Here is a 60,948-nt window from a genome sequence, read left to right on the forward strand (position 1 = left end):
TGTGTGTGTGTGTGTGTGTGTGTGTAGTGGAGCACACACTGAGCGCTCATTCCCAGAGACGCGTAGAACAATTGCAGTCTCTTTTAACTTTAATATTCATAGACACTAGTCCATATCGAGATTTGATTCATTGTACAGCCCTACTTTTGATTTATTCGTTCAAAAATAGCCAAATTCCGTGACGTTCTGCTTTATATAGCAAGTTCCATTTGTGACTGGATTCCGCGATTCGATCCGTCGCTTCGCAAACACAGACGGGGTGAATTTATGAATGACAGTGTGAAAGTTCTGACACAAAACGAAGTTGATACGTATCCTCACGCTTTTTTTAAGTGGGTATACGCAAATCCTTGGCCTTTTCTAGTGGGTATACGGCGTATACCTGCGTATCACGTAGACTACACCACTGGTTACACCTGAGTCACATTGCCACTTTTGGGTATAAAAAAGGGATTAACTTTGTATTCATTTTTGTAACAATCTTTGTATTCTGAGGTATTTTTTTGTTTTTACAAATTATAGAATTTACAGGTTAAACTGATACAGCCTGTCTGGTCACATGATTTGCTTCAAGTTATCTGTGATCAATTAGTCAGCCTGACCTAAATCCAACATTTTTTACCAATTTTTTTTTTTTATCATTTTTATGGTAACGCAAGGTCCGATTTCAAAACGGTTTTCACAGGCTGAATCTTGAGTTTGCAAGCTTTCCAATGATATATAATATGTAGGGGTGTAACAATTCGTTTTAACAACGATTCGATTCGTATCGCGATTCGTGGTTGTCGATACGATTCAAGGACGATATTGGTTCATTTAGAACGATACGATCCGAAACGATTCAGTGACTTGAAATCGATTCAGTGACTTTTTAGCCAAAAATTCTTGAAAGGGAATCAGGTATCAATTAATTATAAGCGTGCAATTAAAGAGTGCAGGCTACGAGCACAGTATAACAATGACAGGATATGAGATTTCGTTTTTCTGAGGTGAGAGACTTTATTTCGTTACGAAAGTTATGAAAATAATGATAGAATAATGACACGGACATATAGCCTGAAAACATCATCTGAAAATAATTAAGAAAATAATGATAGAATAATGACACGGACATATAGCCTGACAACATCATCTGACCGCAGATACTGAATCTGGACAACACGTTTTTTCCAATTTAAAACGTAACGACGTTGCATGCTTGTAGTTTATTTTGTGCTTTATATACTGTATAGGCTAGTGAAACGATATAAGCCTGCAGCGCGCGCCGCTGCATTTGCGCGTGCAATTGAAGAGTGCGCGCTACTGCAGTATAGCGGCTGAGAGGACAGGAAAGTCCTCCTCGGTGACCACACCTCAAGGCATTTCTTATTATCAGATACCAAGCCTCAGTTGCTAATTCAAAACGTCATTAGAGCTAACAGAGAAGTGCTTCAAGAACAGCGACATTACTATGCAACTGAGAAATGGTACACTTTTTAATTTTAAAACTATTTTATTGATAAACTTTCCGTTTATGGTCTATGTGCGAGTGTGTGCTTGCACCATATCTTTGTGCGTTTGTATGGAATAAAGAGCGGGAGAAAGTAAGTATGCATTCCATAGATTATAAAACATGAAACAAGTTTGTAATTTTTATCCTGTAGTTAGTTATTTTTATTTGCTTGATAAATTTTTTGTGGGTTTTGGTTATTTTGCTGTTCTAGGCCCTAAGGACTGAAATCGTTTGGCGTCGTGATATGGAACTGTAACACGGTCAAATCCTCAAGATGCCTGAAACTACTTGGACCTGCCCGGAACAGCTGGAACAATATTATAAAGAGGTAATATTGCAAAAGTTGTTTGGTTTTCTTTTATTGGAACCGGATACAGGATAAATGTATTTCCAATTTTGTAAGATCAGAGTCATGTACTTTTGCAAAATTTGTGCACACACAATGCAGTACCATCTATGCATTTGTGAGGCACATGCATATTTCTAGTAGCATACAGAATACACCCATAGTTTACGGACTCAATCACTTAATTATTCACTCCTCTCTGGCTAACTGGAAAATCACTTCCTTTTACACACAGCTAAACTGTCATGTCTTGGCCCCCGTTTCTGTTAGGATGATATTTTGTTGTTTTCTCTATGGTAACAAACCTACACCCTCATTTTTTTTTACTTAAAGAGATAATTCACTCAAAAATTTTAATTCTGTAATTAATTACTCAACCTCATGTCGCTTCAAACCCGTACGACCTTCGTTCATCTTCTGAACACAAATTAAGATATTTTTTATGAAATCCGATGGCTCAGGGCGGGCTCCATTGACAGCTATTTAATTAACACTTTGAAGGCCCAGAAAGGTAGGAAAGACATCGTTAAAATAGTCCATGTGACTACAAGGTCACGCATGTGCCGTGGCGCTCTCGTGAACATGAGTCGGAGACTGATACGGAAGAGAAGAAATTGTTGAATAAAGTCGTTATTTTGTTTTTGTCGCGCACAAAAAGTATTATCGTCGCTTCATAAAATTAATTTTGAACCACTGTAACATATGGACTATTTTAACGATGTCTTTCCTACCTTTCTGGGCCTTCAAAGTGTTAATTAAATAGCTGTTAATTTAATCAAAAATATCTTAATTTGTGTTACGAAGATGAACGAAGGTCTTACGGGTTTGGACCGACATGAGGGTGAGTAATTAATTACAGAATTTTCATTTTTGGGTGAACTAACCCTTTAATAAGTCTCTTTAACTGGTCTGTGTTGACCAGTTTCGTCAGACGTCTTGCCAGATCTATCCAAAATGGGTGTTACGTGTTGCCGGTTTTTTTTTTTTTTTTTTTTTTTGGTCTCTTAAGGTTAATTTACACGCTAGTTCCTCTCATTGGACTGGGCAATTTACACTTTTCTCTTTGACATTGTTTTATCCTCTTAAAACTGTTATCATAATGTTTAAAAATATAATGCAACATAGTTTCAAAAATAAAGATTCTCATTATTTTCTTACCCAGATGCCATCCAAGGTGTATATGACTTTCTTCATCAGAACACAAATGCATATATTTAATCTCGAGGAAATTCAAGCTCTGCAGGATGCACACAATGCAAGAAAATGGGTTCCAGCATTGTGGTTAACGTAAGAAACAAATCAGTAAGTAAAACATTCTCTACTTTAAACTAGTGCTTCTGACCAGGGCTCTGATACCGTTTGAAATATCTGAATTTTCATGTGAAGTTCATTCTTCTGTTTGCAATCAAAGCATCGTTTTCTACTCACATGAACATGCCAACATACCACCACAACTGAGGGTGATAGAATGGTTACATCCTGATGTTAGCGGCATATGTTGAGCACTATAGATCCAATCTTACTAGTATGACTCACTCACTACAAAACACATTTCTTCGCTTCAGAAGGCCTTTATTACCTTTATTAGGATGGCTTGAGGGTGAGTAAATCATGGGCTAATTTTCATTTTTGGGTAAACTATCCCTTTAATACTTATTTACTTACTATTGTATAACAGTTCATCGTCCCTCCACAGACTAACTTTGCTTCTGTCTTTCATACCAAAGAACTACCCTTATGTAAAATCTTTGGTGTGATGACCATCAGGGCAGAATTGTGGCATGAATTCTGATATGACTGTTCAGACTGAGGTTGCATTGGTACTAAATCAGATATAGGTCTAATGTTTTGCACTTCATGAGTTCACCCTTACATATAATCGGATATATAAAAGTATGCATATTTAGCGAGCTGTCTGAGGGGAGGGCTACAAGCTCAGAATTTGGTCCAAAGCCAGAGTAACCTTGTTGGGATAAGAATACTTTAAGAGTGATGAGTTGGGGTGGTGGAGGGATGCTGGAAAACTGTTGTAGGATAGAGGAAGGTTGGGAATATACCTCCTCTCATGCTTTTTGGGTTGATTTATCTGAACGTTCTCCTAAACGTTTTAATGTATGTATATCCTTTGAATACATATTACAGAATTATGATTTAGGACATGTTTCATGGCATTTTACTCATAATTTTGAGAGGACTGCACCAGTGACATTCTAGGCTATAGACTATATATTTTATTAGGTGTAAGATTTTGTAGCCTCACCACAATGTTAAACCTAACGTACTTTAACACATGACAGCTCTTCTTCAGATGAAAGATGATAAGGTGGTCTATATAAGGCACTGCTCAAAGCCTCAGATCATATGCTCTAGTGAGACGCTATCTAGTAGACACTCTTCATACGCAACATGTGTAAGTTAATTTCCTTTTGACTTTATATCACTTTGTCAGTAACTGAGTAGTGCATGCATAATTATCTAAACAATCCCACTCATGTTTTTTCTCTGTAGGTGAAACGGTTGTAGTAAAATGTGACTCAAGCTTTTATAATATACAAGAACATAATTACTTCATTCTTAGTATCGAAAGATCAACAGAACCCTTACATTATCAATGCACATGGAGTAACCAAACCAATTGTGGATTAAGACTTCTTTTAAAAGGTAAGAAATACTGCAGTGATTAATACTAAAATTGCATATAAAGCTGTTTTGTATTAAGCAAAAAGAAAAGAGCCTCATGTACTGTACTAGATAGGATAACATGTCCAAAGAATACACCATGCAACACACATTATTAAAAAGTACTTTGCACATAAATTATATATTTTTAAAGTGACGTTTTTTTCTTTGCTTTGACAATAATAATAATGATATTCAACTTTGTTTTAATATTCACTTGTTTTTGGTCATTATTTGTTTCTTGTACATTATTGATATGCTATCATTGTTTTCACCATTTACCTGACCAAAATGTTTCCCGCATGTTTTAGAAAATCAAGGTCAAAACTGGTCTTACCATGCAGTGTTTGTCTTCAATACTCTCATTTTGCTCTTGAGTGGAATAGTCAACATATGTCTATGTAAAAGACTGAGAAGAACGAGTGAATTGCATGCAGGTAAATTTCCACATTGTAATGACGTTTAAATGATGTCTTTTTGAAAGGGCTCAGTTGTGGTCAGTATTTCTTGTTTTATTCCCATTATTTTCCTTGTTTTACTTTCCCGCCACAACTAAACAGCAAGTTTCAATATGTTTCAGGAGTTTCTGACCCATCTCCCCCAGACACACCACCCTCTGATGCCAGTTTTTCTCTTGTAAGTCAGAAGTTTTATGACTGTAGCATATACATTAACACTTTGGGAAGACACTTTATCTAATGCATTGCATTCAAGGTATACATTTTATCAGTTCCTGCATCCTCTGGAAATTGAACCCATAACCTTAGTGCTGCTAACGCTATGAACTGTTTGAGCTACAGGAATGCAGCAGATTAAGTTTCTGTGCTACAATGCTTTTCCTTTTCCTACCCTCACAGAATCGAGTTAGTCTAGACCTGAACTACACAACCCTGCAATTTCCTGAAGACAACACAAGTAGAGAGAACTCAGCGATTGAGCGAAGAAAGACAAGAAGGAATGCAATCTACTCCAGCCTTAAATGTCATGTGCCGAACATCACTGAAGAAAGTTGAGCCATTACTTATCCTTCTCATTTTGTTTTCAAGTGATAAATACAGCACAGTTGTTTAAAAAACCTATAAAGACATTTTGGGGTTACAGCATTATTTTTAATAACTACAGATTTAAAGGTCCCGTTCTGCGTGATCCCATGTTTCAAACTTTAGTTAGTGTGTAATGTTGCTGTTAGAGCATAAATAATATCTGTAAAATTATAAAGCTCAAAGTTCAATGCCAAGCGAGATATTTTATTTAACAGAAGTTGACTACAAAAAACGGCTCGATTGGACTACATCCCTCTACTTCCTCCTTTAATGATGTCACTAGAACCGTTTTTTGACTAACCTCCGCCCACAGGAATGCTCCCTCAACTCTACTGGCTACTTGCGCACTTCTTATAACTTAGGCTACTGTGTTTACTCAGCTCTTACGGTGATTTTCTGAAGTAAAACTGACGCTTCATCTTTTGTGTGATGTACAATAAACTTTAAACTCATCAGTACATGTTTGATCATCATTCAGACAGCAGACTTGTAGGCTATTAATAAATAATGGATACATAGCCTACAAGCAGATGACAAATACGTTATAATAACCGTAATTAAACTACTAAACCATACCTGTTTCATCTCTATACAGCACTCTGACTCTGTAGGCATTATTGTCCGACTCGAAATGAACGCCGTTACTGAGAGTTTCTGATATTATCATCATTCCGTGAGATGAATTTTTCCTGACAGACTGAGCACGAGCTCGTGAAGCTCCGCCCCCTGTGTCGTCCAGCAGCACCTCATTTGCATTTAAAGGGCACACACTGAAACAGCTCGTTTTTCTGAGCCCCAAAAAATGTCAATTTAAACATGCTGTAAAAAATGATCTGTTGGGTATTTTGAGCTCAAACTTCACATACACACTCTGGGGACATCAGAGACTTATTTTACATCTTGTGAAAAGGGGCATATAACGGGACCTTTAAAGAAATAAAAATTTGGTTAAAAAACAGATCATTATCATTATTATATACATTATAGACACATTACAGTCATGTTACCCCTGCAATATGTATTTTCATGCTTTAAATATACTTTGTAACATTATTATTAAAATTGCATTTCTGTTTTAGGCCAGCTTAGGCCCTGATCAATATTTAATAAAATGGAAGATCACACGCATGTACTTAAGATTATGCTTAGATTGTAATTCATTGTATTTTTGTGATAATATAAATAAAGTGAATGGAGTATAATCATCATTCAAACAGGAAAACAAGAGTTTATATAAAGGCCAGATATTCTTAACAGGATAACTGAATAATAATACTTTGCATTACAAATGCCTTCTTCATTGTTACATTTAGTTTTAAAGTTGTGGTGGCCTGTTTTTTGTTCTTTATTGATAAGCTACAAACTTGAGCAAACTTTAAAAAATAGGCCACTTACTTTTCCATCCTGTCTCTGAAACCACATATGTGTCTGTCTTAGTATTTGGTTCTTGTGGGCAAGTACAAGGGTCTCTACAGCTCATTAGATATATATGCATTTTTGCTTCTGACCCCATTGCAAGACACAGAAGAAAGCAAACCTTTCAATCATCATCATTATTATTTCTGAACCCTTCAGCTTTGAGATATTGTAATAATTTTTATATTATGAAATGTTATGCCTTGTTTAAAAGAACCAACACGATCTCCTGGCACTGCATAGGCTATATAGCACGAGTTCATGCTTTTATTTGGTGTGCTCTTTATACGCAAAAGTAATCTTTTACGTGCATCTGGTAAAAAATGTACCTGTTGGGTAGAATTGGTTGGGTATAGTGCATATCATATGCACGCAAAAAAATAGCGTATCATATGTACGCTAAAATGTGCGTATCGGATACACGTAAAAGGTAATTTCTGCGTATAAATAGCACTGAAAATTAAAGCATGAACTTGTGCTATAGATACACAGTACTGGATACACAGTATATGTTCTTTTGAGACTGGACTCAAAAGAACATATCAGTTTTATTAAATATTGATCGGAGCCTATTTGACACCTCTTAAAAATTTATGGTGCGTAAAGTAAAATGTGTTCTAAAACCTAAAATGTTAACTTCCTTTTAGCTTTTATCCTTATTTTATCCTTTTATCCTTATTATATTATCCTTTTATCCTTTTTGGGTTATTGAATTTACATTCTGAGCATTTGCCTCTTTTGTACAATATAAGGTTAATGATGTAAATTAGTTCAGCATGTATCACAATAGAATAAAAAGGCACAGCTGATGTCATTATCTATGTAAACTTGATGTAGCTTCTCTCATCCAGTATGTATGTACATTATCTACTGATAACATTAACAGTGCCTTAATAGGAATCAGGGGTGTATCTTTGAGGGGGTGGAGGGGTTTGGCTGTTGGTAAACCAATGAAAGGCAACTCTGCCATCTGACAACGTCTACCAGTCAGCTCAAACAACTTTTCTTTTTGGTGTTCTGTGCCTCTTATTCTTCAAAATGAGCCAATGCAGAGAAAATATGTATGCTGTCAGTGAAATCATCCTTGCTTTTTGTGGTAGGCAAAAATAAACTTCTTTTATATATTTGTAATACGTGGACTTTCATTTTAACACTTTTTGTTCACTGTTTTCTTTAATTTCAGGTTACTTCACGGCCCATGTTATTATCCAGCCAAAACCAGTGCAAAAAAGCAAAAATTGGAGACATTTTCCAAATGACACAAGAAGATGTAGCTACTTATTATCGTGGAGTGATTATGCGCTGGATTTCAGTCCTGGAACACTTCTGATGATAACAGGTAAGTAGTATTATTACAATGCTGCAAAACTCATTCAGTCAGTGGTCTAAAAAATTGATTGTTATATTTTGTATTTATTTTTAAGGAACACATTAAAGTACAAGAAGAATTTTACAGCAACCCGATTTAAAACCTGTTCATCTTGGTGATAACATCACTCTGCAATGTACAGTTCAATTCATGGAGGACTGTGCACAAGAAAAGCTCAGGAGAATCCCTGTCTAGAATTATGGATGCTCATTTTATAATGGCTGCTGCACAGACATGTGTCCACAACTTCACAGTGAGGATCCACACACTCTCTGATACTGCTACTTACTAATGTGCCATGAATGTAGATGGAGAAATAATCTTTGGACAAGGAACTAAACTGACTATCACTGGCACAGGTGATATTGAGTGCACTGACTTTATTGAATGTTCACGAATGTTATGCTGACACTTTAATAACATTGCAATATGTGCTTTTACAGATCCAGGAACTTTCATTTTGGAGTCTTAAAACTTTTTTTTTTTTTTTTTTTTTTTTTTTTTTGCGGTAATAATTACGATAGCCATGGTCAAACAGCATAAAAACAAAAAAACTCTGTAGGTACGTGCATTTTTACCTGTATTTATTATGGGTTAAATTAAGCAGCTGTCTGATCACAAGCAGTTTCTTTCACTTCTATCCTGAAGGCTGACTGAATTGAGTCAATTGAATCCTCCCCTACCCAAGTAAGTCTAGTTGAGTCCAGTTCATTTTTAAACTGAACAATTTGATATCAGTAATTTCCTTAGAACATCTTGCCATTTTGTTGCTTTACTATATTCACTATCGCTATACATGCGTAGCTGATAAATCACAATGATCCTAATTAGCTGTTCTGGGTAACTGACACTGTTTTGATCTTTTTCAATTAGTCATATTTTTAATATTTGTATACAGTATTAAACAGATGACTTATAGTATGTGAAATAATAGGCCTGTTGCATCTTCTAAGCACTGTAATATGGTAATGCATGTGTTCTCATGGTTATTTCTAATTCCTCATAAGTTTTGCTTGCATGTTCAGTAAATAAGGATAATGTTTCCTTTACCATACAGACTACCAGAGGTTCAACATGTTCTGAGCCTGAAATACTCTTTCTATTTATGTTTATTTTTTAAAAAAATTTTTTATAGTGTTTCTATTAGAATTGTGCTGTCAAATATAGCCTGTTTAATCTTTTAGGTTGCACATTTTTAAAATGTTTGTGTTCTGAAGAACATCTATTCAAACCCTACTCTTTATTGGAATAAATTACAGATTTAAGAACATTTTAATCTCTGGAGTGTGTATGCATTTCTCATTTTTACATAATTCAGAACTTCAACTTAATTTGCAGGGCACAAGATCATGCTTGAAATAAAAGGATGAAAGGTAATTGCTCCCATGAACCAAAAACAGACATAGTTTGGACATATATTGGACAGTTTATTTCTAACAAGGAGACATTACCAACATTGGTTACACTTTATTTGAATGGTTTCCTTATTAGACATTCTGTTGACAATAAGTAATGCTGGACCTACATGTCAAGAGTTAAGTATCAGTAGACTGTTAGATTAGGGCCCAGGTTAGTAATAAGTTGCAGTTACTTATAGCCAGTAGAATGACTGTGCATGGGATCATCAAAAAGTGTTAGCAGATATTAATAAGACAGTCTACCCTTAAATGGCTTGTCAAATTGATTAATCCCATGAATTTGCAGTGATACAGTATGTTGAATTTTACAGATGATCAGAGGCTGATTTCATCAACAGACCTGGGCCTAGTTGTTCAAAAAAATTAATCTGGATCAGAATTATGTAGATTTATGTTTTGCTAGCAATGCTCCAATAACGGTTAGATTTCACAATAAATTAATAATATTGTGCCAATGTAGTTTATGTATACAGTGATTAAATATATTATTTCTGTTTGATATTGACAGCTGTTTGGGAGATTATTTGATGGATATACTTTACTGTACTGAAAGGCTTAATAGGTATAATGTCTTATTACTTTAACGGTTAAACTAATCAAGAGCAAAATTAAAAATATAAATGTGTGTATATATTACATGATAAATACAGTATGTTGTTTTAAAGTTTTAAAGTTTTATTAAATTTTTGTTCCTGAATTCCACCATTCAGATGGGATCAGGATAATCCAGATTTTTTGGGGGATAAAAAATCGTACTAAAAGTCTTACTACAAACTGACGATTTGATCCAGATCAAAATTAAGACTTTCTTTCTTTTTTTTTTTTTTTTTCTTTCTTTTTTTTTTGACCAACCCATTTTCAAGATTTGATTCAATCCAACATCCGAAATCCGATCAGATTACTTTTGAACAACTGGGCCCTGGTCTTTCCTCTGGTCGGGATCTTCGATCTCGGAAAGCCATGGCAGACGGAGAACAGCCCTCTTTCGACATTCTTTTTGAATTCATGCAGTACCAAACAGTAACTGTGGCAATAGTGATTAAAAGAAGGACTGTTCTAACAATGGAAAGAAGAACAAAAGTCATCATCTGTTCTGTGGAATCGGCACCTGAAATAGGAAAAATTGTAGATAAAGTATTAACATAGTAAAAGTGCCACTCCCCCCCCCCCCCCCCAATTAATTCTTGAAAAACACACCTATAATGTTCAGTTTGGGTCCGTTCCCGAGCAGCATCTCCCCACATGCAGCAACAGCGCAGTAGTAAGTCCCAGCATCAGACAGACCGAGCTCCTTCTTAGAGACGCTGTAGACGCATCTACGTGCTGTAAAACCGGCTTCAGAGATCCAGTCACACTGATCAATACTCGTTCCATGTGCCCAAATAACTCTTGGATGAGATTCTTCTGACTCATGTATGAGCCAGTACACGCTGTGGTTTCCTACACAGTTCTGATTTAAAACTGTGCACATTAGATTCACTGAATCTCCAGATTGTGATTCAATGAAAGAGTGTTGTTTTACAACAGTGTAGCTTTTCAATCCTGTATGAAAAAAGGTTATATATTCATGAAGAACGCATATGTGGTAGATTTTTCCCTAAACCTAACTATCTGGGGTGTCTCCAATCGACACCCAATTGATCTTATTAACTGGGGGCGTCTCCAAATCGACACCCAATACCTTTATCTGGGGCGTCTCCAAATCGACACCCAATACCTTTATCTGGGGCGTCTCCAAATCGACACCCAATACCTTTATACTCTAGCTCTTGCATCTTCAGTCGACAACTGGCCGAGTTTTCTTACTCTAACTTATTTCCCTAAACTAGCTTAATTCCTGCGCAGGAATAATCAACAAACAGACTTCAGCAAATGTCCTTTAAATGCTTTAATCATGGCTGGAAGAGTTCCCGAGCAGTTCTCAGGGAATCTCTCCCAAGAAGAAGCAAGGCCGGAGGATCTCAGACAAATTCCATTGAGAATCCCACCAGTAAACACGAATACAACATTTTTTATAGAATCGAGACAACAAAAAAGATTATCAATATGATTGGTTCAAAAGCCCCAACCTTTTCCCTCTGTCACTGGCACAAGCAAACTCTGTATTTGTGATTACTTATCACAAGGTTTGAGATCTGTCTGGTTTCATTGCACCTATTTGTTATTTAAACACACACACACACACACACTCAAAGTCAAAAGTTTTCCCTTGGTTTTGAACAGTACATTCTGTTCAAATGTTAGAATGTTAGATGTTAAGAGTTACAAAAAGTTTGATATACAGTTTACTATTTTATTAAATTAAAAAAATCTATCACACATATTAGCCAAATCAAAATATATTTCATTATTGAGAAAGTTTTATGTAAGACATCATGAACTACTCATGTATAAATTGCATTCACACATGGCATTCAGTTAATATATTAATAACTAAACTATTATAAATACTCATTATATTAAAAACAATTAAACTATAGGTAATCAAAACTATAATTACCTTCAACTATCAACTCTGTGCCTTCGACGAATTCCATTACGTTGGAATAAGCGCTTCCACAGTAGTATGTTGCAGAATCTGAGATCTGTATGTTTTTTATCACCAAATGATGCACACCCTTTTCATTCAGCACAGAGAAGCGTGAATTATTCTCGAAATTATGGTAAAACCTGGCATTACGATCATACTTGTAACTGGTGGAGAGTAGCCTGGGACTCTGTCCAGGTTCATGCTTGTACCATGAGAAGTGCATGGCTATTTGGCTCTGGTAAACGCAAGGTAAATTAATTGTTTCTCCCGGTTTAGCAAACACTGGTGGTTTATTCAGGTGTGTTGCAGTAAGACCTAAAAGAAACATGAAAAATAACAAGCAAAAATTGTTCAGCTTAAATAGCTAAAGTAAAAACATTTAAGTTTTGACATTAAAGACAGTTCAACTCACCAATTAGAAAGAGAAGGAAAACTCCAAAGTTGATCATATCTGATGGATTTATCTTATTTCTAAACGAGTACAAAACAGGTGAGTGATGACTAAATGAACATCACCAGAGAAGCAATGAACGATGTGAGCGGATGTGCTGTGTTTGTCAAAAAAGTGCTGAACCAGATTTTTTTTTCCCCACTGACCTTTTCCTACAGACTTGTTTTCATATTATATACTTTTTTACTTCTGAGACATAATTGCTCATGAGTGAAACCAGTTGCCGCCATCAGTAAAGACTGTTTACATGTGCAATTTAAATAGGTTTGAAAGAAGTATGTTTCTGTGCAATTTAAATAGGTTTGAAAGAAGTATGTTTCTGGAAAAGTACTTCTAGAAAATGTAAAAGACAAAGGCAGTGTGCTAGTTGTGGTTTTCTGCTGGTCATGCGGTAACTTGACCTTCTTAAGTAAGTGTTTCTTGATCCCACCAACATCAAAACTGTGATCTGACAGCGTGTAAATGTGTGAATGTCAAGCATCTCTCTGCAATATTGTCAGGTGGGTCTGATAATAATCGAGCTCCTTTTAAGAAGCTACATTAAACCATAAATGAAGAACTGAATTACACTGCTCAGATCTATAATGGCCACAACAACAAACACTCACATGCACTAGACCGATAGCCTTGTGGCTTCACACGCACACGTGCATCACAAGACCACGAGTGTGGCATCTGCCATAAACAGTGCAGTTTCTTTGAGTGAACTGACTTTACGGTAAATATCTCAAACAGACAAAATTCCTTTTATCTTTTCGAATAGCCAGAAACATCATGACTTGAGTAATTCAAATTTCTGCATGATACCTCACTGATCCGATGTCTGACAGCTTCATAGCAATAACTGTGAAAGGTATGTCCTGTAAAAGTTTGAATTCCTTGTTTTAAACTACCGTTTACTACAAGTAGCTTCATGTCTGTTCTGATGGCAAAAGGATTTTTCTGTTGTTTTCTTTTGTACTCAACTCATCTTGTAAAATATTTAAGAATTGTCATGTCTGAAGTAAAAATCCAGTTTGACATACTTAATGATGGTTTCATCAGCATTGGTATTTTCTCAGAGTTTTTAAATAAATATAAAAAAATTGTCCGGGGCTCAGGTCAGGAAGCAGACAGACTGGCTAAACCGACCGTCTGCTAGCTGTCTCACGTCACCAAGGTCAGATAAATCCCATCACATAGAGCCTCTTTCACCTAGCTATCATCACATAGAGACTATGTCTGTTCCCCCGAATTTGGAAATCCAAAAAACATTTCAACCCATCTAAGGTTAAAAATTTCATAGATGTTCAACAAATAAAAAACAGCTATAATACAGATGAGCAAATGATAAAGCTTGGGTTGCTGAATATTCGATCCCTTACTTCAAAAGCACTTATTGTTAATGATATGATTACTGACTATAATCTAGATGTGCTGAGTTTGACAGAAACCTGGCTAAAACCAAACAAATACATTACTTTAAATGAGTCCACCCCGCAAGATTACTGTTATAAACATGAACCTCGTCTGAAAGGCAAAGATGGAGGTGTTGCTTATAGTAATATTTTCAAAATCACTAAGAAATCTAATTTTAAATATACTTCTTTTGAAGTGTTGGTGCTTAATGTAAAAATATATAGTGTAAATGACAAATCACGTTTGAGATTTGGGCTGGCTACTGTATACAGGGCACCAGGGCACCATAAAGATTTTATCAAAGAATTTGCTGACTTTCTATCAGAGTTAGTATTGGCTGCAGATAAAGTACTAATTGTTGGTGATTTTAATATACATATAGATAATGAAAAAGATGCATTGGGATTGGCATTTAAAGACATTCTGAACTCTATTGGAGTTAGACAACACGTGTCAGTACCTACTCATTGTCGTAATCATACTCTAGATCTAATATTATCACATGGAATAGATGTTGATGCCGTTGAAATTCTGCAGCAGAGCGATGACATCTCAGATCATTATCTAGTCTTGTGTAAATTACATTTAGCCAAGGCTGCAAAGCCGACTCCGTGTTACAAATATGTGAGACCTATCACTTCTGCCACTAAAGATTGCTTTATTAATAATCTTCCTAATCAGTTTCATCATCTCAGCATCCCGGATAGCTTAGAAGAACTCGATATTGCAACAGAAATTTTTAACTCTCTCTTTTTCAGCGTTTTAGACACAGTTGCTCCGTTGCACTTAAAGAAGATTAAAGAAAATAGTCCAACGCCATGGTACAACGAGCACACTCGGGCACTTAAGAGAGCAGCCAGAAAAATGGAGCGCAACTGGAAGAAAACAAAACTAGAGGTATTTCGCATTTCATGGAAAGAGAGTTCGATTGCATACAGAAAGGCCTTAAAAGCTGCTAGATCTGCTTATTTTTCAAACCCATTAGAAGAAAATAAACAAAACCCTAGGTATTTATTTGAAACAGTGGCTAAACTAACAAAAAAGAAAACTTCAAGCCCAGAAGTTTCCAAGCAACACAGCAGTAATGACTTTATGAACTTCTTCACTTATAAGATTGATAATATCAGGGACAAAATTATATACTATGCAACTGTCTAGTACAGTATCACATCAGGCAGTGCATTGTAGTCTCCCTAAGGAAAAATTTGATTCATTTATTGCTATAGGAGAGGAAGAATTCGCTAAACTCATTAAATCATCTAAACCGACAACATGTATGTTAGACCCTATACTGACTAAGCTACTGAAAGAGATGCTTCCAGAGGTCATAGATCCTCTTCTTACTATCATTAATTCATCTTTGTCTCTAGGATACGTACCAAAAACCTTTAAGCTGGCTATGATTAAACCGCTTGTTAAAAAAACGCAACTTGATCCTACAGAATTAGTCAATTACAGGCTGATCTCGAATCTACCTTATCTGTCAAAGATATTAGAAAAGGCAGTATCTTCACAACTATGTTCCTTTTTAGAAAGAAATGATATCTGCGAGGATTTTCAGTCAGGATTTAGACCATACCATAGTACCGAGACAGCTCTCATTAGAGTCACAAATGATTTGCTCTTATCATCCGATAGTGGTTGTATCTCTCTATTGGTGTTACTCGATCTTAGTGCTGCATTTGACACTATTGACCACAACATTCTTTTAAATATACTTGAAAATTATGTTGGCATTAGTGGAATTGCATTAGCATGGTTCAAATCATACTTATCTGACCGTTATCAGTTTGTAGCAGTAAATGAAGAGATGTCTTATCGATCACAAGTTCAGTATGGCGTACCACAAGGCTCAGTACTAGGACCACTGCTGTTCACTCTGTACATGCTACCATTAGGAGATATCATTAGGAAGCATGGAATTAGCTTTCACTGTTATGCCGATGATACTCAGCTCTATATTTCTTCACAACCTAACGAAAACTACCAATTCACAAAATTAACGGAATGCATAGCTGATATAAAAAATTGGATGACTAGTAATTTCCTACTACTAAATTCTGAAAAAACAGATTCTAATTATAGGACAAAAACCTTCCTCACGTAATAACCTAGAATACTGTCTAACACTTGATGGCTGCTCTGTCAAGTCTTCGTCGCAGAACCTGGGTGTGCTCTTTGATACCAATCTTTCATTTGAAAGTCACGTTTCTAGTATCTGTAAAACCGCATTCTTCCATCTAAAAAATATATCTAAATTACGACATATGCTTTCAATGACAAATGCGGAACAGTTAGTTCATGCGTTCATGACATCAAGGCTAGATTATTGTAATGCTCTTATGGGTGTTTGCCCTGCACGCTTAATAAACAAACTACAGCTGGTCCAAAACGCAGCAGCTCGAGTTCTACCAGAACCAGGAAGTATGACCATATTAGCCCAGTTCTGTCAACACTGCACTGGCTCCCTATTAAACATCGTATAATTTTTAAAATATTGCTGATTACTTACAAAGCACTAAATGGTTTAGCTCCGCAGTACTTGAGCGAGCTCTTAACGCATTATAGTCCTTCACGTCTATTGCGATCTCAAAATTCCGGCCAGTTAATAATACCTAGAATATCAAAATCAACTGCTGGCGGTAGATCCTTCTCCTATTTAGCACCAAAACTTTGGAACAATCTTCCTACCATTGTCCGGGAAGCAGACACACTCTGTCAGTTCAAAGCTAAACTAAAAACACATCTCTTTGACCTAGCATACACATAACACATTATAGTCTTCTATAATTCAATGTTAGGCTGCATAGATCAGGTCAGCCAGAACCGGGAACACTTCCCATAAATCCTGATGTACTCGTTACATCATAAGAAGAATGGCATCTACGCTAATTTTAGTGTTTTTGTTTATCCCGAGGTTTTCCCACAGCCTGCTGGATCCAGGCAGTATCCAGATCTGATGAAGGACCTGCGCCTGGACCCGATGTCATAGCGGGGTGCTAAAGTGCCAACTAGTTTCTCTTTATGGAGGATCCCTTTACCACTCTAAAGATAAAGCGTTGTCGGGAAAATTCGGTTCGCGTATCTACCCTGAAGTGATAAAATTCTGTATCAAAATGTTAAGGCCAGACAAGTAGTTTTTTAAGGCTTGGTTTGTAGGGAATTACAAACCTGCGCACATATATTCAAACGCGCATACCAATAGACTGAACTCGTAATGCGCATGTGCATGCCATCAGCGTTCTCACAGGTTTCACGTTTAAAGTCTGTGTAGAGTTTCCTGTTAAAACGGTGTAGTGTTAGCAGCCCCTAAGTTCATAACTAATGATCGTTGCGACGGAAGTGAATTAATCAAATTAAATTTAGCTGGAAAATAACTTTATACAAGAACTCCTATAAAGCCAAAACAATCTCTGTTACTTTAAACTATCCTTGTATCTCTGTAAAGCCGCTTTGGAACAATCTACATTGTTAAAAGCGCTATATAAATGAAGATGACTTGACTTGACTTCTGGCAGGATCATTTTATTTAGCAAAAAAAAAATCTCACCATTCACTGACGCTGTCACGGTTCTGTTTAGTTAGTTTCATTTTCACTGACTTTTAGTTTATTTTCAGTCACATGTGTTCCTTTGTCTCAATGTGAACAGAAGGCCAAAACTGAGAGAAAAAGATGCGTTTTCAAATGAAAATGTAGTGTGGACAAGGCCTGAGGTACACAGTGGGTTCCTTTAGGCAAATAGTGACATCACTAATCTTGTGTGCAATATGAGATGCAATAGCAGAAAAAAATAATTTACAGGCTGAAAATCATTAATAGGTCTTTATATATATATATTATTTATTGACTATTTGCAGATTTAATTCATTCAGGAAATCCCAAACATTTTCAGAGCACTGAATAAAAGAAGTACATATTTTGTATTTGATTATGTTCTCTGTAGAGAGCATATTTTTTCAGGGGTAAAAGCCACTCCTCCTTCTTATGTATAAAACACATTGATATCGCCCACTTAATTTCCTCTTCAGCTCTGGTTTGACTCAGTGCACAAATGTTACGTATTTCAACTGCAGCGTTATTGCTCTTTGGGACTGGTAAGATTTACTCTAAACTACATTTCTATAATGGGAGACATGTAATAAAATCTTTGGAGAGTTATTAAAATGGGGAGGGATTTTAATGTAAAAATTATGTTTTGTGATGTACTATGGCTTTACTTCTTTTTTTTTTTTTTTCTTTTTTTTTTTACGTTTTTCAGGTTTTCTCCAAGTAATGTTTTCTAAAGCAAGTATGAATGCTCAGCCAGGAGAAAGTGTCACTATGTGGTGTGCACATGCTATCCATGTTTCTGGAGACCTGTACTGGTTCAAACAAACAGACGGTGATGTGCCGATTACTATTGCGTACATGCTATACACCGAGAGTCTTCGGAAGGTAGAGCCAAATTATTTCAACAATTTCACAAAAGACCAAATTGCCATGAATCTGTTCAGCAAAAGCACCTCCCTAACAATTAAGCATGCAAATATTTCTGATTCTGGCTTCTATTTTTGTGGAGCTACGGGATATTACATGAAATTTGGCGATGGAACCAGACTTGAAGTGAAAGGTAATCTTTTTGAATCTCAATATACTCTCATGTTGATATAATGTTTATAGCTCTTTTTCTCATTTTGTCATAAATAGCACATGTTGAAAAACACCACAGTTTAGATACCATTGTAAATGTCACAATGGTAAGTGACTCACACTGGCAAACTGTTTTCAATTCAGAGAAAAATGGCAAAGGAACCTCAAAAAAGGGTATGTTTATTATTTTACTTCCCATATTAAGTTGAAACTGCAGGTGATTAATATCTCTCTAGTAAATTCATGGGGGAAAAATAATATAAAAGATGTGTTCTTTGTGGAATCACTGATTACAATAAATATTGTAAAATTGAAATGTCCACTTTTTTACAGATGATGAGAAATCGCCTGTGTCTGAGGAGTGTTCTAGAGACATTTTCTTCATGCTGACTCTCCTATTTGGTGGCATAATTTTTTTTACATGTATTATTTCTCTCCTTTTGGCGATTATCAGGCAACATAAAAGGCAGAAGCATAAAAAAGGTAAAATATTTACACTTGGTTAAACAGATCAATCACAAATGAAATCACAAATATAAATATTAATCACCAATGTGGAATTCATTCTTCAAAAAATGTATTCTCAACAGCAACTGATTGACTTTTTCTGCTTTGTGACAGCCGCTGAATGTCAAACACAACAGCACGATGACAAGGTAAACTAACCGACTTCAATTATATTACAGGCTAAATAAAACTAATTCAAAATATCTCAAAGTAGAAATGAGAACAAGCAAATCTCTGTTTTAGTTCTGTTCCTTTCTAAAATGTGACCCTGGACCACAAAACCAGTCACATGGGTCAATTTTTTAAAATTGAGATTTATACATTATCTGAAATCCGAATAAATAAGCTTTCCGTTGATGTATGGTTCATTATGATACAACAATATTTGGCCGAGATACGACTATTTGAACATCTGGAATCTGAGGGTGCAAAAAAATCTAAACATTGAGAAAATTGACTTTAAAATTGTCCATTTATGTTCGTGATTGTGCTGCATTCACTCACAAAAATAAATGTTTCATATATTTATGGTAGGAAATTTACAAAATATCTTCATGGAACATGATCTTTACTTAATTTCCTAATGATTTTTGGCATAAAAGAAAAATCAATAATTTTGACCCATGCAATGTATTGTTGGCTATTGCCACAAATATACCCGTGCGACGTGACTGGTTTTGTGATCCAGGGACACAAATCACTTTCACTCTTAGTGAGACACTGATTTTCTCAGATCACACTGGTTTCTTTGACCCTTTTATAAAGAACAAGATGACATTAATGAATTGATTGGAAATTAATTACTGCTATGCTTCTCCATGTTGGGTAGAAATGCTTTTGATTTTGCCGACAATACATTTGCATGTGTTCTGCCATTTAGTAAATTTAGTTGTGTCAACAAATGTCAACATTTGTTGCGCATTAAAGAAAAAAAATATTTTTGTGTTGTTGGTATTAACAATTGTTTTGATTCTGATTAAACAATATTATTTCTAATTCTGTTGGCTATTGGACGTGAACTGTTGCTCTTTTTTTTTTTTTTTTTTGGCTGTATAATTTATTTTGGGCTAAAAATAAGAAAAACAGGCTTGAGAATAAAATCTAAGACATCATATGACGAGTTTTTCTTTTTAGAATTTCTGATTAGAATCTTGAAAGACATTTCTGCTTCTTTGCAGGATAATGATTCAGTAGAATATGCTGCGGTGTATTTCTCAAACAAGAGATCCAAAACGGCAGGAAGACATACAGATGACTCAACTGTGTACACGGACACTACTTGAAATATAAAACAACCTCAAACTTATTATTTGTTAATTAACAATGGTTTATTATCAACACCTGAACAATATCACAGTTTATTTTTTAATTTATTCATTATCGGACGTCAAATGGTTAGGCAGAAAGCTGATGTTCCGACATGCTCCATCAAACCCTGGGCCTTCAGAGAATTAAAGTCAGGATAAGATCAAGTTTAACAATTTGTGGGTCAGGTAAAATGTATCATGTAAAATGTATAATATAATTCAGAAATGATCAATTAAAGACATATTCATACATAAGTGTCAAAGATGCTTTTTAGTTCTTTGTAAATTTGATTTGGAAAAATGTATTCTCAAAAGTGCTATGGGGAAACTTTGGGGAGTTAAAGCAGTAAACAAAACATAAAATCAATATATCTGATCAATAATGAAACTTCTTGTTTTGAATTGGCAATATGTGCTGTGAAGTTGCCTGTTGATTGACAGGTTTGTCATAGTTTGGTGTTGGCATAAGCCACACCCCCTCATATATAAATAAAGCACATTGATTTCCTCGTCTTAATTTCCTGGTTGGTTCTAGTCTGATTCAGTACAGCAATGGTTCATATAATCATTTCAGCGCTGCTGATCTGTGGCATGGGTAAGCATTACTGCACTATAATTGCTTCAGTCATGCAAGATAGGAATGAATAATTCTGGATTAAATAGTAAACATTAGGTGTGAGATACGCAGCATTTTTTGTGTCATCAATTTATGTGTTCTAAATATTAATATTAAGTTATTTGTTATCCCTCTGTGGGTTTTAGGTTTGCTCACAGCTACAGCATCTCAGACAACCAATCTGTCAGCTCAACCAGGAGATAATGTCACTATCTGGTGTCAACACACCTTAAAAACTGGAAAAAACATGCACTGGTTCAAGCAAACAAACAGTGCTGTACCTCTTACTATTGTATACATGATGTTACCTTACGATATTGAAGTAGTGCCAACATTTTTAAATGGGTTTCAACCAGACCGTCATGTGATGTCTCTGAACAGCAAAAACAGCTCCCTAAGAATTTTAGATGTGGATATTTCTGATTCTGGTCTGTACTACTGTGGTTGGCACAATCGGGTGTTCACATTTGGTGATGGAAAAAACCTGGACATTAAAGGTAATCTTTCTTTATCAACAGCATATTGTAGAGGAACTGCTTGCCCACATTATGTATGGTAAAACATACCAAAAAAATACAGAATTCTTTTGCAAAGTACAGACGTTCAACCTTATGATTTCCTGACTGCAACAAGAAGTTGCGTTGATTTTCTAAATGACTCATATATTTAAATTCTTCATTTATTGCATAGAGAGGAGCGATGCGCCACTGAAAAATGAAACTTACGAAGTTACAAATAAAGGTGTTTATCATCTGCCTTTCTTTAACACTCATAACATTCATAATTTCATATGCAATTATGCTTTATCTATATGTTAAATGTGATTTACCTTTAACAGATCTTAAGAGGAGTTCGATTTCTGCAAAATACTGTCCTGGAAACATCTTTTATACACTGACCTTTATTTTTGGTGGTATTGTTGTTATTCTGATCATCATTCCTCTCACACTGTTCATTGTTAAGATCAGAAAAACACAGAAAAAAGGTAACAGTACATCTATTCAGTTCAAGATATCTAATTCCAGTGTGAATGCTTTCACGTATTGGATGTGTAAATGGCAAATAACTGTGTGCTGTTAAACAATTTTATAGGATTCTGTGATATACTAAGTAATGATAAAAACAAATCAGCAAGTGTATTTAACAAATTATAATTGAAAAAAAAAACAGCTAAATGTCTCTATCTCTTTGTTGTCACAGATGCTGATCAGCATGTAACACAACATCATGAGGTAAACATTCTTAATATACAATTATTTGATTACACAAAAATTAAATGCAAAACATATTTCACACAGAAGTCTTCTGAGGTCTGTAGCATATATATATATATATATAGCATATTCTTGTAGAGTTGCAATTAAAGATCAGATTGACCCATGTACAGAAAGATTTGAATATGTGCGTCTCTGCTGTTTAAAGGAGTTCAAAAATCTGAAAACTATAAACTGACTTTTCTAATATCAATGTTTTTCAATATTCTTAAATGTCTAACATTCTTCAGGCGATATATAGTTTCTTACTTGATGCAGGCCTGCTTCTTTTTTCTGTTTAGTACTAGCCATGTTCTTTAAAAGGACTGCATGGTTGAAATAATTTTGTGAGAATCCAGATCTACAGAACAGAACATTATAACAAAATTAAATATGATTTAGTCTTGAATAAAGTGGGTATAAAATATAAAGTATTTTGCACAGGTAAAATTATCATGCATTTTATATGTGTGAGAGAACAAATCAGGAACACTTTCAGTTAAATTCCACTTTCTCTTTCCCTGACTATTTCCCGAATACCCACAACATCAGAATTAGTAAATCTTATAATCTTAGAATTAATAAAATCTACGTAACAGTAGTGAATGTAATTTGATGTTACTAGTCTATTTTATACACGTATGTATAATAACCGTTTGCCTTCGTTTTGCTAAACACACAGATTTTCTTCTAAGTGCATTTGAATTTTATTTAATAAGTGAATATTATTTAAATTTAATAAGTGAAAGATTACAGTAGCTCTGTTGTTAAATGCATCTTTGGATCGGTTGCAGGAGCCTCATTCAACACTGTATGCTGCTCTACAGTTCTCAAAGCAGAAAACCAGAAGAGCAGCCAGACATGCTGAGGATACAGATGTTGTGTATTCTGCTACTAGATAGTCCAGCAATGACACATGGTCCAATACTGTAGCCTAATGTTATGTTTGCAAGCTATATTTTTATCAAGACTCTAATATTTATATGCTGTTGCTAATGCCGTAAATTTAAAGTGTATGTGGGATCTGCAATGTTTAATATTTTTGATACAATAAAAGTTGTGAAATCATGTGGAAGTTCTACTAAGAACATTATTTTAGATCTGTGTATATATTGTATCATGGAGATATAACCAGACCCTTACAAAAGAGGCAGGGGTTGTGATGAGATCATTTCCTATACAGACCCAGACAGGAAGAAGCTGTTCAGTGCAGAATGATACGTGTTGAGGGGAACTTCAGCGGACCAGATTACAGAGCTAAAAAATATACACATCAAAAAATAAATTGTTATAATTACTGTATATGCACACATAATGAAGTACGTTGTGAGCTGCAGATGTATAGCCTGATCATGATAAACATTTCGATATTACTCATGACAATTTATTTGCAGAACATGCAAAAAATTGTGATGTGACCATATTCAAAATAAAAATAAAATCTTATAAAGGTTTTCTTAAATGTCTGTGTGTCAGTGGGTGTATCTATACATCACAGTTTGACTGTTTTCCACTCACCAGACTGACCCTGGCTCATCTCTCACACCCCTCACTGCAGCTAAACCACACATTCACACTACATGCCTTTCACACTACTTTCCAGAACCACAGACAAAATACCCCTTGTTTATAAGTGAGGTGACAAGTCAACACATGAATAAAAAAATATATATACTTGAGAATTTGATTATGAAACAGTAATGAAAGCTTTTCTTTGTCAGAAATGAAAAATTAGTATACAGTATTTCCTTTTTGATGTGGTTTAAGATACTGCAGAATGTATGCAATGCACCAGACAGATTCTGGTTGCAAACTAAAGCTGAAATGTGTGAAGAACTTAAGAGGTCAAATGACATCAGAAGATGGGTGACATTTAAAAAAAAGTCCTTAAAATTGCTTGTATTATTATTGTGTATTACAGTAATTACTTCCCATGCTGATGGTGCTAAAAACAATAAAAGAGAAGTGAAAATAATTATTACGACACTAAATTCAAGACCACAATGGTTGTATATAACTCATCTGCTTGCATTCAGATGCAGTGTATTGACAGCCTTATTTTAACAAAAACAAAACAAACAAAAATAATTTTTTAATTGATTTCTGTTGGCTTTCATGGAATGTTACTGTTCTCCGATTGTATCATTTCCCAGGCCAAGCTCATTAACCCTAAAATGCAATGCGTAATTAAAAAAAAAACGGTAAACACCTGCGAAAAATCAATACGTACAATGAACGCTTCAAATTAACACAGTACATTGGGACCTATTTTTACAGACTTTTCAACAATTTTTCTCATAATGCATAATACATTTTTCACCACTGTGCAGAACTGAAACTTGATTCCTTTGCTTCTGTGCAAGCACCATTATTTAACTGTCATATTGTGCTTTAATATAGTACTATGTCTTATTTTTATTATTATGTGTTAAAGGCTAACTTTTTTCACAATGCACTGTTAAGGTCTGCAACTGCATGCATACCACACGTTAGTTCCTTTCACAAGTTGACGAATGGTTTCGGAAACCGACTTATGCCACTAAATATAAATATATATATAAGACAATGAATTCAATCCACAGAGCTTAGGTTGCGGTCAGCCTTTGTTTCTGAAAGTAACATAGAACAAACAAACAACCTGAAGCGCGCTTAGGTCTCTGTGGGTAAAAGTTTCCATACATCATCTTATTGCAGTGAAACCCAAGAGACAAAGCCAAGCGCAGACAACTGTGATCTGGCTGTGTTTAGAGTTTGTCCACCAGCATTACCTACCAACACACCACAATTCAAGAACCTTTATATTATTCTGAATTGTCATGCAGTGGTTCAAAATGTGCCACATACAAAAAGGGTATTGTACTTTAACATGCTAACAGATCATTTAACCCAGAAGTTCTGGATCTGAAGGTGCAGCTGATAGAAGATCAATTCTTACAAAAGCCCATTTCTAATATCAAATGTAAATATATGTTTGCATTCAACTAATGCTGTTTTTAACCCCCAAACATTGCATGACTCAACACACAGATCTGCCTAGACTGAGTAAACTACTACAGTACATGAGCACAATGATTGCAAGAATAAATATGCTGTTATTTTCATTAACATAGGAAAATACAATTGAAGTATTGTGACATTTAGGGGAACTGATGAGAATATAAATGTGCTGTAATAGTTTGACAAAAGGGATGTGTTGTGAGTCTGTGTTTGTCTATTGACTGCACATAGGGGGCACTATTTCATTATTTGAAATGTTTTACAGGATACTATTGTTAGAGGTCATGTTAGTGGACGTGTTTTGCGGTTAAATTATTGATTAGGCATAAACAGGCGGGAAGGAAGTCGACCGGAAGTTGAAGCCGGCCGCGTGCCACCATCTTGTAGCAGAACTTCACCTGCTGTTAGCATCCCATTGACTCCCATTCATTTTGGCGCCACTTTGACAGCGAATAACTTTACATCTGAGGCGTTTGAAGACTCCATTTGTCCATTATTTATTTCTAAAGAAACACGACAATGTATAAAATGCTCCATTACCTTGTAGCTTATGTTATGGCCCCGTAGAAGCAGTTTTTGTAAAAGTAGGCTAACGATTGCGTCATAACCACGCGACTCTCTGTCGCACAGTAGAGAGATTACCGTATGGACGGGAGGAGAAGCTCGCGGGCAATCGGGGGGACGTGGAGGCAAAATGACAATATAATTAATCAGAATACCTAGCAAAAGTTTCTCCTGCTCCTAGCTCATGGATAGCTCCTACTCACACTCTCCGTCTCTGCAAGATTCGGAAGGGAATGATTCAGATTTCTCTTGGCACAGCTACTAAAAGCAGACGGGTTGCTCACGTGGTCCGTGTAACGCTTTGCTCGGTTTGAGTCTGCGCGTCAGGAAAGGAAGTTCTAAGAAATCGCTAAAAATGGGCTTCACTTGTCTCAATTGAGTTCCAATGGGGTCGCTGTGTCCATTTCTTTTACTGTCTATGGGCATAAAAAGCATGCAAAGTATATGTCAAACATCCATGACCGCCTGAATTATCTGAAATAGTAAATGACTGGATGAGCTAAAAGAAGAACTATGACAAAATTCAAATGTTTCCTATAAATACATTGTACTTCTAGACTATAAACTATATACAGTCAGTAAACATCATTTTGTGAGTATGATGTTTTTGAAACAATGACTGTTATTAGCCGTTGATCCGTGATCCGTACTGATCAGGCAGAATGTGATTCGCGGATTAATTGCTAAGTTTATTCAACATACAGTGAAAGTTTATCATTTGCACGTGTTTTTTTTTCTTGACAATTTACACATTGAAGTGATTTTAAACAATTCAAGCACAATAAGAGGTGAAAGAGAACTCGATCATTCTGTTATCTGAGTGTACAGACACACACACCCGAAGCGCACACACACAAAGAGAGCCACACACACCCGAAGCACGCACACAAAGAGAGGTATATTTCAGATAGCACAGGAACACCGAATTTATTCCTCTTTCGCATGTCCTTGCGCTTGAAAAGACACTTACACAAATAATTATGTTAAATACTCGTCTCAGCAAGTAATCTTGTAAACACAGTTGGTTATGTCTTAAATTAATGGTTGAGTGTCGGTGTCGATGGCCTCGTGGTCAAGCACGCCGACATGTAGTGTCGCTGTGCTCGGGCAGCCCGAGTTCAAGTCCCGGCTCATGGACCTTTCCTGATCCCGTCCCCCGTCTCTCTCCCACCTCGCTTCCTGTCTACTCTATACTGTCCTGTCACAATAAAAGGCAAAAATCACCAAAAAAGAAATCAAATGTGGATACGTTCATTAGGTCTTAAAGTGACAGCAGCCTATAAAAATCTGCTGCTGTCTGTGTCATTAATGTTAATCACACAACAAAACACATCTTTAACAAAGCTTAATCTATATTTAATTTATACAGTGAACACTATAGTGTTATTTTGCATTTAATTGTTACATTTCTGTACGAATACTACTGTTAGACCTTACTTTATTTGTAACTTTGTTATATTGTATTCATCTATGCTTGTAATTTGTGTATTTGATCTTATTTTATTACTGACTGTTCACTTGTCTTTAATAATGTTTAATTATTAAAAGCTAGATTTTTGCTGTGTTATCGATGTACTTAAAAGTGGGCTTTAAGTAATAAATAAAAGGAGTTTAGTGATCCGTTGCACCACTGCTGGTTATCAATATGGTTGATCAAATAAATGTATTTTATTCTGAGCTTGCTGTGTAAGAAAGAAAGAAAGAAAATAAAAGGTCAAAAACTACTGAAAATGAGAGTTCACAAAGATTAAATATTACCAGTTGATTATTACACAAGATTCACAGAGACTCCAATCATAAGCATAAGAGCAAAAGATGAGCCACATCACATGCTATACGTCTTGGGTCAGACAGCCTGAATGGAAAAATGACAACAGCCAATCAGACCCAGACATCATCTACAAGGCAAAAACAAGGCTTGACTCCTCCAAACCCAGGCGTTTCACACCCACACGTCTTACAAACGCTCCATAAGATGTTGCCTAATGCACAGAGGACCTCAACTATGTTAAAACTTCTGATATGTTTTCTACTCTTTAGGACAGGTGTGTTTGCTCTGGAAGAGAGATTTGTTCTGCAAAGTTAATTCTTACCTTATATTTATGAAAGGGTGTTTTTCTGATCTGCTCTGATGGTCCTGCTCGTGCTTTTTCTTCTCAGGCTTCATCACATCTGCTGCTGTAGTTCAAAAGAAAGTCCTGGAGACCTTCGCTGCAGGTGAAACTGTAACTTTAGAGTGCTTGATATCTGAAGCCCACGAGAACTACTTCTCCTGGTTCAAGCAATCTCTGGGAGAAGCTCCAACATGCATCCTCAGTCTCTATACTGATGCTTTAACGCCAACGTTTTACGGAGACTTCAAGAACGACACAAGATTGACAGCTGTAAAGAAAAATAATTATTTTACTTTAATTATAAAAGACTTAAAGCCATCAGACACTGGAATCTATTACTGCGGTGCTCGTGACTATGATCATATAACTTTCGGTAATGGGCTGTTTTTAAACTATAAAGGTAAGTAAACCTAGAAAAACTATATATATATATATATATATATATATATATATATATATATATATATACATACTGTATATATATATATACTGTATATAAAATGATATAATGTATATAATGTATAATCCTATTCTAATTTTAGGGGTAAATACAAGACAACATCACATTAAGCAGTTTTTGTCAGGAGTGGACTTGAGTACTGGAGTAAATGAGTTTAACCCAGGAGACTCTGTGAATCTTCACTGTACTGTTCTCACTGAAAGATGTGAAGGAAATCACAGCATCTACTGGTTTAGACAAGAATCAGGAGATACACATCCAGGAATCCTTTACAAGCATGGAAACAGAAACGATCAATGCATTAAGAGCTCTGAGAAAGATTCCCATACACAGTCTTGTATCTACAATCTCCCCAATCTCAGTTTAACTGACGCTGGGACTTACTACTGCGCTGTGGCCATGTGTGGAGAGATACTGTTTGGAAATGGAAGTCGGATTGATATTGGTAAATTATTTATATACGATACATTAAATCATTTTAATTGCAGTTTGAATATTTTGACTTTTTTAAATCTTAGAACCAATTTCTGAGATGGCCTGGACTGACTTAAAGGTCCCAGTTTTGGTAGTAACAAATATATTGTGCTTGATGATCATCGCTATCCTTCTATGTAAGAGAGCACAAAAACGACAAGAAACATTTTCTGGTAAGCCATTTGTATTTTAAGAATATTGAGACAATATTGTACGATAATGTTGATTATTAGAGCATTACTGACACTGATTGTATGTATTACATAAAAATAAAAGGTATAACTGTCCAAAAAATTAAATTAAATCAACCTGAATTTAATGTTCAATTGTAAAATACAACAAAATGTTGATTTTATCATTGAGAGGTGACTGAGAGGTTTGATTACATACTGCAAAATACACATGTACGTATAACATACCAAAATGTGTAAATATCATGTCATAACTAAAAAGAAAGCATATTCTGCATATTCTTTGCAGAAACCCAGCCATTACAAACAACCCTTTCTTCGTCTCCTGCTAATGAGGTAACATTTAAATATACTACATTGCTTTGTTTTATTCGTTTAGCTATGTGTATTGAGTATTTGGTGTTGGTTTTAGGGTGTACCAGAGGAGATAAGCTACGCAGCGGTACATTTCCCTGGAAGAAACACAAACAGACACGAGACTGAAAGAAGCTCAAGCACACATGTAGTGTACTCAGCTGCGAGAGGTTACAGTAGTAAATAATAATTCTGTGATATAACATTTAAATTAAAGTAATATTGCCCTATGTGTTCATTAGTTGTATTTGATGTATCTGAATGCTGTCGTGAGCTCTAATAAAACAAACGGCATTGTCTTACAAAAACTTGATTCTATTATCATCCACAACAAGCCTATACCAGTTACAGTACAAACACTGAATGATTCCTCAAGAAACAAAGTTTTAAATTCATTGGTGGAAAAACATTTCACAAAAATGTATTTCTAGTTGCTGAGAGCCTTATTCTTTCACAAAGAAATGTCGTATATGTCTTATAAGTGAACTTATGATCAGAGAATCAAAATTGAAATATAGCAATTTACTATATTATGTTTATGACTAAGAGGGGCAAAATACAACTGGGCTAAACATATTCAATGTGTGGCCCTCAATAAAAAAAATCTGCTCTCTTTGTTCATGGCCACTCAGTTAGACTAGCAGGGTTTTTTATTTTTTACATGCATATGTATTTAGGTTCAGGTGACGCAAAAACAAAACAAAAAAAAACATAAGTTTCACTTTTAAGCAGTGTAAGGCGTTTTTTGAAAAAGACTAACACACAAATGAGCTTATCTGAGCCAGATGAAGTAGAATTTCACTGGTTTACTGATGATAACGCTTGTCTATTCAGCTCCCCCTGCTGTTGAGAATCGAAATTGCAAAGGTGAAGCAGTTTGTATTAAAATGCAGTTCAAGAACTAAAATGTTTTCAATTCAGCATCATGCAAAGACCTACGGTTAGATGGCATATTGAATTGAACACGGCTGAAAACATGGAGGGATAGACGTAATTTTCACAACTTTTTACAACTGTTTTATGGAGTTTTAGTCTACTGAAAGTTTTTTTCCGGAAAGACGTTTTGTCAGCTGAACAATCGGATTGCACTGGGCTGCGTTTCCGATTACGTTGTCTCTTAGCGCTACGAAGACTCTTAAGGTATAACTTAACTAAAGGTCTACCATTTCTAGTCATGTTCCCCGAACCATACCTTAGGAAGCTGCTTAAGATATACCTTCTAATGTGCAACGTTACCTGGTGCTGTCCGTGGCGATGGCGCTGAATTGGTTGATATCGATGGCTCGAAAATCAATTATTCTCTCGTGCAGGGGCTGCTTCACTGCATTATTTGAGAAAGCGGTGTTCTTTATAAAAAAAGCACTTCAGAAATAGTTTAAATTTATTAGTACTCATTGGATATTATATAAAAAAATCCAAACTATAATAGCCTAGCCTACATATTTTAAAATTGTATCACATATTGCTGCTATAATAACCATTTCAAATTTTTACGTGCTTTCTTCTCTTTCCCATTTTTGTTCGCTGAGGTGGAGCTGCGATGAAATATTGTTCTTGTAAATACTTTCCAGCATTTCTGTAATAAAAGTGTACATCTTACGTACGGTGCACGACAGAGATCAAAATGGATTTAAACAGTGAATTTTGAATCTCTTTTTGTAAACTCAGAGATGTGGATTCAGACAGCAATTAAATTAGGCTACCACATATCTACTGTTTTTGTTATAAAACAGTAGGCCTAGATAATTTGGCCAGGGATTTTTACGCGGGTTGGGTGAGAAAAAACACTGAAATTATGGATTCGGACATCAATAAAATCACAGACTCACCCCTGTAAATGTTTAAAATACTGGACGAGCCCATGAGAAACAATATTAGCGTCTGAATAGGACTTAACTGACAGTAAACTTTCACTGGTCTTTGAAAGCGCTCCGCCGACTGCGCCGTCTTTTAGAACAACTCGCCGTATTGCTGCCATAGTTTGAGCAAACTCCCCACCACAATCATTCCCTTTAAAAAGAATGATTTCTGGCAGGACACTGGAGCTCCCCCTCCGTGAACCAGGCTTTATATTGTAGATCATAACCACTGACCCAAAACCAATGACCAGCCATAAAGCGCAGGCCAGTCCACACATAATGGGATGTTATGATGTTATTTATCACCTCTGCCATAATCGTCTGAGATAGACTCGCCAGGTCAGTGTCTGTCTGCAGTAGTCCAGGGCTTCATCCCACGTCTTATTCTTATAGACCAAAATTGGGACAACGAGTTCCATACAGTAAAATGACAGCGTCTGAGAGCACGGAATATTGTGCAGTTTAGAAGTGGATTGTTTTAGCCTGCCACACTCACCTCCAGACCAGATCCATTCTCCTGGGTTGTTAGGGCTTATGTATAGTCAGTTAAATCGAGATGTGAAGTCTGTATCCCTAGAGATCAGTTGTGCCTCTTCTTTATTAACAGTGGACAGGTCATCATGGTAATTTCTGCAGTTCGTTTGTGCATCTTTCCAGGTCATTTTTGGGTCACAAAAAAGTGTGTTCTGAGACTTAAGCTCAGTCTAAAGAGACTCAAAAGAAAGAACACTGTGACTGCAGCCTTCATTTCTATACAGATGATCTACACTGTAATGCCTTTGTGTGTGCTCAGCTATAATGTTATCACAAATCTCAAATTTGTCTCAAATGAGAGACCAATAAAAAAGTCTGCAAGGAATTGGCCAATCAGAAGGCCAGACCCTTCAAGAATTTGTGTAACAGATATTTTAAGAAATCATGCATCATTGCAAATATGCTGAGAGAAAAGAAAACATGTGATCCATCCAAGCAAAAATAAGAGTATAACAACCAAATAGTGTCCATGGTTTTACATAAATATACAGAAGAATCATTATAATAATAATAAAAAAATGATATTTACATTTTTTTCTAGGGATGGGTATCATAGGGAATTTAATAGCTCAGATTCTGGTTTATTGATGGTTCCATTAAAAATTATTTGAGTATTTTAAGAAAGAAATGTTTAGAATAAAGCATTCAGTGGAATATTGCATTTACTTTTACAGCCCCCAACAGTGTGTTGCCAGATGATGATCAGTTTATCAAATCAGAAATAAATTGCATTTACAGAATTCTTGGTAACACTTTATTTTACAGTGTCATTGTTACATAGGCCTATGTTACATGTAATTACTGTAGTAATAACTATAAATTATGCATAATTACATGCAATTAACCCTAAACCAAACCCTCATCCTAATCCTAACCCTATAGAAGGCTACATGTAGTTAATTATTTTTGCTCAGTACTTAAATGTATAATTACACTGTAATACTGACACCTTAAAATAAAATGTAACCGAATTCTTTTTACAGAATTTTTGCAGTGGCATAATCCTAATACGCTACTAAATAAACCAAATATTTAGTAACATATTTTCATTCATTCATTTTGTATAAAATACCACTGAATACAACATAGTTCTTGGTTAATTTTGATTCGGACGTGACAAAATTTAAAAATGAATACCTCTCACTTCTAGCACCTTCTTTCGGATATGCACTGGTCACGCTAGGGCTAGGCTATACATTATTTGATGAACAGAATAAACGGATATGAGTCTTTTGTTTGTGAACCCGACAACACTAATTTGCGCTGTATGATTTTGATTCAATAGCCTTCAAACAACAGATTCATAAGAGTCGATCGTTTTTTTAATAAGAGTGAGTGACTGCTCAGTGTTTGTCGGGCGGGTAAACGTGCTTTCGAGAACCAAACATCATTACAAAACAGAACAAAAAAACATTCAGTTGCAGTGTGCCCATTGAAACTTTACAGTTTTGCATATGTAAAGTGCATGCCTAACAACCAGAGGCGGACAGAGTACACAGCTTCATTACTTGAGTAAAAGTACAGATACCCCTTGCTAAATTTTACTCAAGTACAAGTAAAAGTACTACAGTCAGATGTCTACTTAAGTAAAAGTACTAAAGTACTTGTTTTTAAAAGTACTTGAGTATCAAGAGTACAAGAGTAAATTTTCTAAATATTGCATTACTACTGCCACAGTGCTTACATTGGTAAACACAGCAAACACTTGAAGCGAAAACTATCATTAACTTGTTCAGAAAATTGAAATAGTCTGGCGAGGTGGGGCTACGGGTTGGCACATTCCCGGGATGCGATATTTTTTTTCCCAGGATGGTAGGGGAAGACTCATGAATATTCATTAGGGAAGTCATCCCTGATTGATCTGATGACCTACCCCTAACCCCGCCCCTAAACCTACCCGGCACTGAGGTTAAGACCAATCAGGGAAGACTTCCCTAATGAATATTCATGAGTCTTGCCCTACCATCCTGGGAAAAAAAATATCGCTCCCGGGATGGACCTGCTGCATCTTCATCCATTGTTTCGTCTATGGTTTCGTCTCTTATCTAAATCTGACCATGGAGTTGACTTTGGCGGAAAGCTGAAGGTGATAAGCTGTCCCAATCAGTGGCGCCTGCACAATCCAATCACATTTGAGAGGGAAACAACAAATTGAGGGTGTCCGAGATGTTTATTTTTTCCTTTTTTTTTTAGAAGAAGTAACGGGTACTCACAGTTATGGATAGAAATGTAGTGGAGTAAAAAGTACAATATTTGCCTCTCACATGTACTTGAGTAAAGTCATGAGTACTCCCCAAAAATGATACTCGAGTAAAGTACAGGTCCCTCAAAATTGTACTTAAGTACTGTACTCAAGTAAATGTACTCTGTTACTGTCCAGCTCTGCTAACAACACCGCCAAACAACAATACAGCATGTCATGGTTATGTGCACCATGATACTTTCAGTGTTTTCGTGTAGGTTACTGCTGTTGCCTGTTGCAAAGTTTTTGAATCTTTTGTCTGTGACTTTATCTTCTGTAGTCATTCAGCGGCTGTAGCCTACGACCAGAAGAACTTCTTTATTGCTGCCAAAAATAGGACGCTTTTGCAATTTGTTTCAACTGATAACATATTCATAATCAGGTTTTTTTCTGCTGTAAAGCATCCTACTTAGGGTGGGTTTTTTTTATTTTTTTTTTTATTTTTTTGGACTGGGTGATTGAACCGTCCAAATGATTCTGATCGAATCTCGAACCAATTCCAATTCCTAACCCGTCTGTCCACCTCACGAAAAAGAACCGACTCAAAAGAGTGATTCATTCACTTGTCGACCACAGCTAGTTCTAAACAGATGTAAGAAAATACGGAACACACAACATTATGGCGGAAAAATCAATGATAAAATTAACGGAGCGCACAACTGATGCTGGTGCGCGCAGTAAATGACTTTCGCGAGAGGATAACAGATCTACACACGAGGAAAAACGGGAACTCAGAGTTTGGGTTCATTCAAACATGACATAGTCGCACATTTTATCCGACTTGATGCAGCGCCGACGCCACATGACTGTGACGTGTGCCATCAAAGTACCGCGAGAGCGATTTGAGAGTAGCCGGAGAACTCAGCCAGCGCAGCTTCTCAAGAGCGGCTGCACAAGGGCTGATGACCATAGATATCATATAAAGGCTATGGCTCAAGGCGGAGTCACTTCCGGCATCACCGGCGGCCATCTTAGGACAGGGCTCTGTGAATTAAGGTGAGTGAGCAGCACGCACACAAATCCTCTTATCTCGCTGAAATCTGGACGGATTTACAAACGGTTTGGTTTCTTACAAACGTTATTAACGTGGCTATAATTCTGAATGCTTAAACATTTTGAACATAATTATTCATATGTATGCAGTATAATAGCTACATCTCTGACGTTTATAACAAACCAAACCGTTTGAAAATCGGTAGAAAATTGAGCAAGTTATGGTTATTTAAAAGTACATGCACCATGTTATGAGTGAGCGAGCACCCTGTCGTAAGATGGCCGCCGTGTGCGGATGTCGAGCTCCATTGGCCAGCAGCGCGGACGAGCCATCTAGCCTTTATATGTTAGGCTTGTTCGACTTGAACCGGCGCTGCACAGACCGATCGGTGAATGACATCAAAGTACCGCGAGAACGAATAGAAAGTAGACGGCCCCTTATGCTTTTGAATTGCTCTCGCGGTACTTTGATGTCATAAACCGATCGGTCTCTGCAGCGCCGGTTCAATTTGAACAAGCCTGATATCTATGCTGATGACGACACAGCTGTTCCATGATTGGCCGGATTCACCGCATGACAACGATCACGTGTGTTTCGTGTTTATTCCTTTTACAGTCTATGGTTTATTCGAACACCTTTAGTTCCTCTAAAGCTCACAAATCAGTTTTTTATAACAGTAAACACTCTTTTCATGTAGTTGCGATGTTATATTGTGTCATGTTTATCAAATTAAAACTGATTAAAAAACGTAGACTCCACTTCATTGATAGTAGGCTATAGCTTAATGTTGACCTTTATTCTTGTTCACACAGACGCTGTATGAAGCAGTACATAAAGTATTGAATGAAAATGTCTCTGAAACATCTGTGCATTATTAGGCAAATATTGCATTTATTTCACTTCAGCTGTGTCGAACACACCTTCGGACACATTTCTAACCGGCATGCATCTCGCGCTGATCACCGGTGATCGGTTCTGCGCAGATTTTGCTCATCTCAAACAAGCCTATTCATTGGTTTAAACAACTGTGATGTATTGTTCTCTTTTAAAATGTTTTGATTTTAAAACTCTAATATCATGTTTTGTTATGTGTGAATATTCCCAAACTATCTGACAGTGCGATCTCTTTGGGTTATGCAATTTAATTTTTATAAAAAAATAAAATAAATAAAAACACATGTCTGTAGCACGAGCGTGAATCCCGCGATCTCCATCTTTGATCTCGCAGGTGTCAGATCCACTAGGAGAAGAGATCTGTCCGGCTTGCCTGCGCTTTTTTCCACTCCTCCTCTCACTGCACCCGCCTACTCTCGCATACATTTCAGGCGAGGCAAGGCGCATCTCAAACAAGCCTATTGACTTTCGCGAGAGGATAACACGCGAGGAAACGGGAACTCGCGAGCTCATTCAAACCCTGCGCGCGCGCAGGACATCTCCTCTGCACGCAATACAAGCCATCGCGCGCGCATGATCATTCCCCACGCTCTCGCGCTTGATCTCCTCTCCTCTAATACTTTTATTTGGCAGTCGAGGGGCGGGACTTACTGTTTTAATAACCATTATAGTAATACACAGGATGATAACAAAAAGCTTACACAAAACTCTTGCTTATTGATATAAACAAGTCATTTATCTTTCATCCAATGCCCTTGTTATATTTTCAACTATTTAATGGACACTTTTTACAGTTCTGAGGTTCTCAGATCCAATATAATTTTGGTTGGGTAAACGTTAATAGTGGTGAATGGGAGTATAGTGGTAATGTAGTGGTGAACTACAGCAAATATGACTTTGTATTCCCATTTTCCCATTTCTTTTAGATATTTTAATGCCAATAACACAAATCATAGTGTTATAAATATAAAATGTAAAAATTTATAAGAATTTTGGTAGATTTACAATGCTAATAACCATGGAAATGCGTCATTACAGTTAGTAAATATCTCTAAACAACACAATGCAATCACTAGTATGACTTTCTGTTAATAAAGTATCTGGTAAGAATATATTCTATATTACCAATGCATTAAATCACATTACACATTAATATAAATAAATAAAACAAATATCATGTCTGAAGTCAAGTGAATTACGGGTCATTGGACAGGCGTCCAATCACAACTGACTTCCGGAAAAGGGGAAGTAACCAATGACATTTGAGGTTATTAAAACAGTAAGTCCCGCCCCTTGACTGCCAAAAATAAAAGTGTTCGAGGGAGCAAAAGCAGCAGTCGAGAGGAGATCCAGGGGGGCAATGTTTCATAAAAAACTGAAGCTTCCCCGGGGGCCGCCATTGATTAGCAGACCATCACCTGCTGTTAGCATTCCATTGACTCCTATTCATTTTGGCGTCACTTTGACAGCGAATAACTTTACATCTGAGGCGTTTAAAGACTCCATTTGTCCATTATTCATTTCTAAAGAAACACAAAAATGTATAAAGGCTCCATTACCTTGTATCTTACGTTATGGCCCCATAGAAGCAGTTTTTGTAAAAAATAGGCAAACGATTGCGTCATAACCCAGCGACTCTCTGTTGCACAGTAGAGAAATTACCATATGGACAGGAGGAGAAGCTCGCAGGCAATCGGGGGGACGTGGAGGCAAAGTGACAAAATAATGAATCAGAATACTTAGCAAAAGTTGCTCCTGCTCCTAGCTCATGAACACCTCCTACTCACACTCTCCGTCTCTGCAAGTTTCGGAAGGGAATGATTCAGATTTCTCTTGGCACAGCTACTAGAAGACAGACAGGTTGCTCACGTCACATCTACGTCGTCAAGCTCAGTTTGAGTCTCTTCAGTACACTCAGCCATCAGGAAGTGAGTGCTTCTAATTGACTTCACTTGTCTCCGTTGAAACCAATGGGGTCGCCGTGTCCATTTCTTTTACTGTCTATGGAGGATATCAAGCCCGAGAGTGTGGGGAATGATCATGTGCGCGCGAGGGCTTGCATTGCGTGCAGAGGAGAGGTATGTTCGACATCGGCTGCGGCTGGATGTAACCGATCGGCGAGAGTAGCCGCGTGCAGGCGGGGAGGAGCTGCAAACGGAGACGTGAAGTCGGACACTTTCTGGTTCCCGTAGTGACCGCTCACGTGGTGTTTGCATACTTTACCACAGCTGAAGTGAAATAAATGCAATATTTGCCTAATAATGCACAGATGTTTCAGAGACATTTTCATTCAATACTTTATGTGCTGCTTCATACAGCGTCTGTGTGAACAAGAATAAAGGTCAACATAAGCTACTTTCAATGAAGTGGAGTCTACGTTTTTTAATCAGTTTTAATTTGATAAACATGACACAATATAACATCGCAACTACATGAAAAGAGTGTTTACTGTTATACAAAACTGATTTGTGAGCTTTAGAGGAACTAAAGGTGTTCGAATAAACACGAAACACACGTGATCGTTGTCATGCGGTGAATCCGGCCAATCATGGAACAGCTGTGTCGTCATCAGCCCTCGTGCAGCCGCTCTTGAGAAGCTGCGCTGGCTGAGTTCTCCGGCTACTCTCAAATCGCTCTCGCGGTACTTTGATGGCACACGTCACAGTCACGTGGCGTCGGCGCTGCATCAAGTCGGACAAAATTTCTAACCGGCATGAACAAGCCTATTAAGCTGTGTCGTCAGCAAGTTGTTTCCCATCATGCTTTTGATCAGCGCAGTCAGTGGAGAGCAACTGCGTTCGACTGCAGAATCCGACACGTGCGCCTTGCGCTCGCGAGAGTTTTTGACATACGTCAGCATGACATCAGAGCAAGGCGGACCGCACTCGGACACATTTCTAACTGGCATGCATCTCGCGCTGATCACCGGTGATCGGTTCTGCGCAGATTTTGCTCATCTCAAACAAGCCTATTTACTGCACGCGCCAGCATCAGTTGTGCGCTCCGTTAATTTTGTCATTGATTGATGATGGCTGAAATAGGAAAAAAATATTATCCTGTCGATAAATCTCTCTGAACAGGCAATGACAGCATTTTATTGACATAGTTGCAACCAAGAGATGGCGCTCCAGGGTTGACTGTCTATCACTCGAAAAAATTAAATGACACGCTAACAACATTTCTCCGGTTTAAAGCATTCACTAACAAATGTTTACAGTAACCATACACATCCAAAACAAATTTATCGTGATAAAAAGGAATACCAGTGATCCGGAATAGACTACAAACAACACATTTCAGTAGACGCATTAAGGAGATTCATGTTAATTTTGCGTATAGTTTCAATATTAGGCCTATCTTATCCAAAATTAGCAAGTTGCCGTTGCTTTTAAAGATATAGGCCTTTTTTATATATATAACCTCTTAATATAATATCCCATACATTGTCAGAGTTTGGTAGACGGGTAACTATTATATTTGTAGACATTATTAGATATTAGATTAATTAATAGATCATAATTAATCTTATTTATTAATTCATTGTTTATAAATATTAATCATATCATATGAATAATAAATGATGGCCCTATCTGTCATACACAATTTATGGCATTTAAAAAAGTTTAAAAAGTGTGAAATTATTCAAATAAAAATTGGACAAATAATTACAGAATAATGTAGTCATAATTTAAGTAATAAATAAATAAAATTAAAAGAATCATCCCATCCATGCAAAATTGTCAAAAAAGTGACTACTGTTTCAGAATAACTGCTCAAGGCACACCAACATATATTGAAGATTTATTAAGAAATAAATAAAATAATCAAATGTAAAATAATAATGTAAAATGTGTTCTGCTGCAAGTTCACATACTTGATTCCATGTTTTCTCATGGTTTATTGTTGAGCTGTCAAGTTGCCATGATGAAATAATCAGTTAAGCTCTTGACACATTTTTATTTTAATATTTATAAAAAAAAAAAAAAAAAAATTGGCACTGTAAGGATGTCCCTTATTTTGCCTCACTGAAGGTGGCAACCCTACCACTGTGTCAGCAAATATATCCCAAACCTATGAACAAGAGTAAAATATTTTATTATACTTTTATTCGTTCAGATAGACATAGTGTTCCAAGATTTTTTATTATTATTACTATCATGCAAGATGTAGCTTATATAAAAAGAACATTGTCATGATGATCTTTGATTGTGTGTTCATATTTTTTTTCTTTTGCACAGTGAAAACCCAACAACATGTATATGCTGCTGGGTCGTGAATCCTGATATATCCAAAGCAGCCAACCTGGCCTGTCCACACACAGTACATGCACATATGGGAATAGTGTACACAAAAGCTGACCAAAACCATGCCTAATTTTGAATGGAGGAACATTTGTGGTGTGGTAAACATAACATACAAGTGAGCAATTCCTGTTATAGCACATCAAATTGTATATTTTTTCAGTTTATTTGGATAGGGACGGATACAATAAACAGATACAACTGCTTGTAGTGCTTATAAAGCTAATTTGCAACACTTGTCTCTAGAAGGGCCTTTTATAGACTACAATTACAACAACAGTAATAAAAAAGTAAAATAAAAAACATGAAACAAGTTTGTTGCTGAATTAACCAAGACTTCGTTTTTTGAACAATATTAAAACTTGCAGCAGAATTTAAATTATCAGGCAGTGAATTCCAAAATTGCACCTTTCACCGAGAAGGCAGTCTGAGCAAAAGATGTTTTACAGAATAAAATTATAACAACAGTAATATATATATATATATATATATATATATATATATATATATATATATATATATATTTTTTTTTTTTTAAACATGAAACAAGTTCATAACGGCTGAGGGGCGAGATCATTTAAACACCTGAATACAAGCTGTACATAGTGAAAACAAACAAAATGAGCAAAACTTAGAATCTTATATTTACAATGATGATATCTTATTTGCTTCCTATCCAAAATTTTCAAGGCATGGTTATAAAGACATTCAATCTGATACATTACAGCCTGGTTAGTCCTAGACCAAACTGTAAATCCGTTTGATATAGGCAATGTGAAAATACCATTGAGTTTAAAAACAACAAAGCATGAACAAAAGTTAAATAATTTTATATCATATAGCTTTATGATAAGAAATTGTTTAACTTTTGATTAAGTTTGACCTTGATCTTTTTAACATGGCTATTAAAATTTAACTGAGAATCTAAATCTTGTATTTTTACAATAGTACATATAATTTATAATGTCTCTGCAAGCCCATAAAAGATTTTAGCTAAACATTGTTTTACAAGACAATGTATACAGTATGTTGACACGACTAAAATGAAAGATTAAAAATCCATTATTTTTAACGACCATACATACATACTGTAAAGCAATAGATTTCTATAGATTCATGATTTATAAAAGAATCAATATCATATATAGGCCTACATGAAGAAATTACAACATGAAGCACATTTATAGCTTTTTAAGACAGAGAAAGTTCAGTTTATCCTCACAATTGTTGGGTCTCCAAATATTATTTTCTCTATCCAGAGCTCCACAGCGCAGATTTCTGGCAGGACACTGGAGCTCCCCCTCCTTAGACCAGGCTTTATATCGAAGATTATGTCCACTGACCCAAAACCAATGACCAGCAAGAAAGCGCAGGCCAGTCCACACATAAGCTGTCTGGGATGTTATGGTGTTTTTTATCGCCTCTGCCATAATCATCTGAGATCTCAGACTCGCCAGGTCAGTGTAGGTCTGTCTGCAGTAGTCCAGGGCTTCATCCCACGTCTTGTTCTGATGCACCAGAATGGGCTCAAAGACCTGCATACAGTAAAATGGTAGATGCAGCGAGCACAGAGCGTTGTGCAGTTTATAATTATATTTTCTTACAACTCCACACTTTTCAATGTATGGGTTCGCCAATGTCGGTTCGCCAGTGTCCCAATTGTCAATTTCTTCATCCTCACCTCCAGACCAAATCCATTGTTCTGGGTTGTTAGGACTTATGTGCAGTCCAATCCAAAACCAATAATAACTGACTCTGGGATTTGGAGAGAGCAGTTGTGCCTCTTCTGTACTGACAGTGGAGAGGTCATCATGGTATTCTCTGCAGTACGTTTGTGCATCTTCCCAGGTCATTAATTCATTCACAAAGAAGTGTTTTCTGTAGAGACTGAAGCTCAGTCTAAAGAGACTCAAAAACAGGAGCACAGCGACGGCAGCCTTCATTTCTATACAGATGATCTACTCAGCGCAGCCTTTGTGTGTGCTCAGCGATAAAGGAGTGTTTTTTATTTCTGTGAGAGACAAAAAAAAAAGAATACTGGAAGGCACTGACCAACCAGACAGTCAGGCAAGTATTTGTGTAGCAAATATCCAAATCATACTGAAGCAAAGAAAACATGCAAGTGCAGAAAAATACACTTTAGTCTTCTAAAAAAACAAATGCAAATTTGTGTTTTTATGCCTGTAAGACTGTCTCACACACACACACACACACACACACACACACACACACATGCACGCACACAAAAAAGCTGTTAGTGTTTTTGTAGATTTTGAAGAAACTTTTATTTTGACCCTTCAATCCTCATTGGACACACTGAAGCTCGAGTCACCATTGGCTAGTAAATGTACCTACATTATAAATATAATATAAAATATAAATAATATGGATTATAAATTATAAATTTAAAACTATTAAAGACAGGTAATATAATAAGAACAAATAATAAAACAATTAGCAAAAGCACAAATAAACACAATGGAACCAAGATACAAATTAAATAAACAGTGTTTTTCTGTTGTTGTTTTTTTTTTTCATTTTTTTTTTTCAGGTAGATCTAACAGTAGCTAGATACAGATTAGGTAGTTTAGGTATGTACTGTAAAATAACAGTGCATAATCTTCACTTTATTATAGATTAAATATACACTGTTTGATTCTCCATTGTCCCAGCTGACAATATTTGTCTCCTCACTTTGTGAATGCTCAGCATTAATGCTATGTTCAGAGGGGGACACTTTTACTTTTAGTATTTGAGTAACACATGTTCTGTCACACTTCTCCATGCATCGGCTGATCCATTCCAGCAAATACAAAAGTAACAAAATGTGTGACATCCTGATATACAACACTTTTAAATCTGGGTTATAAAGCCTGTATATGAGCAAAATCTACAATCTGCCCTGAAACAGACTGGTTTGGTTCAACCATGCTCGAATTCAGAGAAGTAGGTGATAAATGTATATATATTCAAATAAATATTATTGAATCAGTAATCAAAATTCTGTTTTCTCAGTTTGTGTATTATGTTTTGACTTTGTTGGGCAAAATATTGAGCAGAATACAGAATATTCCATAACGTCATAGGAGCAGAGAAGATTCAAGAAGAGGGAAAGAGGGGGAAAAAGTCAAACATTAGTAGATAAACTCATTAAAGTGAGGAAAACGCAGCTTTATTCAAATCTCACTTCTTTTTTTCTTTTTTTTTAGACCCAATTCTTAAATGGCAAGTCAATCTTTTTGTCTGCAATGCAGCAGATCTGAATCGTGAGCAGTCTGAAGAATGACCACACCTGGGACCTCATCTACAAAACATTGATCTTAGAGTGTCCCACGCCAACAATCATATATATATATATATATATATATATATATATATATATATATATATATATATATATATATATATATAGTCTTCGACGTGAAAAAAATGTGTATATCAGGATGTCACTCAACCTGGGGTTAGTTAGTCTTGTATTTGCTTGAATGCATTAGCAGATTTTCCTGAATGGAAATATGCAAATACTAAAAGCCTCACAACATGATGTCAGGTTCTAAGCAGACGCACACATTTTTCCTTGTGGCAGAGAGTATAGTAGAGAGTTGGGCCTACTGCAGGTATTTGAAAATATAAGAAATGCATGTCTCTCGCCATTCTCAAGTAGCCCTTTGATATTTTAAAGGGATAGTTCACCCAAAAATGAAAATTTAGTCATCATTTACTCAGCCTCATGTTGTTCCTGTATGAGTTTCTTGCTTCTGTTGAACACAAAATAATTTTAAAGAATGTCGGTAACTAGACCATCAACTGTCTTACCGACGATTCTTTAAAATTTGTTTGTGTTCAACAGAAGAAAGAAACTCATACAGGTTTGGAACAACTTGAGGGTGAGTAAGTAATGACAAAGTTTTCATTTTTGGGTGAACTATCCCTTTAATGACATTGATTAGTGGGCGTTTACGAGGATTTCACATCTGGAAAAGAGGCGCAGGCACATTTTTTGTACGTTCATTCTCTGAATCACAGGTACGCACATTTGAAAAATGATCAAATCAAATGTAGGACGGTTTCTACGCTACATTTTATAAATGATGCTTCGGGTGTTCGATTCAAAACGCTGAACAAGTAGAAGAAAGTAACCTTTTAAATGTCTCTGTCAACAATGAGTCATTAGCCGCATTTATCAGTAATGATTTGTTAATTTATTCACAGAAGAAAAAAAAAAAAATTATTAATTAATCAGAGAAACTGTGGGTAATTGTTGTGAAATAATGAATAATGTGAAATAATAACTTTTAGCACCTTAAATCATGAGCATCGAAGAGTTATTTTCTGTATAAGAAAAAGATGCAAGTGAGACGTAATACAGAAGGCGGAGACAATGAATGCATTTCCTGCAGCATCAGTGAGAGGAAGTAGTTGCTCAGAGCAGACTGAGCTCTGCTGAGGTGAACATCAACGGACCAACTTATTCATTGAGGTTTGCATGTAATTCACATATAATCATTTGTTGTTAGTTTAATACAAAATGCACTGCAATACTTAAGTATCATCTTGATTCAGGAAACACAAGGTTTAAAACATCTATTGATTAGTATAAAATGCATATATACACTAACTATTATAATTTACGCACAGATAAGTTATGCTTAAAGGGACACAATGGCATGTGTTGTTTGCATGTGAATGTTTGTGTATCAATGTTTAGATGTTTTCCAACCACAAGTTTGACCCGCCTTCACATCAACAAAACCACACAGTCTACCAGCAGTATTCTCACGAGACACGTCTCTTTCTTATCAAACGCCCCTCCTTCTTCTCAACAGACTGCCACTGTAATGGAAATAGCAGAATTAAACTTCAAAAACAGCCTAAAATGATGTAATAAAAACTGATTGATGTGGTTGCATACAGCTGTATTAACAACATTAATTGTGCACATTAACTATAACTAATAACAGAACCTTACAGATAAATTGTACATTGCAATTTTAAAAGTCAGGGTTTTCTGTGTCTAGGGGAAAAAAAAAAGTGCAATTTTGTTTTTGTATATTCGGCAGATGGAAAGCACTTTTAATAAACATAGGCAATTATAATTAAACGTTAAAGTAACAAGGCAAAAGTCTACCCTGAATACAGACACCAAAGCTATCAAGAAAAAGCAAGGCAGAATTTGATCAATGGATTTCATTCACATCAATAAACCTACCTTACGTTTAGAGGAACAAAACGACCTTCAGGTAGAACAGAAATGTGAGAAGCTGTGCTGTTGTTTGTTGTTTGCAGAGGCTGCTGCTTCATGCATCATGCACTTGTGGTTTTGGACTTTGAGCCCACCTATTGCTCAGTTTGCAGCCAACCTGTAAGAATGAGAATAGAAAAGCGCAGTCAGAAAGCCCCAGCATAGCTCACATTTCTGTGGTCAAAAGTTTCCATATCAACAGTAAGTGCCAGTGTAAAAGCTGTTACTTTCAGAAGTATGACAATTGTCCCCATGCCTCCAAGGTAGTCTCAACCATACATTGAATATCAACAAATGGTCTGTTTGAGTTAAAACATTTTACACAGAGGCACCAAAGCATTGTGAATATATTCATTACATAAACAAGGTGAATTGACTGTGTCTGTGCTAACATAATAGAACATGCATAAATCCATAATTAACCCTAAAAAGCATCTACATGTATCCCTTAAAATGCACAACTTTGATGCTTTAAATTTTTTTTGTTATATATAATTGTGAGAAGTACTGTAGGGTCAAATGTTTCTTACTAAGAACATGTTAAATTAAAGTAATATCGTGTTGGACCTAAAATACAAAAATCAATCACATACTCGCTGTTTAGAGTGATTCACATGATCAAAGACGACTTGTGTGGATTGTTGTGGATTCCCTGAATGTGACATGAAAAGATTACATCATGATAAAAATATAAGAAATTAATTTAGGGGCTGCACATACTCTTCAATTAACTGAAATATTAATTTCAGTTGGCTTTTTATAGTTTAATATCTTCATAAATAATATGAAGTGCACAAATAAATCCTTTATAATAAACACTGTTTATATTACATAAAACAAAAAAGAATTGTCAAGTTGTATTACATAGTGACTTTAAGGCCCACTGATGTGCATTGAGAGATGTAGTTCATATTGTTCCCTTATGTTGGTCTATTTTAGGATATCGTTAGTGTGATTTGAATTTACAACATTACATTTCAGCTTCAGTCTTGGTCTTACTTTCTGATATTGAACAATACAATTGTGCTCATCAATAAATGATAACTATTAAAGCACCATTTTTCTGAAGCCCTAAACCCAGTTGACATGAATCAGCACCATGGACAAGGACACAATCCAGCTCTACTTATTGCGAAAATGTAATTAAAAAGTGTATCAAATTAAAAATAAAAATAAAAAATGAAAAGAGATTTAGATTTAGATTTAGATTTAGATTTAGAAAACAACCCTGATTAAGCTCCGCTCAGCCCACACAGCCTATAGCAACTCTTCTGCACAGGTCAAGTAACACCCCCTCACTAGAGCTGGAGTGGTTTTAAACACATTTAATTCAGTTTGTTTTTCCCCAGGGTCACTTACATTATTTTAAGCTTTACATGTAAAATAGCATCAGAAAAGTCACAGGGAGAATATTTGAGCATAGCCGTGGAATTAAAATGAAACAAAACTTTTTTTATTTTTTTTTTAACTTAAAATTTCAATTTTAAGTATAGATTTTTTATTATTATTATTTCCATTTCATTGTTGGTGTTTATAAAGATAACCATTTCCTTTGCTCATGGACATGGAACATTACACCCAAAGTCTATAGCTGGGACAGCCAATGAAAACTGACTTTGTCATACGAGAATATTTGAGAATAACCAATCACATCCAGGATCAGTTTCCATTTGATTTAGTTACTTATTGTGCACCTTGCCATCTCTTATTCTTTGCTTGCAAATCAAAGAAACATGAGCACAGTTTTATTCTTCGCCTTTGTTTGTAAGTATAATTATAAATGACTGAATTATTTATACATTTTAACTTTTGTAATTTTGTATTCATTATCAGACATTTATACAAAGCAATTAAGATTCTGAAATTAACTTGATGTAAAAGCATTGTATAACACATCTTTACTACTTTTTGTCTTCAGGTTGCATTGGGGCACAAAACATTGAGCAGCCAAAACGTTTGCAAACCTCCAAACTGGGTGATGATGTCACTATTGAGTGCTACTTACCCAATACAGATTTTAACAATATGATGTGGTACAAGCAGGGGATGGGAATGAAACTTCAAGCCATTTCAAAAACTTACACACTGAAATGAACACTGAAAATCTGAACATCTATGAACATCTGAAAAAATCGAAAAAAATATACAGGTATTCAAATCGTTCATGAAACTTCTGAAATATATAATCAAAATGATATCAAACTTATTGTGGATATATAAAGTGGCGAGGATTTACCTGCTGAGTACCTTCAGATGTCTCTTGATCACAAGCTCTGTTGAAACAGGCTAAAAAGTATGAATGTCAGCTTTATAGTCTTGCAAATAAAACTAAGAATCTGGTTCAGAACTAGTCTGAAAACATTTAGATATGATACCTGATGATCTGCCTTGGTCCTTACATCGCACAGGCACAAGTAAGATCATTATTATCATAGAAATGATGTTTGACGAGACCAGTATAAGAAACAATGGAGTTGCTGTCGACTCGCTGTCTACAAGAAAACATTTATTTATTTTTTACCAGACTTTATATTAAAAATCAAAATATGTTGCAAAATCTTATTGGATGTCATTTTTAATAACTTGAAAACTTAAGCTTGGACCAGCAAATGCCACTTTGTGCTTTTTTTTTCTAAATCTTTACTGATTTTTTAAAATTATTATTATTATAAAAAAACTGTTTGATTGATAGTGTACTGTACATGATAAGTCAACAAACATTCATACTTTTACAAAATTCATTAAAAAAAAATTCAATCATTAAATATAATAAAAATAAATCATTATAAATGCTATCATTATTTAGATACACATTGGAAATATTAACTGCAAGTCACTTAATAGGGCTTAACACTTTACCAGTTATGAATTCCAGATGAGTTCCATTTCCAAACACTATCTTGCCGCATGCGAGGACAGCACAGTAGTAAGTACCAGCATCAGAAAGGCTGAGGTTCCTCTTTGCGAGGGTGTAAACGCAGATCTGTGTAGTAGAGTCATCCTCACAGTCCTCTTCATGCTGTTTCTTCATATCTCCATCAGCGTAAATGATGGCAGGATGAGATTCATCTGCAGCCTCTCTGAACCAGTATACATGATGTCCTCCTGCACATTTCTCATCTACCGTTTGGACTCTACACACCAGGGTAATGTTGTTTCCAATGTGAGCTTTATCTGAAATAGGCTCCTGAAGAACCCTTGTTGCGGTGTGTTCTTCTTTAAAGCAAAACCAAAAGTATTTTATTGCTTGTACTTTTATAACTTATAGTCTCTTATACCTTATAGTCGTTTTGCATGATTATCACCTTTAGATATTAAGTACATCTGTTTCTGGTATTATATAATGAAAGGCAACGACGTACCATGAAGCATCAAAAATGTTCCAGGTCCAAAATACAGTTCTCCCAACGTTACCACACCACAAAAGTATGTTGCTATATCTTCCTTTTTAGTCAAAGAAATATGTAAATGATAAATTCCTTTTGCAATTGTTACGTTATAATGGCCATCAGTATTTCCATCAATAAATTCAACATCCGTCATGTAAATGCACTGTAAAAAAAAAAAAAAAATGCTGTAAAATTACAACCAATTTCCAACAGTAAAATACTGTTATTTCAATAAACAGATAAATAATGAAATTTAGAGCTAATGGTCATTAAATTAAACACTTGCAGTACATTTACAGCATTTAAAAATGTGAAAAACGTGAAAAACGGTCTTGCGCTGTAAAAAAGCAGCACATGGGGGCGGGGCTACTTCAACACGACACGAGGCACGAGCTCTGCTGAAAGCGGTCAACAGCATCTCCTCAAAACTCTTACCGTCTGCGTCTACTATGAAGGAAATTGTTCAAGGTAAGTTTATTTCTTTGTTTTTTTTTTACTATGTTGCACTCAACTTCTCCTTTTTCGATTGTACTAACGTTACTTAGCGCAAATCGTTCTTGGGTGAGGTATTGAGGCATGAGTCAGTGTTCTCCATCAGATTATATAGCCTAGGTTTGGGAATAATTGACGACAGGCTTCTGAATTATTTGAAAAATATTAAGTGCATGCAATTCAAGGGCTCGTCGTCAGTTATTCCTCTTCAGTGACCACACCTCAAGGCATTTCTTATTATCAGATACCAAGCAGCAGTTGCTAATTCAAAACGTCATTAAAGCTAACAGAGAAGTGCTTCAAGAACAGTGACATTACTATGCAACTGAGAAATGGTATGCTTTTTTATTTTAAAACTATTTTATTGATAAAGTTTCCATTTATGTGCGAGTGTGTGCCTGCACTATATCTTTGTGCGTTTCTATGAAATAAAGAGCGGGAGAAAGAAAGTATGCGATCCATAGATGATAAAACATGAAAAACAAAAAAAGTAATTTTAAGTTTGTAAGCCCTAAGCAACAAGTATGTTGCCCTTACCTGGATGACCTAAACGAGTATGTTGCCAATACCCGCATAAGCCATAGCAACAAGCATGCTGTCAATACCCGAAAAGCTTAGCATTAAACATGCATATTGCAATGGATGACATGCCGCCTGAAATGAAGTGAAAATTGAGATATCAAAATGAATCCGCTGCTTGCTTGTATATCCGCAGTCCATTTCCAGTTTCTTTGAGTGACGACTGTGAGCGAGAGATAGAGATTTCCTTTTCAATTATATTTTTCATTGGAAATAAGTCACAATACTGAAGTAATGCTGGAAACTTCCGGTTCACACAGAATCAGCAACACATGTCATTAATACAGCTGGATGGTTTAATGCAACAAGCGTGATGCTGATACTTGGATATATTTAGGAAATATGTAAAATATGTAGGTTTGAATAAATTCCAATCACTAGACAAGTTATTTGTTGACGTGCACTGCGTACACTGTCACCTGTCAATGACGTCATAACCTTGTTATACTTGGTTGTAGTTTACTTCTGTAGAAACCAATAAAATATATTGATTTTTATTTTTTTATTATTATTTATTTTACACACTACCCCCACCACGACTGAGGCTGATAGAATGGTTACATCCAAATGTTAGCAGCATATGTTGTGCACTATAGATCCAAGCTTGCCAGTATGACTCACTCACTACAAAACACATTTCTTCGCTTCAGAAGGCCCGAGTCATGTGGAGTACATTTATGATGGATGGATTTTTTGGCCCTCAAAATTTCGTCCTCCATTCATTGCCACTTATAAAGATAGGAAGAGCCAGGACATTTTTTTTATATACATCTCCAATTGTATTCGTCTGAAAGAAGAAAGTCATATACACCTAGGATGGCTTGAGGGTGAGTAAATCATGGGCTAATTTTATTTTTTGAGTGAACTATCCCTTTAATAGTTATTTAATACTATTGTATAACAGTTCATCGTCCCTCCACTGACTAACTTTGCTGCCGTCTTTCATACCAAAGAACTACCCTTATGTAAAATCTTTGGTGTGATGTCCATCAGGGCAGAATTGTGGCATGAATTCTGATATGACTGTCCAGACTGAGGTTGCATTGCAAAACATCAGACCTATATCTGATTTAGTACCACTTCATGAGTTCACCCTTACATATAATCGGATATAGAAAAGTATGCATATTTAGCGAGCTGTCTGAGGGGAGGGCTACAAGCTCAGAATTTGGTCCAAACTCAGAGTAATCCCCCATCCCTTTTTGGGATAGGAATACTTTAAGAGTGATGAGTTGGGGTGGTGGAGGGATGCTGGAAAACTGTTGTGGGATAGAGGAAGGTTGGGAATATACCTCCTCTCATGCTTTTTGGGTTGATTTATCTGAACGTTCTCCTAAACGTTTTAATGTATGTATTTCCTTTAATACATATTACAGAATTATGATTTAGGACATGTTTGATGGCAATTTACTCATAATTTTGAGAGGACTGCACCAGTGACATTCTAGGCTATAGACTATATATTTTATTAGGTGTAAGATTTTGTAGCCTCACCGCAATGTTAAACCAAACGTACTTTCACACATGACAGCTCTTCTTCAGATGAAAGATGATAAGGTGGTCTATATAAGGCACTGCTCAAAGCCTCAGATCATATGCTGATCTGAGGCATATGCTCTAGTGAGACGCTATCTAGTAGACACTCTTCATACGCAACATGTGTAAGTTAATTTCCTTTTGAATTTATATCACATTGTCAATAATTGAGTAGTGCATGCATATTTATTTAAGCATATTTACAGGCCCACTCATTTTTTTCTCTGTAGGTGAAACAGTTGTAGTAAAATGTGACTCAAGCTTTTATAATATACAAGAACATAATTACTTCATTCTTAGTATTGAAAGATCAACAGAACAGAATTTTCAATGCACACGGAGTAACCAAACCAATTGTGGATTAAGACTTCTTTTAAAAGGTAAGAAGTACTGCAGTGATTAATACTAAAATTGCATATAAAGCTGTTTTGTATTAAGCAAAAAGAAAAGAGCCTCATGTACTGTACAAGATAGGATAACATGTCCAAAGAATACACCATGCAACACACATTATTAAAAAGTACTTTGCACATAAATTATATATTTTTAAAGTGACGTTTTTTTCTTTGCTTTGACAATAATAATAATGATATTCAACTTTGTTTTAATATTCACTTGTTTTTGGTCATTATTTGTTTCTTGTACATTATTGATATGCTATCATTGTTTTCACCATTTACCTGACCAAAATGTTTCCTGCATGTTTTAGAAAATCAAGGTCAAAACTGGTCTTACCATGCAGTGTTTGTCTTCAATACTCTCATTTTGCTCTTGAGTGGAATAGTCAACATATTTCTATGTAAAAGACTGAGAAGAACGAGTGAACTGCATGCAGGTAAATTTCCACATTGTAATGAGGTTTAAATGTTGTCTTTTTGAAAAGGCTCAGTTGTGGTCAGTATTTCTTGTTTTATTCCCATTATTTTCCTTGTTTTACTTTCCCGGCACAACTAAACAGCAAGTTTCAATATGTTTCAGGAGTTTCTGACCCATCTCCCCCAGACACACCACCCTCTGATGCCAGTTCTTCTCTTGTAAGTCAGAAGTTTTATGACTGTAGCATATACATTAACACTTTGGGAAGACACTTTATCTAATGCATTGCATTCAAGGTATACATTTTATCAGTTCCTGCATCCTCTGGAAATTGAACCCATAACCTTAGTGCTGCTAACGCTATGAACTGTTTGAGCTACAGGAATGCAGCAGTTTAAGTTTCTGTGCTACAATGCTTTCCCTTTTCCTACCCTCACAGAATCAAGTTAGTCTAGACCTGAACTACACAACCCTGCAATTTCCTGAAGACAACACAAGTAGAGAGAACTCAGCGATTGAGCGAAGAAAGACAAGAAGGAATGCAATCTACTCCAGCCTTAAATGTCATGTGCCGAACATCACTGAAGAAAGTTGAGCCATTATTTATTCTTCTCATTTTGTTTTCAAGTGATAAATACAGCACAGTTGTTTAAAAAACCTATAAAGACATTTTGGGGTTACAGCATTATTTTTAATAACTACAGATTTAAAGAAATAAAAATATGGTTTAAAAACAGATCTTATTATTATTATATACATTATAGACACATTACAGTCACGTCTTTACCCCTGCAATATGTATTTTCATGCTTTAAATATACTTTGTAACATTATTATTAAAATATTATTACCAGATATTCTTAACAGGATAACTGAATAATAATTCTTTACATTACAAATGCCTTCTTCATTTTTACATTTAGTTTTAAAGTTGTGGTGGCCTGTTTTTTGTTCTTTATTGATAAGCTACAAACTTGAGCAAACTCTAAAAAATAGGCCACTTAGTTGTCCATCCTGTCTCTGAAACCACATCGTGTCTGTCTTAGTATTTGGTTCTTGTGGGCAAGTACAAGGGTCTCTACAGCTCATTAGATATATATGCATTTTTTGCTTCTGACCCCATTGCAAGACACAGAAGAAAGCAAACATGGAAAATAGCATCAGAAATACTGGTTACCTTTCAATCATTATTATTATTATTATTATTTCTGAACCCTTCAGCATTGAGATATTGTAATAATTTGTATATTATGAAATGTTATGCCTTGTTTAAAGTTTTATTACATTTTTGTTCCTGAATTCCACCATTCCCCCAGCTGGGATCAGCTGGGTTTTTTTTTTTTTTGGATCAAAAATCTTACTAAAAGTCTTAATACAAACTGACGATTTGACCCAGATCAAAATCAAGAATTTATTTATTTATTTTTTGACTAACCCATTTTCAAGATTTGATTCAATCCAACATCCGAAATCCGATCAGATTACTTTTGAACAACTGGGCCCTGGTCTTCCCTCTGGTCGGGATCGTCGATCTCGGAAAGCCATGGCAGACGGAGAACAGCCCTCTTTCGACATTCTTTTTGAATTCATGCAGTACCAAACAGTAACTGTGGCAATAGTGATTAAAAGAAGGACTGTTCTAACAATGGAAAGAAGAACAAAAGTCATCATCTGTTCTGTGGAATCGGCACCTGAAATATGAAAAATTGTAGGTAAAGTATTAACACATCATAAAAGTGCCACCACAGATTGTGATTCAATGAAAGAGTGTTGTTTTACAACAGTGTAGCTTTTCAATCCTGTATGAAAAAAGGTAATATATTCATGAAGAACACATATTAACCAAATCAAAATATATTTCATTATTGAGCAAGTTTTATGTAAGACATCATGGACTACTCATGTATACATTGCATTCACACATGGCATTCAGTTAATAGCTTCAATAACTAAACTATTATAAATACTCATTATATTAAAAACAATTAAACTATAGGTAATCAAAACTATAATTACCTTCAACTATCAACTCTGTGCCTTCGACGAATTCCATTACGTTGGAATAAGCGCTTCCACAGTAGTATGTTGCAGAATCTGAGATCTGTATGTTTCTTATCACCAAATGATGCACATCCTTTTCATTCAGCACACAGAAGCGTGAATTATTCTCGAAATTATGGTAAAACCTGGCATTATGATCATACTTGTAACTGGTGGAGATGAGCCTGGGATTCTGTCCAGGTTCATGCTTGTACCATGAGAAGTGCATGGCTATTTGGCTCTGGTAAACGCAAGGTAAATGAATTGTTTCTCCCGGTTTAGTAAACACTGGTGGTTTATTCAGGTGTGTTGCAGTAAGACCTAAAAGAAACATGAAAAATAACAAGCAAAAATTGTTTAGTTTAAATAGCTAAAGTAAAAACATTTAAGTTTTGACATTAAAGACAGTTCAACTCACCAATTAGAAAGGGAAGGAATTAGACATAATTGAGACATAATTGCTCATGAGTAATGCCAGTTGCCGCCGTCAGTAAAGACTGTTTACATGTGCAATTTAAATAGGTTTGAAAGAAGTATGTTTCTGTGCAATTTAAATAGGTTTGAAAGAAGTATGTTTCTGGAAAAGTACTGCAAGAAAATGTAAAAGACAAAGGCAGTGTGCTAGTTGTGGTTTTCTGCTGGTCATGCGGTAACTTGACCTTCTTAAGTTCTTAAGTAAGTGTTTCTTGATCCCACCAACATCAAAACTGTGATCTGACAGCGTGTAAATGTGTGAATGTCAAGCATCTCTCTGCAATATTGTCAGGTGGGTCTGATATTAATCGAGCTCCTTTTAAGAAGCTACATTAAACCATAAATGAAGAACTGAATTACACTGCTCAGATCTTAATGGCCACAACAAAAATCACTCACATGCACTAGACCGGCTTCACACGCACACGTGCATCACAAGACCACGAGTGTGGCATCTGCCATAAATAGTGCAGTTTCTTTGAGTGAACTGACTTTACGGTAAATATCTCAAATAGACACTGTCTTGCCAAAATTCCTTTTATCTTTTCGAATAGCCTGAAACATCATGACTTGAGTAATTCAAATTCCTGCATGATACCTCACTGATCCGATGTCTGACAGCTTCATAGCAATAACTGTGAAAGTTATGTCCTGTAAAAGTTTGAATTCCTTGTTTTAATCTACTGTTTACTACAAGTAGCTTCATGTCTGTTCTGATGGCAAAAGGATTTTTCTGTTTTCTTTTGTACTCCTTTCTCTCATCTTGTAAAATATTTAAGAATTTTTATGTCTGAAGTAAAATCCAGTATGGCATACTTAATGATGGTTTCATCAGCATTGGTATTTTCTCAGAGTTTTTAAATAAATATTAAAAAAATGTGCAAAGAATGAATAAATGCTATTGAAAAAAAAATTCCATGAATGCACAGATATCACCAATGCCTAGTTGTGCAAAATTCCTTTTTTAAGAATAAAATGAACCCTTTAGTGATAATATGCATAATTATGACCAATGGTTTTCTTAATGTATCTTTGTAACCTTTAAAGTCAGAATGCTTGAAACAGAAGTTGCTGTAATCTTTTATTCCCTAGTATTTAGACATATATCTGAAAAGGCTTCTCAAATAAGAAAAAAAAAAAAAGTAGGGCGGCACTTGATTTTGTCCATGGGGAATTGATTGGATGGTTGTGGTTTGCTATTGGTCGATCTCATGTGAGTGACAGGTTGTCCTGCCCTTGAACCAAAAAACACATCATCAGAGAAGAGATGTTGCTGCAAGTGAAGCGGGAAGTTATTTTAATCAAAGATTATGAGGGCACATTATTTTATTTATTTTTTATGTGCATGGATAAACCATTTAAATACTGCAATATTCCATAAAAAGTCATTTTTGAGTTCATGGTGACTTCAACATCATCTCCATCATACAGAATTATGATCATTTTCTAACAACTATCATCTGGGTGATTTTAGTGGTGCAAAGCATTCTGTAGATGTTATAAGAAACATTTTGCATAAGCATTTGCATTAGCATCAATCAAGTGTGCAATCTTATAGACCCACCATGGACCCACCCACCATCCAGAAAAGTGTTTTTGTAGACAAAAGGAGGGTGCTGGCTATGATTTTGAAAACCACTAGGGGGCTACAGTGAGGGATGGCAAATCTACTCAGACTTACTAATTAGACGCTTTAACTTGAACCCACATTTGTAATACAATGGTTGTAAAAGAAAAAAAAAAGTGCAAATAAGAATGCTGTGAAAATTATTAACGTAATGCATACTGAAAAAGGTACTTTTTATTTGACTTGCAATGGGCATTTGGAAGCTCACATGCTGCTACTGAAGAACCCAATGCACATCATTGACTGGAACATCATATTTAGTTCAGCAGGCTTGCAAAGTGGTCTTTAAGGCTACGCCTATATTAATCCGGATACATTTAAAAACAGCGTTTTCATTTCAAAACTCTCTCCGCCCACACTAGCGTTTTCAAGCATTTTCCAAAAGTTTCTCATCCACACTGAAAAATGGGGAAACGCTAAATTCACCTTACTGTGCATGTGTAAACCCTCGTAAAAGCTCACTGAGATGATACAGACGGAACAAGACATAATAAAGTCATCATGCAATTATTGTTCTGGCAGGATCATTTTATTTAGCAAAAAAAAAAATAAATAAATAAACCTCACCATTCACTGACGCTGTCACGGTTCTGTTTAGTTTGTTTATTTTCAGTCACATGTTCCTTTGTTCAGTTTCCCGCCACTCTGTAGTTGTCATGGAGTTTCAGTTATCATCACAGGTGTTTGTCATTAATTCCCTAATCTGCTTCGCAGCCTTTTCAGTGTTCATTTGTCTGGTCACGTCTATGTTAGAGGTTGTGTTTTGTTTGCCCGCCTGTTTGGATTGCCTTTAAAGTGGATTATTAAAGACTTTTGAAACTTGATCATCACCTTCTTGTTCTTCCTTCAACCTTGTGTGACAGATGTATCCTGATCAGTATTTATTGTATCTATCGGTACAATATGCGTCTCATGACTAAATGTCATAGTTTTCAAATACTTCTGTTTTCACAGTCCACACTACAATGTGAAAACACCATTTACAAATTTATCCACTTTGGAGAGCATTTTCAAAAAGCTCAGTTTTTATTCATAAAAACGCTGTCTCAGTGTGAACGGAAGGCCAAAACAGAGAGAAAAAGATGCGTTTTCAATTGAAAACGTAGTGTGGACAAGGCCTGAGGTACACAGTGGGTTCCTTTAGGCAAATAGTGACATCACTAATCTTGTGTGCAATATGAGATGCGATAGCAGAAAAAATCTATTTACAGGCTGAAAATCATTAATAGGTCTGTATATATGTTACCGGTAACATATGTATATATATATATATATATATATATATATATATATATATATATATATATAATATTTTTTTTTATTTTTTTTTTATTGACTATTTGCAGATTTAATTAATTCAGGAAATCCCAAACATTTTCAGAGCACTGAATAAAAGAAGGCTTAACATGGGGCCTTCATCAGTACATATTTTGTATTTGATTATGTTCTCTGTAGAGCAATTTTTCAGGGGTAAAAGCCACTCCTCCTTCTTATGTATAAAACACATTGATATCGCCCACTTAATTTCCTCTTCAGCTCTGGTTTGACTCAGTGCACAAATGTTACGTATTTCAACTGCAGCGTTATTGCTCTTTGGGACTGGTAAGATTTATCTACTCTAAACTACATTTCTATGATGGGAGACATGTAATAAAATCTTTGGAGAGTTATTAAAATGGGGAGAGATTTTAATGTAAAAATTATGTTTTGTGGTGTACTATGGCTTTACTTCTTTTCTTTTTTCTTTTTACGTTTTTCAGGTTTTCTCCAAGTAATGTTTTCTATAGCAAGTATGAATGCTCAGCCAGGAGAAAGTGTCACTATGTGGTGTGCACATGCTATCCATGTTTCTGGAAACCTGTACTGGTTCAAACAAACAGACGGTGATGTGCCGATTACTATTGTGCGCATGCTATACACCGAGAGTCTTCAGACGGTACAGCCAAAGTATTTCAACACTTTCACAAAAGACCAAATTGCCATGAATCTGTTCAGCAAAAGCACAACCCTAACAATTAAGCATGCAAATATTTCTGATTCTGGCTTCTATTTTTGTGGAGCTACGGGATATTTCATAACATTTGGCAATGGAACCAGGATTGAAGTGAAAGGTAATCTTTTTGAATCTCAATATACTCTCATGTTTATATAATGTTTATAGCTCTTTTTCTCATTTTGTCATAAATAGCACATGTTGAAAAACACCACAGTTTAGATACCATTGTAAATGTCACAATGGTAAGTAACTCACACTGGCAAACTGTTTTCAATTCAGAGAAAAATGGCAAAGGAACCTCAAAAAAGGGTATGTTTATTATTTTACTTATTAAGTTGAAACTGCAGGTGATTAATATCTCTCTAGTAAATTCATGGGGGAAAAATATTATACAAGATGTGTTCTTTGTGGAATCACTAAGTGGTGTAATAAATATTGTAAAATTGAAATGTCCACTTTTTTACAGATGATGAGAAATCGCCTGTGTCTGAGGAGTGTTCTAGAGACATTTTCTTCATGCTGACTCTCCTATTTGGTGGCATCATTTTTTTTACATGTACTATTTCTCTCCTTTTGGCGATTATCAGGCAACATAAAAGCCAGAAGCATAAAAAAGGTAAAATATTTACACATGGTTAAACAGATCAATCACAAATGAAACCACAAATATAAATGTTAATCACCAATGTGGAATTCATTCTTCAAAAAATGTATTCTCAACAGCAACTGATTGACTTTTTCTGTGCTTTGTGACAGCCGCTGAATGTCAAACACAACAGCACGATGACAAGGTAACCTCACCGACTTCGATTATATTACAGGCTAAATAAAACTAATTCAAAATATCTCAAAGTAGAAATGAGAACAAGCAAATCTCTGTTTTAGTTCTGTTCCTTTCTAAAATCACTTTCATTGTACTCACAGTGAGACAGTGATTTTCTCCCAGATCACACTGGTTTCTTTGACCCTTTTATAAAGAACAAGATGACATTAATGAATTGATTGGAAATTAATTACTGCTACGCTTCTCCATGTTGGGTAGAAATGCTTTTGATTTTGCCGACAATACATTTGCATGTGTTCTGCCATTTAGTAAATTTAGTTGTGTCAACAAACGTCAACATTTGTTGCGCATTAAAGAAAAAAAATATTTTTGTGTTGTTGGTATTAACAATTGTTTGATTCTGATTAAACAATATTATTTCTAATTCTGTTGGTTATTGGACATGAACTGTTGCTCTTTTCTTTTTTTTGTGGGCTGTAGAATTTATTTTGGGCTAAAAATAAGAAAAACAGGCTTGAGAATAAAATATAAGACATCATATGATAAGTTTTCTTTTTAGAATTTCTGATTAGAATCTTGAAAGACATTTCTGCTTCTTTGCAGGAAAATGATTCAGTAGAATATGCTGCGGTGTATTTCTCAAACAAGAGATCCAAAACGGCAGGAAGACATACAGATGACTCAACTGTGTACACGGACACTACTTGAAATATAAAACAACCTCAAACTTATTATTTGTAAATTAACAATGGTTTATTATCAACACCTGAACAATATCACAGTTTATTTTTTAATTTATTAATTATTGGAGGTCAAATGGTTAGGCAGAAAGCTGATGTTCCGACATGCTCCATCAAACCCTGGGCCATCAGAGAATTAAAGTCAGGATAAGATCAAGTTTAACAATTTGTGGGTCAGGTAAAATGTATCATGTAAAATGTATAATATAATTCAGAAATGATCAATTAAAAACATGTTCATACATAAGTGTCAACGATGCTTTTTAGTTCTTTGTAAATTTGATTTGGAAAAATGTATTCTAAAAAAGTGCTATGGGGAAACTATGGGGAGTTAAAGCATTAAACAAAACATAAATTCAATATATCTGATCAATAATGAAATTTCTTCTTTTGAATTGGCAATATGTGCTGTGAAGTTGCCTGTTGATTGACATGTGTGTCATAGTTTGGTGTTGGCATAAGCCACACCCCCTCATAAAGCACATTGATTTCCTCATCTTAATTTCCTGGTTGGTTCTAGTCTGATTCAGTACAGCAATGTTTCATATAAACTCTGCTGATCTGTGGCATGGGTAAGCATTACTGCACTATAATTGCTTAAGTCATGCAAGATAGGAATGAATAATTCTGGATTAAATAGTAAACATTAGGTGTGAGATACGCAGCATTTTTTCTGGTCTGGTCTGAAAACTACTGTGGTTGGCACAGTGTCGGGTGTTCACATTTGGAGATGGAACAAACCTGGACATTAAAGGTAATCTTTCTTTATCAACAGCATATTGTAGAGGAACTGCTTGCCC

At 35.7% G+C, this 60,948-nt stretch overlaps 6 protein-coding genes, 2 long non-coding RNA genes and 1 gene segment (V, D, J or C); 6 read left to right on the forward strand and 3 right to left on the reverse strand.

Annotated features, from left to right (window-relative positions):
• The first annotated feature begins 4,184 nt into the window (after nt 1-4,184).
• On the forward strand, nt 4,185-5,628 carry LOC307156462. 2 transcript variants are annotated; one of them, XR_013820715.1, is made up of 5 exons: nt 4,185-4,248; nt 4,347-4,499; nt 4,829-4,954; nt 5,098-5,153; nt 5,375-5,628. It is a non-coding gene; the product is annotated as an uncharacterized lncRNA (long non-coding RNA). The 2 variants fall into 2 exon arrangements; XR_013820716.1 differs by having other exon boundaries at nt 4,214-4,248; nt 4,417-4,499.
• A 4,980-nt stretch (nt 5,629-10,608) lies between these two features.
• nitr9 (novel immune-type receptor 9) lies at nt 10,609-12,861 on the reverse strand. Its single transcript, XM_079867791.1, has 4 exons — nt 12,706-12,861; nt 12,264-12,608; nt 10,961-11,305; nt 10,609-10,871 (listed from the first exon to the last, which is right to left on the reverse strand). The coding sequence occupies exons 1-4, from the start codon at nt 12,740-12,742 to the stop codon at nt 10,657-10,659; spliced, it is 942 nt and encodes a 313-aa protein (XP_079723917.1). The 5' UTR covers nt 12,743-12,861; the 3' UTR covers nt 10,609-10,656.
• Nucleotides 12,862-18,162: 5,301 nt separating this feature from the next.
• Nucleotides 18,163-21,127, forward strand: LOC307156448 (uncharacterized protein). Of its 3 annotated transcripts, XM_079867798.1 has the most exons (7): nt 18,164-18,237; nt 18,402-18,577; nt 18,702-18,752; nt 18,917-18,946; nt 19,106-19,255; nt 19,394-19,428; nt 20,458-21,127. In XM_079867798.1, exons 3-7 carry the CDS (start codon nt 18,716-18,718, stop codon nt 20,560-20,562), a joined length of 357 nt encoding a protein of 118 aa, XP_079723924.1. In that variant the 5' UTR covers nt 18,164-18,237; nt 18,402-18,577; nt 18,702-18,715; the 3' UTR covers nt 20,563-21,127. The 3 variants fall into 3 exon arrangements, with proteins under 3 accessions (XP_079723922.1, XP_079723923.1, XP_079723924.1); XM_079867796.1 differs by having other exon boundaries at nt 18,163-18,237; nt 18,402-18,752; nt 18,830-18,946; XM_079867797.1 differs by having other exon boundaries at nt 18,163-18,237; nt 18,402-18,752.
• LOC307156452 (Ig kappa chain V-V region MOPC 173-like) lies at nt 21,116-23,698 on the forward strand. The segment is given in 4 exons: nt 21,116-21,181; nt 21,349-21,699; nt 22,403-22,434; nt 23,283-23,698.
• Nucleotides 23,699-27,968: 4,270 nt separating this feature from the next.
• On the forward strand, nt 27,969-29,912 carry LOC307156432 (uncharacterized protein). The gene is made up of 6 exons (XM_079867773.1): nt 27,969-28,061; nt 28,177-28,530; nt 28,673-29,035; nt 29,109-29,237; nt 29,545-29,591; nt 29,668-29,912. Exons 1-6 carry the CDS (start codon nt 27,992-27,994, stop codon nt 29,794-29,796), a joined length of 1,092 nt encoding a protein of 363 aa, XP_079723899.1. The 5' UTR covers nt 27,969-27,991; the 3' UTR covers nt 29,797-29,912.
• Nucleotides 29,913-41,614: 11,702 nt separating this feature from the next.
• LOC307155237 (macrophage mannose receptor 1-like) lies at nt 41,615-42,376 on the reverse strand (the record flags this gene model as incomplete). Its single annotated transcript, XM_079865798.1, has 1 exon — nt 41,615-42,376. One exon carries the CDS (start codon nt 42,374-42,376, stop codon nt 41,615-41,617), a length of 762 nt encoding a protein of 253 aa, XP_079721924.1.
• A 3,909-nt stretch (nt 42,377-46,285) lies between these two features.
• nitr8 (novel immune-type receptor 8) lies at nt 46,286-55,763 on the reverse strand (the record flags this gene model as incomplete). The annotated part of the gene is made up of 8 exons (XM_079865799.1): nt 46,286-46,327; nt 47,923-47,948; nt 48,051-48,167; nt 48,535-48,891; nt 49,038-49,227; nt 53,973-54,094; nt 54,504-54,848; nt 55,751-55,763. The coding sequence occupies 8 exons, from the start codon at nt 55,761-55,763 to the stop codon at nt 46,286-46,288; spliced, it is 1,212 nt and encodes a 403-aa protein (XP_079721925.1).
• Nucleotides 49,422-53,273, forward strand: LOC307156461. 3 transcript variants are annotated; one of them, XR_013820714.1, is made up of 5 exons: nt 51,745-51,796; nt 51,902-52,051; nt 52,381-52,506; nt 52,650-52,705; nt 52,927-53,273. It is a non-coding gene; the product is annotated as an uncharacterized lncRNA (long non-coding RNA). The 3 variants fall into 3 exon arrangements; XR_013820712.1 differs by lacking the exons at nt 51,745-51,796; nt 51,902-52,051 and adding an exon at nt 49,422-49,532; XR_013820713.1 differs by lacking the exons at nt 51,745-51,796; nt 51,902-52,051; nt 52,381-52,506 and adding an exon at nt 49,422-49,532.
• Nucleotides 55,764-58,155: 2,392 nt separating the features above from the next.
• LOC307156449 (uncharacterized protein) lies at nt 58,156-60,393 on the forward strand. Of its 4 annotated transcripts, none has more exons than XM_079867799.1 (6): nt 58,156-58,230; nt 58,389-58,739; nt 58,817-58,933; nt 59,091-59,240; nt 59,381-59,415; nt 60,012-60,393. In XM_079867799.1, the coding sequence occupies exons 1-6, from the start codon at nt 58,188-58,190 to the stop codon at nt 60,114-60,116; spliced, it is 801 nt and encodes a 266-aa protein (XP_079723925.1). In that variant the 5' UTR covers nt 58,156-58,187; the 3' UTR covers nt 60,117-60,393. The 4 variants fall into 4 exon arrangements, 3 of the variants coding, with proteins under 3 accessions (XP_079723925.1, XP_079723926.1, XP_079723927.1); XM_079867800.1 differs by having other exon boundaries at nt 58,904-58,933; XR_013820710.1 differs by having other exon boundaries at nt 58,389-58,933; nt 59,348-59,415.
• The last annotated feature ends 555 nt before the right edge of the window (nt 60,394-60,948 follow it).

Source organism: Squalius cephalus (genome assembly GCF_949319135.1).
Source record: "Squalius cephalus genome assembly, chromosome: 3".
NCBI classification, from domain to species: domain Eukaryota; kingdom Metazoa; phylum Chordata; class Actinopteri; order Cypriniformes; family Leuciscidae; genus Squalius; species Squalius cephalus.

Bases quoted from the DNA above. Each gene is read 5' to 3' on its own strand.
- LOC307156449 (XM_079867799.1), top strand. From the start codon at position 58,188: ATGTTACGTATTTCAACTGCAGCGTTATTGCTCTTTGGGACTG. The intron at 58,740-58,816 runs GTAATCTTTTTG...TGTCATAAATAG, and splicing joins AACCAGGATTGAAGTGAAAG to CACATGTTGAAAAACACCAC. The intron at 58,934-59,090 runs GTATGTTTATTA...ACTTTTTTACAG, and splicing joins CAAAGGAACCTCAAAAAAGG to ATGATGAGAAATCGCCTGTG.
- LOC307156448 (XM_079867796.1), top strand. From the start codon at position 18,195: ATGTTACGTATTTCAACTGCAGCGTTATTGCTCTTTGGGACTG. The intron at 18,238-18,401 runs GTAAGATTTACT...TACGTTTTTCAG, and splicing joins GTTATTGCTCTTTGGGACTG to GTTTTCTCCAAGTAATGTTT. The intron at 18,947-19,105 runs GTATGTTTATTA...ACTTTTTTACAG, and splicing joins CAAAGGAACCTCAAAAAAGG to ATGATGAGAAATCGCCTGTG.
- nitr9 (XM_079867791.1), bottom strand. From the start codon at position 12,742: ATGATCAACTTTGGAGTTTTCCTTCTCTTTCTAATTG. The intron at 11,306-12,263 runs GTAATTATAGTT...TTTTTCATACAG, and splicing joins CACAGAGTTGATAGTTGAAG to GATTGAAAAGCTACACTGTT. The intron at 10,872-10,960 runs GTGTGTTTTTCA...TTCCTATTTCAG, and splicing joins ACCCAAACTGAACATTATAG to GTGCCGATTCCACAGAACAG.
- LOC307156432 (XM_079867773.1), top strand. From the start codon at position 27,992: ATGTTGCCTAATGCACAGAGGACCTCAACTATGTTAAAACTTCTGATA. The intron at 28,531-28,672 runs GTAAGTAAACCT...TTCTAATTTTAG, and splicing joins GCTGTTTTTAAACTATAAAG to GGGTAAATACAAGACAACAT. The intron at 29,592-29,667 runs GTAACATTTAAA...TGTTGGTTTTAG, and splicing joins CTTCGTCTCCTGCTAATGAG to GGTGTACCAGAGGAGATAAG.